At 34.9% G+C, this 70,408-nt stretch overlaps 10 protein-coding genes and 2 pseudogenes across 10 annotated transcripts in view; 6 read left to right on the top strand and 6 right to left on the bottom strand.

The window, feature by feature from the left end:
- The window catches only part of LOC116137000 (eukaryotic translation initiation factor 3 subunit E-like), a 14,014-nt gene extending 4,963 nt beyond the window's left edge, over nt 1–9,051 (top strand). Inside the window, exons 3-8 of the mRNA XM_031422682.1 lie at nt 6,218–6,499; nt 6,608–6,729; nt 7,440–7,659; nt 7,909–8,051; nt 8,550–8,687; nt 8,810–9,051. Of these exons, the coding sequence (XP_031278542.1) occupies nt 6,218–6,499; nt 6,608–6,729; nt 7,440–7,659; nt 7,909–8,051; nt 8,550–8,687; nt 8,810–8,909 (1,005 nt within the window). The 3' untranslated portion in view covers nt 8,910–9,051. The remainder of the gene's footprint in view (nt 1–6,217; nt 6,500–6,607; nt 6,730–7,439; nt 7,660–7,908; nt 8,052–8,549; nt 8,688–8,809) is intronic.
- Nucleotides 9,052–11,769: 2,718 nt separating this feature from the next.
- LOC116136999 lies at nt 11,770–13,304 on the bottom strand. The gene is made up of 4 exons (XM_031422681.1): nt 13,070–13,304; nt 12,289–12,824; nt 11,908–12,196; nt 11,770–11,810 (listed from the first exon to the last, which is right to left on the bottom strand). Exons 1-4 carry the CDS (start codon nt 13,302–13,304, stop codon nt 11,770–11,772), a joined length of 1,101 nt encoding a protein of 366 aa, XP_031278541.1.
- Nucleotides 13,305–23,180: 9,876 nt separating this feature from the next.
- LOC116137173 (ethylene-responsive transcription factor CRF6) lies at nt 23,181–24,508 on the bottom strand. The gene has a single exon (XM_031422860.1). The coding sequence runs from the start codon at nt 24,357–24,359 to the stop codon at nt 23,487–23,489; it is 873 nt and encodes a 290-aa protein (XP_031278720.1). The 5' UTR covers nt 24,360–24,508; the 3' UTR covers nt 23,181–23,486.
- Nucleotides 24,509–26,629: 2,121 nt separating this feature from the next.
- On the bottom strand, nt 26,630–30,279 carry LOC116136953 (ubiquitin-conjugating enzyme E2-17 kDa-like). Its single transcript, XM_031422640.1, has 4 exons — nt 30,118–30,279; nt 28,370–28,497; nt 27,790–27,894; nt 26,630–27,019 (listed from the first exon to the last, which is right to left on the bottom strand). Exons 1-4 carry the CDS (start codon nt 30,185–30,187, stop codon nt 26,876–26,878), a joined length of 447 nt encoding a protein of 148 aa, XP_031278500.1. The 5' UTR covers nt 30,188–30,279; the 3' UTR covers nt 26,630–26,875.
- A 1,008-nt stretch (nt 30,280–31,287) lies between these two features.
- LOC116137020 (NDR1/HIN1-like protein 13) lies at nt 31,288–32,870 on the bottom strand. Its single transcript, XM_031422703.1, has 2 exons — nt 31,777–32,870; nt 31,288–31,630 (listed from the first exon to the last, which is right to left on the bottom strand). Exons 1-2 carry the CDS (start codon nt 32,496–32,498, stop codon nt 31,615–31,617), a joined length of 738 nt encoding a protein of 245 aa, XP_031278563.1. The 5' UTR covers nt 32,499–32,870; the 3' UTR covers nt 31,288–31,614.
- A 659-nt stretch (nt 32,871–33,529) lies between these two features.
- LOC116137017 (putative glucose-6-phosphate 1-epimerase) lies at nt 33,530–37,088 on the bottom strand. Its single transcript, XM_031422699.1, has 8 exons — nt 36,330–37,088; nt 36,117–36,182; nt 35,443–35,499; nt 35,193–35,356; nt 34,853–34,987; nt 34,672–34,774; nt 34,152–34,251; nt 33,530–33,867 (listed from the first exon to the last, which is right to left on the bottom strand). The coding sequence occupies exons 1-8, from the start codon at nt 36,438–36,440 to the stop codon at nt 33,674–33,676; spliced, it is 930 nt and encodes a 309-aa protein (XP_031278559.1). The 5' UTR covers nt 36,441–37,088; the 3' UTR covers nt 33,530–33,673.
- A 1,606-nt stretch (nt 37,089–38,694) lies between these two features.
- On the bottom strand, nt 38,695–43,682 carry LOC116136976 (common plant regulatory factor 1). The gene is given in 15 exon segments (XM_031422663.1): nt 38,695–39,239; nt 39,376–39,501; nt 39,619–39,696; nt 39,870–40,114; nt 40,344–40,392; nt 40,517–40,562; nt 40,657–40,817; nt 41,329–41,409; nt 41,544–41,575; nt 41,578–41,609; nt 41,611–41,637; nt 41,739–41,754; nt 41,757–41,781; nt 41,961–42,082; nt 43,380–43,682. Coding segments are annotated over 14 exon segments (1,212 nt in total). The 5' UTR covers nt 42,024–42,082; nt 43,380–43,682; the 3' UTR covers nt 38,695–39,008.
- Nucleotides 43,683–51,037: 7,355 nt separating this feature from the next.
- On the top strand, nt 51,038–53,677 carry LOC116136931 (GDSL esterase/lipase At4g01130). The gene is made up of 5 exons (XM_031422609.1): nt 51,038–51,607; nt 52,423–52,641; nt 52,731–52,888; nt 52,976–53,246; nt 53,337–53,677. Exons 1-5 carry the CDS (start codon nt 51,352–51,354, stop codon nt 53,603–53,605), a joined length of 1,173 nt encoding a protein of 390 aa, XP_031278469.1. The 5' UTR covers nt 51,038–51,351; the 3' UTR covers nt 53,606–53,677.
- A 65-nt stretch (nt 53,678–53,742) lies between these two features.
- LOC116136998 lies at nt 53,743–56,167 on the top strand (annotated as a pseudogene).
- A 140-nt stretch (nt 56,168–56,307) lies between these two features.
- On the top strand, nt 56,308–61,675 carry LOC116136997 (BAG family molecular chaperone regulator 6). Its single transcript, XM_031422680.1, is given in 5 exon segments — nt 56,308–56,496; nt 57,324–59,316; nt 59,319–59,515; nt 59,834–60,905; nt 61,093–61,675. Coding segments are annotated over 4 exon segments (3,441 nt in total). The 5' UTR covers nt 56,308–56,496; nt 57,324–57,428; the 3' UTR covers nt 61,377–61,675.
- An 879-nt stretch (nt 61,676–62,554) lies between these two features.
- LOC116136996 lies at nt 62,555–63,323 on the top strand (annotated as a pseudogene).
- Nucleotides 63,324–66,849: 3,526 nt separating this feature from the next.
- LOC116136995 (protein CURVATURE THYLAKOID 1A, chloroplastic-like) lies at nt 66,850–68,668 on the top strand. Its single transcript, XM_031422679.1, has 5 exons — nt 66,850–66,993; nt 67,392–67,499; nt 67,644–67,751; nt 67,943–68,014; nt 68,432–68,668. Exons 1-5 carry the CDS (start codon nt 66,850–66,852, stop codon nt 68,495–68,497), a joined length of 498 nt encoding a protein of 165 aa, XP_031278539.1. The 3' UTR covers nt 68,498–68,668.
- Nucleotides 68,669–70,408: the final 1,740 nt, after the last annotated feature.

Raw genomic sequence — 70,408 nt, 5'->3', positions numbered from 1 at the left:
TCCCCGTGAGTAACTAAACCAAATCACTACCAAGCGATTAATAATCAAAAGCATAAGAGGGTTTGTTCAGATCTCAATCAATCAATATAAAGTCAAATTACAAACCAACTAATGATTGATTGATTCACTGCACATGAAAGAAATAGCATCAGTAAGTTCAATAAGGATCAGCAAACACAATAAACAACCTACATCAGTAACCACAGTTAATAAAAAAAAAATCAGCATCAAATCGACTTACATAAAAACATCATCAAAATCATAATCTTCTTTTAGGAAAAGGATTCTTGAAATCATAATTAAATAAAATCTTTTCTAGCTCACATAATAGATAATGTCCACAAATTTTTTTTCCACAATTGGAAATATAATCACATTTAATTAAGGCAAGTGCAATATGCGTGAATATTGAAATAAAATCTGCCAAATGTGTTGTGATCACTGCGATTTAGTTGTGAACACCTTTAAAGTGAAACTGAATAGATTGTGCACCAATCCGAATGAATAAGTTGACAAAACCAAAATACTTACAATCTCCCCCTTTGTCAAACTTATGAACAAAGCACCACAATACTTACAGATATCCATTTGAATTCTCAATGATTCTTTGCATCATTATTGAACCAGGATGGCCTAACCGATCATGCCAATTAATAAAAGTATTAGGATTAGTAAACTTCTAGTTTACTATAACATGTGTTTCAAATACACTGCTATTTGTGTAATACAATTCGGAATAAAAAACAGGTCATTTTTCCAACACACATTTCTTGCTTGCAATTATTCTTGTAATATAAAGGTATTCAATATTTCCTTCATTGGTTGTCTCAATATGATATCCATTATACCGAATATCTTTACAACTTAATAAGTTTCTTTTAGACTTGGAAGAAAATAATTTATCTTTTATAATAAATTGTGTTCCTCCGGTCAATAATATATTAGCTATTCCAAAGCCTTCAATTAATCTTGTACTACCAAATATCATATTTATGTTAGCTTCACACATTATCAAAGAAGAAAAATGTATTCTTTCTTTAAGTATAGTGTGCGTTGTAACACTGTCTGTGAGACAAAAATCTTCATCATCAATCTTGGATCCAATCATAGACTTGGGAATGTCCATTTTTCTTTATTCAAAAACAAAATACATAGTAAGGCATATTACAAAGCCAAAAAAACAAAGTAATTTATCTAAAATTGAAAAACACATAAAAATATTAAAAGTAAAACACTTAACTTAAACATATTAAAAGTAAAACACTCAACGTAAATATATTAAAAGTAAAACACTCACAAAAACATAACTTTAATAATATTTGACATTTCTATCCCCAATTAAATGATCACTTCTACCTTTAGGATTTTCAAATTTTTATGTTGTCCACTTTTGTCATTTTCCTTTTTCTCTTCATCATTATTGCACTTTTGGTGGCTTTTATAATTAGAAGAGTTATAGTTATAACCACCACGATTGTGATTATTGCGACTTTGACCAAGTCCATAGCCACGGCCATGACCTCACCCACGCCCATGATTATCAAATATTGTCACATTCACTTAGGGAAATGGAGTAAAACCTGTTGGGCAAGCTTCATAATTTTTCATTAATAGCTTGCTATTTTGTTTAGCCACAAGAGGGCATGAAATTAGTTATGAATATTTTGAAAACCCTTTTCTCTATATTGCTACTACAAGAGCACATTTGATGCATGAAAAGTAGAGAATGTTTTCTCTAACATATCTTCATTAGTAATATTTTGTTTTCATACAATTTTAGTTGAGAACTAATTATGAATACTGTGTAGTTATATTCACTTACTGATTTGAAATCTTGAAAGCGTAAATGCATGTAATCATAATGAGCTTTAGGAAGAATCACAATTTTCTAGTGGTCATATCTTTCCTTTAAATTTTTCCAAATAATAAGTGGATCTTTTACCATAAGGTATTTAGTTTTCAATCCTTCATGGAGATGATGTCAAAGAAAATCATGGCTTTAGCCTTATCTTGATTGGATGATTCATTTCCTTCTTTGATGGTGTCAACAAGACCCATAGCATCTAAGTGAATCAAGAATCCATGACAAATAATTCTTGCCCATAATATCAAGAGCCACAAATTCAAGTTTCTTAAGATTTGTCATGACGAAAACTATAAAAGAAATATTTAATAAATTAGACAATCTCTGATAAAATGAATATATTATCACAAATAAGAATTTAGAATAACAATAATGAACATACAATTTATTACAGTTATAGAATTTAATCATTTAAAAACATAAATCATAAAAGCAAATATTTACAGATATATGTGTCTTTCTTTATTAATCAAATTATAAATCTATCACTATATAATGTTTTGTTTATAATGAAACCAAAACTTTCCAAATTAAAACACTTTCATATATTTTATACTATAAAAATGACTAAACATTCCAACATATTTATAAAACATATTGAGGTACAAGCAAAATTGAATTTACTTACTTGGTAAATGGAACTCCAACTCCAAATTTGATTAGGGACAACAGCTTGAAACTTGATAAGAATCTTTTTCCCTTGACAAGTTGATATGGTTAGAGACTCGTGCTGGTAACATATTATAAGATATACTAAAAAAAGAGAGAAGATAATTGAGAGGAAATAGAACCAATACTTTTCTATTCCAAAGTGGAGTGTACATCATCTTTCACAATACATACGTTTATAGTCTCAAGATTATGAAATATTATAAATGAAATTAAAAGCTAATAAAATGCTTTAAGTTGTAGAACTTGAAAGGTTCAAGAGTTAGAGAAGATGAAAGATTAGGAAGTTATAGAACTGCAAGGGACATCCACATTTATTCGTAACAATTTGAAATTATAAAATATAGTGGTTGTTTTATTGATAAACTCTATATTCAATTGTGAGAGAAAATTGAATCGTTTTTTTATTGTATTATTGTTATTATTTTGTATTCTTTTCCTGCTTTTCTTTTAAAAAGGAGAATGAATGATACTACCATGAAGGCATGGAAATTGCTGATAAACTTTTTGAATGAAGACAAAAAATACAAAACATATACATTGACATACATGTGCTTTATAGTAGAAGAGTTAAAAGAAAATCAAAGGTTAATAATATTTTATATAATCCAATCTTATAATTGTGCGAGGTACTAGAGAACTAGAAAATGTTTATTAAAACATTGAATCTTAAAATCTGTAAGCAGTTGAAGGCGACGAGGGCAAAAGTTAAGTCCAATGAAATACATTGTTTTTTTTTTTTTTTTCATGCCTATACTGAAATTTAAGGGTGGGTGGGTTTAGGAACCTAGCCAAAACCCTTGGAACCGGAACCAGAGTATTCCGGGTACCCAACCATGTTCCATCAAAATACAAATACACCCTTACTATTCACAAAAATAACAAATATACCCTATCCTATTCACATAAAATTATAGATATACCCCTAACTATTTGCAAAAAATACAAATGCACAATACCACAGATCCCTAAATTCAAAACTTGTAGCTTGTTACTACTTTGTAAATCCACTCTCATTCTCTGCCATTTCAAGTCATTACCCAAAAGCAACTCTATATACTCCACACTTTTCTTATTCGGCCACGAATCAACAACCAGCGCGTTACCACCTTTCGAAATCCATCTCACTTTTGCTTCGTCAGAACATATGTATTGTAAGGTTTAATTTGATTGAAATGCATTGCATAATAGTCTTTTAATGATTTTATTAAACCTTAGTCCCACGATCTGGGAATTGATATAATTATTTTTGCATGTTAATTCACATACAAAGTAGTGAATTACTTACTTTCATTTGGAGGCTCTTTCTTTTTGATACTTCGCAACTCGATTCAAGGGCAGAATCGCATTTTAGCATCCACACAGAGAATCTTGCAAATTAATCAAAGGAAATCCCACTTGATAGAGAGGAAGTGGGCGGCGGCTAGGGTTTTTCTCTCTAAAAAATTCTCTCAATTTTTGATTGAATGAATTCTCTTATTAAACCTAATTTTAAGTTGTCTTATATAGGCAAATTAAAACCCTATTCCAATTTGGAAGATGATCTATTTTTTTCCTTGTTTGGTTTTAATTATAAACCAAATAAGAACAGTATTAATTAGGATTCCTAATAGCATTAATATATATTAATCAATTGATTAGGAATTTTATTTTTCAATTACTATTAAATATAAACATTTAATACTATTTAGGGTAATTTAATTAATACTAATATATTTAATAAATATATTAAATATTAATTTGCTAATTTATTTATTACACAATAAATACACATAGGCGCCAACCCATGTAGAATTACCAAATGGCCCTTGTCTTTGTGTAAAGACCAAAATACCTTTTAACCCTTCTTTGATTAAATACACATTCCACAATCAAACTCTCCTTATGTATGTGACCCGTAGGCTCCCTATCATGTTCGCAATGAGTACTATTGCGATTAACCACCAATTAATCATCTTATTATTCACAGACCAAGATTGGCCTCTAGCAAGGCGTCATGCCCACCCAACAAGTAGAGATCAATGAAGAGCTGATACCTATCAATGGTATGGTTACCATTCAATCCAATCCTTTCATCATATATTATCTCATCAAGGCTGAGGTAAAAAATAATGTCATCCTCATATCATACCCTTGATGTATTTGGTGGTTGGTTATCGAACTAATGATCAAAATTAAATCGGATTTGAGTGACAACTCAATTCCATTGTGGCCACAGATTTATGGTTGTTGCCATATAACCAAACAACGCAATGAGATAACTTCTCTCGTAACCAGGAGTGATGAATCTTTTGTTGATCCACCATATCCATGATATATTTCATGATATAGTTAAGGATTATGTTAGGTTAGTGTCAAACCACAACACTATGTACACATGACACTCTGATGATCTCAAGTCTTAAGATCACATGCACCACCATCCATAAAAGGATTTGTTCCATAGACATTGGGTTTAACATCTACATGGAATCCTCCAGTGGGTCAGTCCAATGAGCTTGCATCCAACAAGCACCCACGCGTTGCACCAAGTTATCATTTAACAACTTTGACATGTGAGACATGTCACTACCTTTCCGTAGGGTCATTCAACATTGTGATAGTGTTACCATATTATTTGTGCCCTAGGTTAGAATAATACTAGGGCTATGGATGTTTCTAGAATGGCCACCATATGTGTTCATAGGGATCGCACAATCAAGACTTAAAACGCTTGATTCCCTCATCATAGTTCTACCATCCTAATGACATCTATTATAACATACATGAGATGCAAATTACATAATATAAATATTGGCTTTATTGATATATAAACATGATACATTGGAGGCAAGTACAATAAATGATTGGCTCTAGGGCACCTACTCTAATAGGTGATGCGTTGTTACTACAACATGCAATATAGCAAGTGCACTAGTCGTACAAAGTAATAAAGTGATGAGTGAGTATCGTTCCCACGAGGATAGTGTTACTAAGTACCGATTTCCCTAATTTAAGTCCTAATTAAAGCAGCAATAAATTGGATTGATGGAAAATTAACAACTNATTTAGCTAAATATTAGGGAAGGTCAATGTGATTTTTATCGAGTTTACTTTCTGCTGCTGTAAATAAGGCTTAAACAGAGGGGAAAGAAAGAAAGAAAGAACAAATTATTGTTTGCAAGGTGGGTATGCTTTCGGGGCTTATGGATCTAATCTTTTTTTTTTTTGGGTCAGTTTCATTAGGTCAAAGCGGTGGGTAAAGCATTGATTATTCAATGTACTATTGAGTTATTGTTGTTGGATTCGGAGGCTGGGCTATACAATGATAAAGGGTTTTGGGAATATGTTTGGTTTAAATCTTTTTGTGGTTGTTCTCATTAATTAGTTTGATACGCTTGTAGATGGTTTTATGTACTTAATTTTGGATGTCTCTAAGATTGGAAAAGAAAATGTTGTCTTGATTGGGTAAGGAACAATTTTTGTAATCTGGAATGGCTATCTAAAGGATTATCCCAAGTTAGCTGAAAATTTTAATTTTCTTGTGTTGGTACTGTGAATGTTTTGGAGAAGTTTAATATCTTAGGTTTTAAAACTAGGGGAAAGAAGTTCTTGGATTAACTGTGTTTCTGTTGATTATTTTATCATTTTGATTCTTGAACTTTTTGTTTTTATTCTGGCAAGAAATATGCTTTCCTCTTTTAGGTAGATTTAACTTGTGAAATTTATTTATCTTCTTTGGTTCCCTTTGATCAGATTGGTCCAGACCAGATAGAGGCATTATATCAATATGCCAAATTTCAGTTTGAATGTGGGAACTACTCTGGTGCTGCTGACTATCTTTATCAGTACAGGGCCTTGTGCACAAACAGTGAAAGGAGGTTGAGTGCACTATGGGGAAAGTTGGCAGCAGAGATATTGATGCAGAACTGGGATATTGCTCTTGAAGAACTTAATCAGTTGAAAGAAAAAGTTGATGATTCAAAGGTGTTTTTGCTTTTGGAAAATTTTTTTCATACATATTTTTGTGTTTTTACTTGCATCCTAGTATTGTTTCAGTGTAATGTCTGTACCAACTCATTACTTTTGTTGCAGAGTTTTACTTCTCCTTTGAGTCAGATGCAAAGTAGAATATGGTTGATGCATTGGAGTCTGTTCATCTTTTTCAATCATGATAATGGAAGAACACAGATCATTGACTTGTTCAATCAGGATAAGTATGCCGCTTCCAATTTTTGTCTGGTTCTGTTTACACTTTTATTATTTTGTCAAATTTATCATGCTTCACTTAGTGTCAAGTACATCTCTTATGTGTTTCTTCCTTACCTTTTGTTTCCTTTTTTGTTTGGGCTTCTAACAGCTTCTAGGATGATGATGGTACTGAATTAAATTGATGAACTTCTCATCTGTTACTGCCAATGCAGCTTTTAAATTTAATTTTCACTATGAAAACCGCTTGCAAGAAATCATTGTACTATGAATTGTTTTATATTGTCTTTTGTTGTTATGGAAATTGCTGTATGATGATCAGGGTGCCGAATATTTTCTAGTGCATAGATTTGTCATAACATGATGGCTCATTGATGCTTCTTTTTTTTTGAAGTCTTGTTTTCACATCCTTCTTTTGTTATATTGGAAGTCATTTTTCATGTAACCAGAATCGTAACTTTTTATGTCACACTCTTGTCTCAAGTATAGAAGTAGTGATTTGAAGCAAAAGTAATATCTGTTTCTGTAGTGCTTCAATTTCTTGTTTCATAGCAGAAAGAAAAATTATCCTTAATCATAATAATTGTGTTTGCCCTTTAATTATTAGTTTTTTTCTTTTTGAACTTTCTACTGCAAGCTATAACGATGTTGTACCTACTATCAGTTTATTATTTTTTTTTTTCTTGTAATCTGAGAAGATGGGAATATCAATTGTCAGGTATCTCAATGCCATTCAAACAAATGCTCCCCATCTCCTACGCTACTTAGCCACTGCATTCATTGTCAATAAAAGGAGGAGACCTCAATTCAAAGATTTTATTAAGGTTATACAGCAAGAGCAGTACTCTTACAAAGATCCCATTACAGAGTTTTTGGCATGTGTGTATGTCAATTATGATTTTGATGGTGCACAAAAGAAGATGAGAGAATGTGAAGAAGTAAGCTTTCTTTACCTGAATGTGACTTTCACTAGTATCTTTGTGAAAGTACCGAGTCATATATATATATCATATCATTTTTGTTGAGATGTTAGAATCTGACTTGGGATTTGGGGGGTTTGGGATAGATTCTGTTTTTCACTCTTCCCTTTTAGTCTTTGTATCTATTATTTTGTCAGAAACTCTGTTGTCTGCGCCTAAATTTTGAAGCTGTGACCCGGATTGTCCTAACCTTGTATGCAAATATAGGTTATATTGAATGATCCCTTCCTGGGAAAACGATTGGAAGAAGGCAACTTTTCCACTGTGCCACTGAGAGATGAGTTCCTTGAAAATGCTCGGCTGTTCATCTTTGAGACCTATTGCCGAATTCATCAGCGTATTGATATGGGGTAAGTGTTTGTTTTCTAAAACTGTTTACTCTAGTTACATGCTTGGGAATATCTGTATCTCAGCAAAACAAAATATTACTAATTCTTCTCTGTGCAAGTGGTGTCTGCTGCATAACATGCCTCTTTGCTCCAGAACCTTGGCTCTTTTACACTATTCTGTTTAATGAAAAAAACTAAGGAAAAGTATTTGAAATATAGGTAAATATTGTTAGATAAGTCCGCAGAGTTTGGTTTATTCTGTACAACATTGGCATCATGAACAAATTTTAAGTTCTCATGATATTTTCCGTATGGTACACTTGTAAATAAAATGTAAGAACCAATGAAACATGTGTAACCATATCTAGGGGAAACTAAACCATACAACTACTTTTTAAAGACCTTGTCTTTCCCTCTTTATATAAAAACTTGTTTGTGCAGTAATTCCTGTTTCTTTCATCAACTCTCAAAGTTTTACTAGAGCAATTCACATTTATTTGCACTCTTTATATGTGGCAGAGTGCTTGCTGAGAAGTTGAATCTGAATTATGAGGAGGCTGAAAGATGGATTGTGAATCTTATTCGGAACTCAAAACTTGATGCCAAGATTGATACAAAGACAGGAACTGTTATAATGGAGCCTAGCCATCCCAATGTGTAAGATTATATATACACATTATTGTATCTTTGCATAATGATGCATGCTCTTTCCCATGTTTCATTATTTTCTTCTTCCACACGATTTCTCTGTTAACTTTTTGCTTTACTCTTTATTTCAGGTATGAGCAATTGATAGACCACACCAAGGCACTATCAGGACGTACCTACAAGCTAGTCAGTCAGCTTATGGAACATGCACAAACACAAGCTGCTCGATAAGTCAGTGCTGACATTTCTTAGATTTACTTGTTGCAAGTTTTGATATATCTAGGTTAAAATTAAAGCTTCCTGGTAATCAATCATTTGCTGTTTTTTCCGGAGTTGGAATGAAGAAAAAGAATCCAGTATTTTTGTAAGATAATTTATAATTATGTTCTCAATATTTGCTGTAAACTTTTTTAATTTTTAAAAGATTAACATGTTCTTTCTTGATGAGGTTATTTCCTTCCAAATTGTTTGGCAAATTTTTGCTATTGCATTCCTACTTGGAGCCTTGTAGCAAATCTTTGATGGTTGTAGTTGAAGACAGCTTGAGTTGGTTGGGATCATAATCATAAATCATTTATAGAAAACTAGATGTGTTCCAAAGAGCAGCTTCTCATTCCTCGAGAAATTCTATTTATAAGGATTTGTAACCAAAACACTCTACTTCATAAGCAAAAGCTTTCATCTTTTTCTAAGTAAGATTGATTTGTTTTCAGGTTTTCCTAGGGCTGTTAGATGAGCTCAGCAGCTCGGCTCGTCTGAAGCTCGTTTATGACTCGACTCGTGGTTAGTCGAGTCAACTCGATTTGAGCTCGCTATATAAAAACGAGTGGAGTTCGAACATGGGGAGGCTCGGCTCATAGGCTTGCGAGCCTGATGTGGCTTGGCTTGGCTAAGTAGGGTTCTATTTGTTATATTTTATAAACTATGGGAACTAAAGTATTATCTATATTCTTTAGTTTTAAAATTTTGTAAAAATGACATTTAACCCCCTAATATAATTTGTTCTAAAACACAAAATTAAACCTCCAAATCAGATATCCAAAATCTACAAACCTTAACCCCTAAATTTGTTCTTGCAAATATTCATAATCAAAAATCAAAATCAAAATCGACATAATGATTGTGTTGAGGAAGAAGACAAAGATGAAGACGTAGAAGATGGAGATGGAAGCAGTATAAGTCTACATAACTCGTGATGCAATGCAAGATGAAGATGAGATGGAGACGAAGATGAAGATGAAGATGAGACGATATGAAGATGAAGATGAAGATGAAGATAAAGATAAAGATGATGGAGATAAAGATATGTAGATGATAGAGATAAAGATGCAAATGATGAAGATGAAGTCAAGTAGACTCGAACTCGATCGAGCTTGAGTTCGAGTCCCTTTTCTCTGACTTGATAGGCTTGAGCTCGAGCTCGATCTGGTAGCAAACAAGCCAAGCTCGATAAGACAAAAACTCGACTCGACTCGACTCGGCTCGTTTATAGCCCTAGGTTTTCCATCTTCTCGAACCTTTTTTAATCTTCCCCTCTCAACCATTTTCGAATTGTTGGATTTGAAGCATTGTTTTAAAACTTGGACCGGAGGGCAACCCGCTCAGCTGTCTGGGTCATGGGTCAACCGGTCCGGCCGATTGGACTAGTGATGTCATCATGATGACGTCAGCACTGCAAAAAAATAAAAAATAAAACCTGTTTTTTTTTTTTTTTTTTTTGAGATTTTAAGATTTCCATTTTTTAGTAAAACAATAACAACTTAATTACTGTCCACATTATTTTAAAAACTGGACCGGAGGTAACCCGCTTTGATGATCGGGTCACGGTTCAACCGATCCAATCGGTTGGACCGGTGACATCATCACACATCATGATGACGTTAGCACATTTTTTTTTTTTTTAGATTTCTATTTTTCAATAAGACAATAACAACTTAATTACTGTCCAACATGATTCAAAGTTCAAATTCAACAACAATCCTAACATAATTTAAGTATTTATCAACAATTCAAAGTCCAAATCCAAACATGATGTTGTATTTACATATCAAATGACAAAATACATAATAATTAATAACAAAACATTTGATGCAAATGTTTTTTCTTTGATCCGTCTCCATATTGATTGAGCTTCACACACTAGCATCAAAATTCATCACCATCATCACCATCATCATCATCATAACCATCACCACCATCTACGCAAATTTCAGTAAAAAATAGAAATCAGAAGTTAAAACTTATAATTTAATTTAAATAGATACAGAGTTGCTTAAATAATTGAAACCAACCTTCTGAACCATCAGTTGAATCATAAAAAGAAGGGTGATCAGCAACTCCAGTAGGAATAGATCCTTCTCCATATAACATTTGTTCCAACTCCTCATAATTAAGTTCACTGACCTCCTCCTCCTCTTCATCGTCAACTATCCAACCTTCAGTTTTGTCGATACTTTCATAATCAATAGGATCCAAACTTATTCTCTATAACACTTCCTAAAATACCATAAAGAAATATTAAAAGCATGACAACTAAAATATCAAGGAAAATAATAGATAATAACAATAAGAGTGATGCATAATTGAGTAATTGACAATGTTTTATACCTGTTTTGCAAACGCAAGTTATAGTGAACGAAAACAAGATTATTCAACCTTTGATGCTCCAATCTATTCCTCTTTTTAGTATGTATGCGCTCAAAAACACTCAAATTTCGTTCACATCCCGAAGAGCTTGAAGTTTGACTAAGAATTTTTATTGCAAACTTTTGCAAATTTGGAGTACTATACCCAAATGATCTCCACCATTCATCTAATTGAAAATTAAATATAATAAATAAATTAGACTTAAAAAACAAAAGAACTTATAAATTTTATAACTATTACGTACCAGGACGTGTGGTTTTGGCGGTTTCAAGAGTAAGCCCGCGAGAAAAGCTTTCCTCCCAATTTGAATATAATTTACTCTCTTCCATTAACTTTGTCTTGTTCAGATTGAAAGCACTTGCTTTACTTTCAATAGTTTCAAGGAAACCACTCATGACTTTTGGCTTGAGGCAAAAAGATTCTTTGTCATATTTAAAGGTAGGATTCAAATAATAAGCCGCAGTATGGATATCACGACGCAATGTCCTATCCCAACATGGCTTAATGATTCGTGTATAAGGCTTGTACAATCTTTTTTTATTCTTAAACAACTTCTTAATTGCATTTTTCGCTCTGTACATGCCATCATACACATATCCTATTGTTGGCTTCTCATCCGAGTCAACAATCCTCAACAAGCGCATCAATAGACTCACAACTTTGGATATCTTACCCATATCATCCCAAAAATCGTTATCCAAAATTATGTCAATAACATGTTTGCCTTTATTACTTTTTGCATATCGAGAATCGACAAATGACCTATCTGTAACCATGGCTTGCAAGTCATGTTTGTGCTCATGAATGCTTCTCATTGCAATGAAAGTTGTAACAAAACGGGTTGCACCCGGACGAACAATTTCTTTCCAACCCTGTTCAATTGATAAATAATAGATGTTAGTCAATAATAAAAAATGCATATTATGTTATGACTTGACAAGAACATGAGCTAAACGTATATTACCTGTCTTTTTCTCAACCAAGCTATCAAAATTGTATGATTATATATAAACTTCGTCACCTCAGAAGCACGTCTCGCAAGATAAACTATGTGATCCATCTCAGCTATGTCTTTTAACACCAAATTTATGCTATGTGCTGCACAGGGTGACCAAGTAATACTCGGATATTTCTCAGATAACATTCTTCCAACAGCTTTATAATTGGATCCATTGTCTGAGACAAAATGGACAATACTATTTGGTCCAATCCATAAAGCTACCTCCTCAAACATCTTCAACAATGTCCCAGCATCCTTCACAACATCTGAAGCATCAACTGATTTCACAAAACAAACTCCCTTAGGACAATACATCATAAAATTGATCAATGATCTATGTGAATTATCAGTCCAACCATCAGCCATTAAGGTACATCCAACATTTTTCCAAATCTTTCTGTAACTATCAATAAGAAGTTGCACTTCCTTCTTAGCATCTCTTAACAAATTGACACGCAAAGCATGATAATTTGGGTGTTTATACCGAGGCCCAATTGCAGCTATAGCATCCACCAAAGGTTGAAGATAAATTGAATTCACAGCATTAATTGGGATACAAGCATCATAAAAGAATCTTCCAAAAGCCATGTCTGCTCTCCACGTCGCATCTTTTCCAGCTAACAACTCCTAATTGATGGTTGAGATCCACCAATTGTCCTTGGAGCAAAATAGTCACCAACCCTAATAGATTTGTTTCTCTTTGATTTGTCTAGCATTGTACTTTGTTTTTTATTGCCAAACCTACCTTCATTTATGTGAATTCCTGATGGACGAAACTCTTCACTATCTTCATTTAACATATCTCCCTCAAATCCATGTACGGAAGCACCATAAGGAGTATTATACTTACTAGAATCAGTCTTCTCTTTATTCTTTATCCCTATGTCTTTTAGTGATTCTCTCATGGAGTATTGAACATCAAAAGGAACTTTTTTACAAGCACCAACATCCCCTTTTGTTCCAGCTAGATGTTGTTTCATTCTAAAAATTCCTCATCCTCTAGTTACTTTCCCACAGTGAAGACATCTTAATGTCTTCCGTCCATTTGGATCTACACCCTCAATAACATGTGCCCATGTTATATCAGTCCTACCTCTACTAGATTGTGAAGAAGACCCAGAGCCAGATGTTGCCATTGTTTATTTTTAATCTTTATCTACCTATCACACAATAAAATTGCAAACCAAAGAATCACATATTTGTGTTTGCATTTGAATTTTGTAAAACAGTAAAAACAAATTACAACAAGATAACATTTGTGTTATGTGTATGTATGGCTTGGTAGAATGAATGTTAATCCAAATGAAAACGGAAAATTAGTCAAAAACTGATTGGTTCATTCATTTGAATGGATGTCATTGATTCACATAAATGCATTTGGATGGTGCATTAAATTCAAATGAGCTGGGCCTAAAATTATCTCAGGCCGCTTGGTGAAAGTTTGGTTGATCTTGGGCTTGTTTAAAGATTCCAGAGTTGAAACTATACAAGATTATACCCAATTCATATTTTTATATAAATTTCTCCTCTGGCCCTTTCATTTCCTATATTCATTCACCTTATATCTTTGGGAAGCAATGGAGTGATCAATCAATTGTTCATGCAAATGAATCTTGACATTTGGGTTAAAGCAAACATAGAAGGGGATCATGAATGGAGATCGAGTGAGCATAAAAAGTGGCCAAATATTGTTGTTTTCTGACCAATGAAATACCACAAAATTAAACATCCAATCACATGATCGAGTAGGGTTTAAAGTGTGGCTCAAATCATTTAGAGAAGAAAATAAGTGTAGAAAAAAAAAAATGAATGATTGTTGTGACCCAAATATTCATTGGAACATTCATTATTATTTGAAGAACTGTATCATGGTCAAAAGAGACAAGGCAACATCAAAAATATTCCTTAAAAGGATTAAACATATATCTGGGGTCTAAGATTTTAATAATTTTGACTGAAGATTGAGGTTTAGATGTTTAGTAGAACCAGTATGGGTTAGAGATGTTAATGTAGGGTGATTAAGGGAAATGAAAGGCTCCATTCATGATGTGAAGTCAAAAACCAAACTATTTACTCCTTAGAATGAATGCTAATCGCAAACACCCACCAAACTATGCCCACTTCTACTTCTAGCTATGGTTTGCCTTTAGGTTCCATTTGGGGCCAACCCAATACACAGTGACCCTATTTCCTTTCATCAACAACCAAAAATCACTTTGAAATGACAACTGACTTTCACAAATTGAACCTAGCATTACAATATGAGTTGTGAACCTGGTGAGACTCAACTCAACTCATTTTAACTTCCATGACTCAACAAATTTGGATAGTGCAACAGATTGAAAAATGTAAAGGGTGTTAACTTAAATGTAAAGGGAGCGAGGAATGGTGTTGCCTGGATCGAGGAATGGAGCTATCATCAACGAATGGAGCTGTCGTCGTCGATTTCCTGCGAGGAACGGAGCTGTCGCCGTCAATTTCCGGCGAGGGAGGAAGATGTCATCGATTTCAGAGAGTTCAGATGCGATTTGGGTGAGATTTCAGAGAGAACAAAAGACAGAGCCGAAACCGTGAGAATTTTCACAAAGAACAGAGTGTTTGCTGAGAGATTTTCATGAGAAAAACTGAGAAAGATTGAAAGAGAAGAACTGAAGATTGAAGAAGACGAGAAAGGGGGTGACTGCGTCGCGTTTAGGATTTAGAGATTGTTAATATGTGAACCGATTTTTCTGCCTGTCCGGTTGGACCGGCGGTTTACTGATATTATCCGGTTTTTAACCGGTTTAAAACGGCTCAATGCATAGTAATGGTTTTGAGATTGACCCGAACCGGACACATGATCGGTTCACGGTCCAACCGGTTGGAACGGTATGTCTGATCCGACTTTTAAAACAGTGACTGTCCAACATGATTCAAAGTTCAAATTCAATAACAATCCCAACATAATTTAAGTATTTAACAACAATCCAAAGTCCAAATCCAAACATGCACTACAAGAAAACTGACTTTCTGCGTCTGGCAAAATTAGACGCAGAAAGTCACATTTAGACGCTAAACATTTTTAGCGTCTAAATTCGGTAGTCGCCCCCTTAGTTACAGTAGGCTGGTCGCAGATTCATAGCGCGTCTATATTGTGGTTTAGACGCAAAAAGTTTTTTTTTTTNCAAGAAAGACCCCAGCAAAAAGCCCCAAATCAATTGCTCATTCAACACAAAAGAACCCTAACAATTTCAGACTAAAAATGTAAGGGAGCGAGGAATGGCGTACCTGGATCGAGGAATGGAGCTATCGTCAACAAATGAAGCTATCGCCGTCGATTTCCAGCGAGGAACGGAGCTGCCGTCGTCGATTTCCGGCGAAGGAGGAAGACGTCGTCGATTTCATAGAGTTCAAACGCGATTTGGGTGGGATTTCAGAGAGAACAGAAGACAGAGCTGAAACCGTTACAATCTTCGCAAAGAACTGAGAGTTTGTTTAGAAATTTTCGTGAGGAAAATGGAGAAAGAGAAGAACTGAAGATTGAAGAAGACGAGAGAGGGGCGTGAGAAGACTGAATCGCGTTAAGGATTTAGGTTTTTAATATGGACCGGTTTTTCTGCCGGTCCGGTTGGACCGAAGGTTTAGTGATAATATCTGGTTTTTAACCGGTTTAAAGCGGTTTAATGTTTATAATGGTTTTGAGAGTGAACAGAACCGGACAGGTGACCGGTTCACTGTGCAACCGGTTGGACCGGCCGGTCCGGTCCGGTTTTTAAAACAGTGGTCACAAGCCAGCTCGTTTATAAACGAGTCGAGTCACGAGCCAGCTCGTTTATAAACGAGTCGAGTCACGAGCCAGGCTCGTGTAGGGTGATACTCGGCTCGACTCGGCTCGTTTACACCCCTACCCCATCCCCATTATGAGAAGGACAAGAATTCCCCTTACCCACCCCATGAGGAATGTTGGAGGCCATCCCTTTCCCGTAAATTTTACATAAACATAAATTTGAGCATTTCTCTGGATTCTCCTTATGAAAACATAATATGGGTTTATATAGGTAGGATAATTATATAATTAAGTGAAATATATATTAGTAAAAAGTAAATATATATATAACTTTGTATATTACATACTGGGCGGGATGGGGGAAAGACATCACCCACCCCCCGGGGATAGGGATTAAAATGCCCCCCACCTCGCCCCTATCCAAGAAAAAACCGGGTTTCCCCAGCTCATATGGGGCAGGACGGGTTCCCCAGAATTCCAAGGAACAATGTCATGCCTAATATCAAATCCACGTATTTCCATAATATTTCTTGTATTTATACTCAATGTTGGTATATAATTGGCTAGCTTAATAATTATCAATGATAAAATTAAAGGTTGGATCCAATTTGCAGGTGACTATTAATATCGGGAGTATCCTCTTAGTTGATTCTAATTTTATTTTCGTTTCACAATTGGAAATTCATAATTTTAATTTATGAGGTCTCAGCCTCAGAAGTCGAAATGAGAGCTTGAGCAAATAATTTGATCGTCAGGTTAGAAGATAAGCACACGTCTTATCGGGCCTAACAATTAAAATGTCAACAACCCAAGTGGTTTTCTACAACACTTTGATGAACTCTTTTAACATAATTTATAACAAAGTACAAGGAAAAGTAAAAGAAGAAACATTTCCGAACATTAATTGATGAAAAAAAAAAAAAAAAAAATTATCCCCTGCCATAGAAAACATCTAATGGGCTCTTGGAGATGGTGATTAGTGGAGTATTTATTTCTCTTGCATTTGTTGAATCAACTGATGAGAGAATTTTTCTCTGTGACCACTTTTGCCTAGAATGATAAAATTGAATTGTAGATGAAACTGTTAAGAATTTGACTGCAATTCCAACAGGTTTTTGCCACCTCCATGGATTGAAATATAGTCTAATGAAACTCATGAGAAAACTTGAAATCCTTCTCTTCCCATTATGAACACTGAGGTTAACTTGGAATTACAACTGAAAGCAGTTGTTTTGTTGCCAAAACACACATTAAGCTCTTTCACCACATCTATTTTTCCATGATATCCTTTTACTTGTTCCATGAGATACAATCTGCTGTTTTCCAAACGTGTGAGAGCCGCATTCCTATCCATTTACTGCCAAGACTGCACACTCTGGAAAATAAATAACTAGCATTGTGAATATTACCTAGATTGCTATTTTACAGGATTCAAATCCATCAAAATTCTGAATGCCTCATGCAAGCTACTGTTCTTTAACTTGTTCTTAATGTTAGTTCAAATCATGTCATTAACAAGTAACCCCAACATTATTTCAATTTGCCGAAAGTCGGTAGATGACTTATTGTTATAAATTTTCCCTATGAAAGTTCAAATCATGTTGTGGCTTCCAAAGTTTTGATTAAAGGAATGGATAATTGTTCATAAGACAGAAAATGTTACCTGTAAAAACATAAGTATGTTTTCAACTTCCTTCAATGAATCTGTTAGAGCAGTCAATCTCTCCCGCTCCTCTAATGGGGTCTCTGCAACATCACAGTAGCGACCATGTTCTGAACAAACCCTGCAGAAACTGATACTGCTTTTGATTTCATCACAGAGCTTATCATGTAAAGTTTGTGCTCTCTCAATGAGAATCTTAATGCCCTTCTTATCTACCTCTGTCATTGAAAACACAGTCCATCAATCAAAACCCACTTGTATTATTGATTTTAGTTTATATTCTAATTTTTCTCTTTAGTCTTTACAATTACTGTACTTTCCAGATCTCTCCAGCTTTTCTTTTTCGTGATGGAGGAAAGATTAAGACAATGTGGAATGAAGGTAGGCCTCTTATTCCTTTATGGTCTGCATTCGGGGTGTATAGAAATCATTTTTCCATCTTTTTCTTTCTCTTTTTATCTTTTTTATGTGGATTTGCTTTAAAGAGAAGTTCTGTTTGGAACTAAAACTTAGCTGTTGATACCCCACAGTCTCACTGTCATCACATTAATTTATTCATGAATGTCATGATAACAAGTTTATGCCCCCATGGTCCAGACCATCAGGCTTCCAAATGCTATGTCTATGTCATGATCTCCATGTGTATCATGTATGTGCAAGTGTGACTGTTGTAATTATAGCTATAGCATACTTACAATTTAGACGAAATAAAATAATTTTTTGGTATGGCAGAATGCCACCATGGCTCATTATGTAATATGAATGGGCCAAATCTAGAAGCTCCATTTCAGATCATAAACACTATAAGCTGGGCCAGCTGATTACTGTGCATGGTTTATTTTTTTTATTTTTTTTTTGGGTCCATAAGTTCTGTGCCTCTGCTCTCTAATCGCTAATCTAATCAATCGCATTACTCGTTAGTCGTTTCTCAATGATTGCATGCACAGTGATTTGGCTCTTTGATCGCCCAAAGACACAAAAACAGTCATGATAAGTGGAGAATTACACACGCTCAATAGGGTCATATTGTATAATGACCGAATCAGATAAGCTTAAAGAGTAAAAGAACATATTCCCACCCAAGGTCTCAAGAAATCCGAAGTTGATATCTCTAGTTATATTTATTCCAGATTTTCATTTTTAAAATAATATTGTTAGCAATTTTGAGGGTTTAGAGGGTGCAATTATCATAATGCCCTTAACCCTAAGTTAATAAATTATGTTTTAACCCCTAAATTAGTAGAATTATAAAGCGTAATTTAGGGGCTGTTTTCAATGGCATTGAACCCTCTGGTCACTTCCATCACCTTCCCGTAGTTTTTCGTCTAAAACCCCTCTAGTTCCCGACTCATTGGCCCCTCCAATCGCCGACGTCATTAGGCTTAGGGTTTCGCTATTCTTCGCCAAATTTCGGTCGATTCTGGTAGCGAAAATCCAATTGGATACCACTACTACAACCAACATCTCCAACTCTATAAAACCCTTATGTCCTCACCAACCGTTTAGTTGGTGAAGTGGTGTACGAAAAATGGTGAGCTGTCGTGGCTGGGAAAGTTAGGGGTTTTATAGGGAAGAATGCGAAGAGTCAAATGGTGGTGGTGGTGGTGGTTAGGGTTGTCACTGTTCAACGTGGTTGAAAACCGGCAAAAACCAGTTGTATTTCGTGGCTGCCGTGGCCGACAATCGGTGAGTGATGAAGGGTTGTGAAGGGTAATGTTTTGTAGCGGGAAGGATGAGGGTTCAAATGGTGATGACAACGGTGATTTTGGATGGAAGAATCACCAAAAAAAGGGCAAAAAACTTCAGGGACACCACCTCTGCTAACATGTGCCGGAGGACTAATAGAGATGACAATCTGCTAACATGCGCTGTTCATGCAAAATGACTAATTTAACCCTTTACCGTTACATCAAACACTTTTCTGTCACTTTAAGAATATAAATTTGAAATAAATGTAACTAGGGGTACTAACATGAGATTTCGTCAAACCTTGGGTGGGAATAGTCGTTTACTCAAACTTAAATTGCTGCTTAGATGCCTTTTTGCTTCATGCCGACTTCTCAATGGGGTCTTGCTAGAGTATTAACAAACAATTTGACAAACGACCCAATTAAGTACCTCAATTGATGGGCATTAATGTCCATAAGGGACCCAAAAGCAGAGATAACTTATACGCGAAATAAATTAAAAGATTAAAGAAAACATTGTGGCAGACTGCAGTGGAATAGTTTTTTGCCCATAACGTATTTACAGACAAAGCAGGAGTAGAATATTGGTCCTTTAGGCCACAGAGGGGGGATGCCTGAGGACCCAATGGTTCAGATTTGACAAACACACTTCATTCATTTCCCTCACCTCATCATCAAACTTTATATTTAAAAAAATTAAGTAAAGAATGGCATGAGTCATATACCCCACTAGAGATTGCTCAAGGTCTCATGAGATTTATAATCAGTAAGTGAAATGGACCTTACAGGCCCCTATCTTTTTGGATTTATTAAATTTAAAGTTCAATCAATATGCTGAATTGATTAGATTTGTTGTTGACATTACCCTTAACCGTAGCTCACTTTTTCATGATTGCCATTCCGATTTGAGGCCATCTACTGGCTAAAAACTTGAGAGTTCCAGGCCAATTAAGATTCAGACTGAAGATATATACCTTAATAGTATTTGTAAATTTTATGTGTAAATTTTTTTTATTGCATAAAAGGTGTTATCATTCATGATTAGAAGGGTCAAAAATATGATGTTTTGCATCTTTATTTTTGCACTTTGTATTATCTTTTCTTTTCTTCTTTTTCTTTTTTCGTTTATGTCTAAATCTGAACATTTGAATTCACTGTTATTGTTAGGTATATTATATAAACAGTGTTGGTACATCGTGTTCAACGTCGAAATAAAAGATCAACTTGATTGTATTTAACACGTGGATTAAGAAAGAGAGGTGGGGGAGGCAATATCAGCATGCCATGCATAGGTGCAGTGCAGCAGCAGAACGAAGGCGTGAGAAACGTCCCATATCAGACAAACATGTACGGCATTAATTAGCTGTAGTGTGTACCAAATCATAAACGAAGATCTGATTTTGTTTTTTTGTCTCTTTGATGTGACTATTTCTGAGTTTTTTGACTTTAACCATTCTTTGATTCTTTCGGCTTCAGCTTGACTAGTGTGTAAATTCTAATTAATATAGGCCATGACAGAGTCGCAGAGACGTTGCAGCTCAAAGTGACACAGTGTAGGCGAAGGCTAGTAGGCTCCTACAAATTACCGGAACATGGTAGTTTGTTTTCATTTGACTGATGGTTTATGTGTAATTTACCTTTTCTTTATATACCTGGAGGACAAGACCAAAGATCCAAAATGTGTGTTGACGAATGGCCTTGAAAGAAGTTAGCATGGGGCCATACAATACATAGCCAAAAGAGATGAGCCTCAGTCTGAGTCTCTGGCTTTGTCATTGTTTTATATATTTATATATATACACGCATTAAATTGTTATAAACAGTGTACAGAAGAACTGTTTCAAAAGGCCTGCAAGTGGGTCTGATTCCAACATCTTGAAGAGAGCTACAGGACGGGGCACTTGTATTGCAAGTGGGTACGATATGAAAATCTTTGTTTCAAATTAAAACATTTTATATTTAAATATAATTGAAAAAGCCTGCATGCAATGGTAATCAAAATAAAACTTTTTGTTAAATTTTGACCATGTGTTCAGAAAAAGAAACCTGTCGTGACCGGAGATTCAAGCACGCCGGGATTTCACCTGAAAAGCAGCATGCCGGCATGTCTTGGATTCTAGAAAAGCCGATGGATGTCATGTCCTAGGCCTAGCTAAAGCTTATTCATCTCATATTACCAAGATATGTTTTATTTGTTCAAGACTTGAACAAAGTTCCGCTACAAGTGGAGGACATTTTACTTGCTCTATCTCCGTGGGACCAACGTTTCATTTTAAGGATTCAAAATCCTGTGGGTGTGGACTACAGATCAGCATTGTCCTTGTGGTTTCGTCAAATGACATCATATATATCAAGACGTCTCCATTGTATACAGTGAGAGAAAGTGGATAAAAATGACAATGAAGCATGAGATTCATTCTTTCTTGTATGTTGGATAGATATAACATGGATTTGCACCCGGCCTGCCTTACAAAAAATACAGAAAGAAAATAGTGTATGGCCAACCATTTAACATGGGAACAAACAACAATTAGGTGCCTTTGTTTTAGTATTTGAGACAGTATTTTTGATGCTTTTAGAGTTGGTAGGAAATAACGAAGTAAGATTTAAAAATTAACAAAAACATCCTCATAGGTTTGGTAATTTACTAAACACTCCTGTAATAAAAATATTAAAAATTATAAAAATACCTTCACCCACCCATTAAATACTGATAGCCGACCACCACTGTCGGAGGATAGCCGACCACCACTGTATCGATGCACGATCGATTAGATGTGGCCGGTCGTGTATCAAAATAACCTTTTTTAGTCAGATCCACCATGGATCTGATCGTGTTTGGTCGTCAACGACGGCCATATCTTGCCCGTCGTTGAAGACCAGCTACGACCAAAGATCTGGCCGTAGATCTGATCAAAAAATGATAGATCGACGCACTATCGGCTAGATCCAGTCGGTAATGTGTCATTATACCAAATTCTGGCCACCTGACGGTGGTGGTGGTCAAAATCTGGAAATTTGTGGGTGGGTGGGAGTGTTTTTGTCAATTTTTAAATTTTTTTTAAAGGGTGTTTTGTTAAATTAATAAACTTAGGAGGTTTAAAAATAGTTGAATAAAATATAATAGTATTTTTAAAATAGGAAAACAAATGTGTATTCTAGAATTAGTATTAATAGGATAGGGAAAAATATTAAACCAAACACTTTTGAGACTACTCTCCCTCTCCCGCGCCAATTTCCCCAACATCCCATAACCATTAACTGTTATGCCCTCCTATTCACTTTCTCCACTAAACCATTATTTCTAGTTTATTCTAAATTCGGGTTTTTTACAAGTTAAATTTAAGTGTGATTATTATATAGTTGAAGATCTGAGTGTTAGGTCATATTGATTGGTAGTTATCATGCAGAATCATCAAATTCACTTCACATGAATTCTTCTACTTTTGAAAGTCAAAAGTTTCAGCTCTACCTAAATAGAGTACTACTTTCCAGAGTACTACTTTCCAGTTTCACTTAAATTTCTTCCCAATAAAATTTACAAATGATTTACCTTCAATTCTACAAATCTTTAAAAAATATCACAGTTTATGTATGATCATAATCGTTATGTTTAAAATTTTATATTTTACACTTAAACAAACATATTATTGGTAATTATTATCGAGGACCACACATGGAAAACGCATCATTTGATGTATTTAGCAAATAATAATAATAACTAGTAAAACAACCAACATCAAAACGGCCATAAAATAATCTCAAAAATGACTACAAGCACACCATTCCATCCTCATAGTTTCACACTGAACCAATTTTTTTTTCATAAAAAAAAAAACACAAAAAAAAAAAAAAAAAAATTTAAACCTAAGAATTTACACATGCTTGGTGAAATGCATGCACCTTTACACACTCATGTCCTGGAGGAGAGAAGAAACAGATGAAAGAAATTGGTGGTTTATGTACCCAAAATTCGACTCGGAATTTACCAAAACATGAAGATAAACACCAACTAATTGAAACAAAATATCTCCATTACTGATTGTCAATGCAATGGCAAACTATGTTCCTGAAAGTAGTTATCAACGTCCCATATGCATGACCCAAAATCACCATCTAAACTAACAGAGATGTCATCCAAATTTTCTGCCAAAATTGGCACACTCATCTCATCGAAAAATATCCGAGGAGGTGTTTCAGAATCCAAGAACCCCTCATCTAAGAACAAACAATCTTGAACTTTTCTCCATTCACTATCAGTCTCGGTCTCAGGTTGATACTCTGTTCTTTGTTCAGCTTCTTCATTTTCATTTGACTGGAATCTCAAAACAGACGTTGGTGAATATATTGTCTGAGATTCTTTACCTGAATCATACCCAGAAACCGTTACAACATCAATTTCCAACGGTGTCGTATTATCATTTCTCTCAGGAGGTTTCATGAAATTTGTTTGAGCATCAGGCCCTTTAATACGAATAGCAGCTTTGTCATAAACAAGGGCAGCCTCTTCTGCGGTGTCAAAAGTCCCTAACCAGACTCTTGTTCTCCGAGAAGGGTCTCTGATCTCAGCCGCCCATCTCCCCCAAGGCCTTTGTCTCACACCTCTGTATTTGTTGCCATTAGATCTGCCACTTGCTTTTTGTTGGATAGGCTTTGTGATTCTGTCTCTGTTGTTGTTGTTGACTACATTCTCACTCGTGAATATTGAACAATCTTCAATTTTGATCTCGTTAATGTGCTTCTTCACTCGAGCAGGCGAGGAGTAATCCTCATCCTCGTCGCTTGATGAGTCAGTGGCATCAACATCAGTCACCAAAATGCGAACAACTTTTGTTTGAAACCTAGATGGCTTCACAAGCTTAGTGGTTATGGTGCGGTGTTCTGAGTATTTGGTACGAGATGAAATAGCTTGATTCATTTTAGAATGAGTAATAGATATTAAACAAAATCAAAAGCACCAGAAATGGTGTAGAGAAGAGAGTGTGGAGAGAGAAAGTGAAGGAGATAAGTTAAATAGAAGAGCTTCAGTTGCAGGGAAGAGTCAAAAGGCCAAGAATCGCAGTTTTAAAGGAGAATCCTGAAAGCTGAAACCTGAATGGCCTGACTTCTTTTTAATATTTAACTTGTTTTTTTTTCTCCTTTATTTTTGTCTGGGAAGTTACGATTTTGAATTTTTAATTAGTGATTGATTATTTTTAAATTGGAGAATTAAGATAATAATAATAAAGAATAAATCCATAGAAAAAGAGTGATTGTTACAACCGGTATCTCCGGTGACCACCAGAGATCCCCAACGACCCGCCGCATCTTATATTAGGACCGTTGATTCTTAACACGTGGTAATTTATTTCCGTAAACGAGATTGGGGCCCAGTAATAGATATTTACTTCAACAGGCCAACACGAAAAATGTATCACAGCTGTAACTTCATTGGATACCTTATTATGGGTCCCAGTTTAAACTTGTTGCCTGTTTGTCTGTGATGAGAAATAAGTGACAGCCTGAATATGTGAGTCACGTGAGGAAGAGACCGATTCTGTTACAAATATCGGGTGAAAATAATTGGGCCACCAACATGTCAGTGAGGTGTTTGACTGTCAGAAGATCAACCTCTCAAGTATTTAAAGAGATTTTAAATTACGGAATACCTCACAATTATATGATATTAATCTGTTAATTGTTTTTGCTTGTCCATCAAGCATGAAGCATTTATCTCTTCTATTTTTCTTATTAAGTCAGAACGACTTAACTACTTATAATTTGTTCATGCATTAAATAATTTAAATGAACCAAAAAACAAATTAATTTAATTCCGTAATTTTTTAATACAGAAGATTGACCGTTGACCGACACAAGTCTTGGGGCACAAGCACTTCATTGATTCTTGCACGCAACAGAACAACAAACATTAAATTTTAGTACAAATTCGAGAGTAGTATTAAAAAATAATAATAATCTTCTTTGTTAATTAATGAGATTATATGTTACAATTTAGTGCTAAAAAAAACATTATAATTTAATAACCGTGTTGAAAGTTATAATGTTATAATCACATAAAAGAGTTATGATTGCATGTAAGACAAATTAGAAGAGAAGGTAATCAGTGATTAAGGAATAAGGGTATAAGAGGGAAAAGTGAATGAAATTGTGGGGGTAAATTTTGTACACAATCTTGGAGAGAAAGGAAGAGGCAGAGATTGGTTGAAGTCAAGGATCAAGTATGTGTACCAGTGTATGGTTAGGTAGGCAACTGAAAAGACCTTCTCATTAATTCGTGTCATCTCTGCTTCATTTATTTCACGTGACCTATACTTATTGGTGTTTTTTTTTTTTTAATCACACTTTGTACTTTCATTTATATGAATTCATACACATTCAACCTACCAGTAAAAGAAACAATACGTACGACTGTTTTACTCTTTTTTTTTTAACTTTCTTGAGCAATTAAATAAATTAAAATAATCTGACTGTTTTACTCTTCACCATTTCACATCAGCTGAACTGTGGTCCCTGATGAAAAACATGCCAAACAAGCAAAAAAAAAAAAAAAAGAACAGGTAAGTTGATAATTCGTTTCATTGGGAAAGTAATTTAGATCAGTAAACGCTTTAAACGGATTATTAGCAAATATTATTGCTAAATTTCAAATCAGAAATACTCGCACCAAATTTTGTATTCTTACCAATATCAACAATTTCTTTATTAACAAAAAAAAAAAAAAATAATAAAAAATGTAAACATGGTAACGATAATTAATAAACGACATCAATACACAACGTTCTAAATAACATAATTATAATTATACGGCTTAACAAAGTTCTAGTACCCAACCCAAATTATTCTTACCTGCTTAAGCATGCGTGAGGTTCCAATGCTTAGGCTTATAGCACTAGGCACAACGGCTTCATAACTGATGAGTATATTTGGCCAGTAAAAAGGTTAAAACAGAGCAGCAAGTACAAATGTCGGCATAGCATAATATTCCATTTAAGTGCTTAAAAGAAAGTAATTTCGTATGATAAAGCAAACTACTTATTCCTTCTTTACATCTTACCAGAATTGTAAGAACCCAAAATGGAGAAGGGTTTATTTCTGAATTGTGTATTCATGACCATATCATATTAGCACCACCTATTTTTGCGGATTTAGTTGCCTACCACAAAATAACGGTGTCCATATGCACTGATTTCAAAACTTCACAGAACTTTAAAATTATAAGGATTAACAAACAGTTGCATATTTAACAAACATTAGCTACCCATCTTACAATTACATGGTTCTAAACATCAATTTTAATACAAACAAGCTAAAACGCCATTTTGTTTGGTGTGTGATAATGTATAAATCCAATCTTCACTTGTCCATTAACAGAGTTAAGAAAACAGATCATACTTCATTTTTCATTTATACATAAATAGGATATGACAGACTGTCCTAGCCCATGCCATATTTTTGGGTCCAGCTCCTAGCAGTTGATTCGTACTTGGCCCGGTCTGTCTTATACATATGAGCAATTTCTGGCACCAGTGGATCATCCGGGTTTGGGTCCGTCAAGAGGGAACAAATTGAGAGCAATACCTGAAAAAGTCAAAAAAAAAAACCCTTTCCCACATGCTCAAAAAACAGTAATCATGAAAGAGTGAATAACGGCCCAAAATAAAAAAAAAATGAAAAGTAAAACGTAATGTCTAAGAAAGATAATTTTGTGATTCCTTGCTAATATTTATAGGTTAATTTAGCTTGCCAGTGACTACCGTAAACTAAATTGAGATGTACTTGGAACCGCCCTTCACACCCTAACAGGAAGAGAGAAGCCATTAGACCTATTGGCAGAAACAACGGCGGACTTTACTGAAGCAAACATTTCTCTTGCATCAGCTCTTAATACTTTGGTTCATGACAGGACATTAGTAAAAGGAAAAAAAAAAACCAACCCATGTACATCACTACTTACAGATTGGCCCAAACTTTGCCCCAGTATGGTCAGTGGTATGCGTTTTTAAAATACGTATCTCATTGATTTCAAAAACAAAAATGGGCTGAATAGCCCACTTGAAACTAATCCTGCATTGGGCTATGCTGGCAGAAGATGTAAGAAGATTCTACACCACACAAGGAGTTCAGCCCATGACAGAATCTCCAAATTCAGCGGAACCTGCTAATACAATTCTACCAATACTACTGCATCCAGTGACAATTTTAAGTATCACAGGACTAAAACAATAATTTAAAAACTTCCTGATGGTGATTAATGTATCATACCAATCCTTATATTAGAGTAGGCAAGTTAGCATCTATTGGTCTTTTTATTTATTTTTATAATTCAGTAGTTGTCAAGAGAACAGAACCTTGGATATTGTCAAGGCTGGGCTCCACTGTTCTTTTAATATATCAAGACATATACTGCCATTGCTGTTAATATTTGGATGAAAAACCTTAGTCCTAAATGCAACCTGCAAAAACAGAGAGATATAGAAATAATTTAGATAAGATCAAAGAATTGCAGTGAACTACATTTATCTACCACGACTCCACAAGCCCCTGTAAAGCATTAGCCCCCAAGAATATTTACAACTCAAAATATCGCATGAAAAGGGTTTATCAGACACAACATGATATGTTCTGTATGTTCCCACCAAAGGAATTCACTAGTCAACTCCCATATTTCACACAAAAATGACTCATCCCATAATGCTTCAAATGTATACATAGCCTCTCACCAAAAGGGTATTATATGTTTTAACTATTCTAGGCATTTATGACATATTAAATCAATCCTTCATACACAATTCATCCTTCTTAAGTTCATTCCATTAATTCAATGAAAATCCTTGAAATTTTTCCCAACAATCACAGACCTTTATGTAAAAGAAAGATAATATTTGCCGCAGCAGCATTGATAACTAAATATTAGAGATAGCGCTTCACCTTTGGTGGTTTAAATGGATAATCCGGAGGGAAGTGAATTGTAACTAGAAATACTCCCCCTGCATAAGGACTATCTGTTGGACCCATTATGGTGGCTTGCCAGTGAAACATGTCTTCGTCCACAGGACCTACCAGCATAAGTATACAAAGCATCATATGTCATAATCACATGATATTTGGCAATAAGTGCAAAAAAATCATTGGAATGAAAAATAAAAATAAATTATTTTTCCACCAAAAATACCTTCATTTTCAACAGCAAAGATTTTCTTTAGGCAAAAAACTTAACACAAAACATAACACCTTGAGAATTTCCAAACCACCAGTTAATTGAAATCATATTATGTCTCAATATCAAGCCTATCACACTACAACTACAAACCAGATTCCCTGAAAGATATACTATTCTATTACTTTTAACATAACTGTGATAACTGTTACTAATATAGAAAAAAGGGCCTATAATGTAGGAAAGTGGACCTAGAAACTAATTATAATGCTGGAGAAAATATTGGGACATGCAAATTCCTGTAATACAAGATATACTCAAAACAGTTTCATTAAGTGCATTACCTTTCAGACAGTTAATACTCACCAGTACAAAATAAAGTATAAGCACAAATGCATGATTAGTAAGAGGCATGAGAGAATCAATACATAAGGTGACGACAGACAAGGGTAAGAAGCAATCATACTCATCAAGAAAAAAGAAAAGTTACAGACAGCAATTATGAATAAAGAAAACAATATAAATCCTGGATCTGCTTCCAACAATTTGCAAATTGCATTAAAATCATCCAAAACAACCCAATCACACTAATTTCAGTTCTGATCTCATCTTTCTTCAAATGCTACAGACAAAGACAAATATGAAAAAAGTACAACAAATTTGAGTCCCGTTGAGTACAGCCGTGAACGATGACATGGCACACAGTAAACTACTATATGAGCATGACTAAGCTTTAAGACATAAGTAGTCATAACTTTCATCAAACCATACTAGCCGAAGAATCAAATCTTTGAAGGCCTGAACTGATGAAGACCATAAACCTGTGAGAGGGATTGTGGCACATTTCACTAAAACGTTTTGATGAACATCAGTTTGACATTTAGAAAAATATAATACCACAACCAAAATCAAACACCCTTAATTATTCTAGGAAATCAATGTGTCAAATCCATTTCAAAAAGAGAGACACAATATGAAAAGCATACTCGTTTATTGATAAAGGAGAAAGACAAACAAAACATATATCCAAAGGCATGATGAAGTTAAGACATGCTCGAATATCAACACAGAGATAGAAAACAAAATCTACAGCCCTCCATAACGAAACTGAGCTTCTGAAATTAATTACAGAATTGTTTAACAAAGTCAATATTTAACGCAGAAATAAGCCTACACAAGCCATAATTCATTAGTAGAGAAAAATTACCCAAAATACGCAATCAACAGAATAACTACCAGAATTGAATTATCTAAGAAGCTAAATACACATCCTATTCGAATAATAGAACACACAATTAAGAAAGTGCCTAAAATTTGCACAAGAAACTTTGATTTAACAATCAAACACCATCCAATACAGAAACGGTTAAGTTTTACAAATTAATACATGAATAAGGTGAAACATTTAAAGTCATATATATGTAAAGCAATACATGAAAATTAGAGATTGAATTCCTAAAGCAACCAGAGACCGTGAAAGCTAATAAAAACACAATATAATTAAATAAAAAAAAAATACCAGCACTGCAAGAGGTAGGAGGATCTTTCTGGAGATCCTTGAGCTCCTTCAAGATCCGCTTGGAAGCCATGAGTAAAACTCGAAGATCTTCTCTGATGTACGAGACAGAGTTGTTTAGAGAGAAGGAGCGAACAAACTTGAGGAAATGTACCAAAGTATAGATAAAGATACGGTATAGCTGATTGCAACTTGTAAGTTTCTTTTTATTATTACGAGTCTGGTTTTGACACGTAGATTGATTTGGGTCCCATCGAATATTATTGTTATTGTAAATGAACGATTATGGTTGGACAGGAGATGATCGAAATTATTTTGGTTTGTGATTGGAGATTTTACCACATCTTGACTTGACTCTCACTTTCTTTCTCCAGTGCCTAAATCAATTTCGACTTTGAAGATTTTCTCGATACGAATTTTTCATAATTTTTATAAATATTAACATAATCTATTTAATAGAAACTCTTATTATATAAAATATATACATCCATAATGTAAACATAAAATTTTTATTTTATATACCATACTATCTTTGTCTTAGCTGAATTATCTTTTATTCAATAGTAATCACAATTTTTATGTATAAGTTTGGAACATTATAAATGAAATTATCAATTTTATAATGAAAAATAACTAATAGTCTGGTTGTACATAAGACATGATCATAAATCTAGAACTATTCAAATGTGTCAATGGTCATATTTATTTGCTTTTTTCCTAGCATTATTGAACATGCACATTATTCTGCAAAATTAATAAATAAAACGAAGATATATATATTTATGTATATAGAGGTGAAGGTGATTGTCTTATGGCATGGAAATTAAAATTGGTCGGTGCTAGTTATATTAAGAAAGAGACAATCTACAGAAGGTTCGTGAATATAATTTAAAAGAAGACAGGAAGAAGAAGAAGAAGATGCATGCGGGCATGCTTTAATTAGCAGGTAATAGTAGAAAGAAATATTAATAAAGTATCAAAACCAAAGTTAGGTGATGAGTCAGTTACAGAAAAAACCATAAAGTTTGAAAACTTCAAAAAAGTTGACAGCTATAGCCTATATGTATTTCTTCTATAGTAACTTAAAATATACCAATCCTATCCTTACTTGACGAGGCAGGCACTCATGCAGTAGCAGTGTTTTAACTTTAACTCAAATGTGACACCTTGGCATACAAAAATGGATGTTACACCATATTTATTTTGTTTCTTATTGAAAGAAAATGGCAGCCTGTCCTATCTATCTCCAACCCCAAAAAATTAAAGAAAAGATTCTTCAACTATTAAGAAAACCAATCAACCACCAGAAAATTAAATAATAATTTATAAACAAAAATAAATTAATTTATACAAACCCCATTTCTACATGTATCCAACCCATTACATCAAAAAGAATCCAAAGCTTAGACACAGACACATATCCTTCAATTTGCTAAATAATAGTCTCAAGAATTGTATATATCATATCATCATGTTGAAAACATCGGTCTTCTTCTATCATCAATGGATGTTGATCCTGCGCTCAAAATTAATTTACAACAATCTACGTTAGACTTGTCAACTTTCAGAAATCTCCATGTGAATATCATTTAAAATACATATAACTTCTCTAATACAAACAAAATTCCTGTATGTAGAGATTAAAAAAAAAAAAAGACTTACCATTTGAGTAAATTAATGGTGCATCTGGGCATTTCTCGATTAAGAGTCTTCAAAGTTACACCACCACAAAAGACATTAACACCCAAAGGTCTTATCTTCCAGCCATTCCACTCAACACCAGCGGTCGTCCGAACCTCAACATTCACCACCATATCCTTGTTTTTGTAACGACTCATCAGCCTTGGCCCCACCCCATCTTCAACCAGCTGGTTATTCTTCGTCTCAATCTTTAAACTCGTCATGTTGTTTTTGGCTTGAGTGAATCCTGCCAAATTTGTTGATCCAAAGTCTATATCCTTATCCTTCCCTGCACTCATCTCCACTTCGGACCCACCATAATAATACGTTAACTTCTCGTTAGGGTTCCGTACTTCTACTCTTGTTAACGTTGCAACGTTCAGGTAGGTGCCGTCGGTTTTTACACTGACGTTGAAGTGTCGAAACGAAAGTGACTGCAGGTGAAAAACTGGGGCTTTTGGATCAAACCAGAGGTAGAAAACTGCAAAAGATATCAAAAATATGATGGTAAGGATTAACATTAGGATGCAAAAGGAGCAACAGCAAATACGACGAAAGCTCCTGCGTTTCTTCTTTTGGTGGAAGGATGGTGGGAGGACTAGTTTTCGTGGTGGTGCTCTCGGGTACCGCTGGACCGGAACGGTTGGGTCTTTGTAACCCGGTGGCTTTTGGAGTGTAGGTTTCCCTTTCTGCACGTCAGCCATTGTTGATCTTCGAAAAATTAAGACGCCGGAATGAAAAAGTTCATAGCAATTGGAGGGCAATTGATCAGCTTGGATGATGATCAAATTAGTTTCTGTTGTGTATAAAATTCGATGAAATGTTTTCTAGGTAATACAAGATTTGGAATGAAGAAATTAAATAGAGTGATGAGAGTAATGAAAAGCACAAAGAGACATGAACATGCAAAGAACTTAGTTTGGAAATGGAACTGAATTCAGAAAACATAGATCTGAAGAGATGATAATTATGAAGATTAAAGGGATCTCAAATTCATCAAATCGGATCGCGATGACAAAGTCATTAAAAACATGGGAGAGAAGGACAGAGAAAGAGGTAAAATTTAAGACTTAAAAAAAAAAAAAAAAAAGAGAAAAAAAAGAGTTAGAAGGCTATAGAAACAAAGGAGTGAAGGAAGGACTTGTCTCTTTACTCTTATGGAAAGCTAAAAGGTACGAGTGGCAACAATCCATTCAGCAAGATTCACGCGCCGCGCTTACAAATGCTGAGATGGCACTAAGGTTTTCACACTTTTCTTCATACCATACTCTCCACATGGATATATAAGGACACGTGGAATGTATCATGTGAAGGACACGTTGCACTCAAAAGAAACTGACTTAAATAAAGTCCTTGGACTTGGATTATTAAGTGCGAAAGCCAAATCCCAACAGTGTTGATGAGAATAGCAGTCTACGGTAAATAGATAATGGAATATCAGTAAGCAACTTAAAATTTGATGTAACAATTGGACCTAACTAACATTTTATGGTGAAATGTCTATTATTATTAATAATTTCACCGACAAATTAAACTTGGGAATAATTGCAACCAAACCAACTATTCTTGTTGCATCCAACCTGTTACCATAATACATTAAAAACGTGTTTGAATTGCCGGCTTCTTCCAAAACCAAAAGGGTCCATATATTTCATCTTCTATTCTACAATTATGGGTTTGAGAGTATAAAACGGAGAGTTTTTTCGCGTAAATACTGATGGTTTACAAAGAAAGGTAGAAAGAAAAATGGAGAGTTAGAAATAAGAGTGATCAATCTTATGTCTCAATGCAAAATTGAACTATTTCTGCAACTACCAACTATGAAACCACAACATTTACAATTGAAAACTTTGTACCATATTTCAAAAAGTCCTTCATACTAAAGATTAAATTGTTCACTACAGAAAGTTGAAGGCACTACCAAAAGTTGCAATCGCCCTGTCCACTCTTCACCTGGTTTCAGTGTAATCGGTTTCTCAATTGCTGCTCCATCAACACATAGCATCTGCTTATATTCCTCATCGGCAAAATCTACCATTGACTTTGATTTCTTCTCCCATGGATTCCACACCACTGTTAAACGAAAAGGAATTATTATTTTTTTAGAAAAAGGCCAGAAAATTCCATCAAATATCACACACAAGAAAAACACTAGATAAAATCATCTGGAACGTAAATTCATCAATACGAATCACACTTTAACTTTTAGTTAAGCCTCTTGTGTAATTGGGTAACTGGATGTCTCTCTATTAAAAAGAAAAAAATCACTGAAATTATCACAATGTATGACATGTCTTGATACAATTTTTTTCCTCCCGAATTAGCAAAATAAAAATGTTTGGCAGGTGCCAGCTTACCAACATCAGGCAGGCCTTCCTTTCTTATAACATATGTTCGTTTCTTTTCATGATCAAGCACTGCAATTACATTAGGGCAACGAAGATAAACTCTGTCCACCTAGCAGAAAAAATAATAGATAAAAAGTAAGCCTCAGAAATCGGATTGCGCCAAGAATTTAACTGGGAGAGAGTTCATTCAATTTTGGAAGCAAATGTATGAGATACCAATCTGCATTTTCTCAAAATCAACAGTTCCATTGTACCAAAAATTCAGTAGTGCATATTCCCTAACAAGCAGTGAAAGTAGTTTCAAAATCATTAAATTCCATGAAGAATTAGAAAAGAAACTCTGGGCTAGAAAAAGAGTTAGCACTTTCCAAAAGAAATTTAAGAGGAGAAGAATAAGAGACACATCAACTGTAAAACCTAGAAATAGTCGAAATTAGAAAATTTCATAAATCCATCAGAGAATTAGTCCCCAATTATTAGATTTCTAAATGCTTTTAACAGGTCACACTGAGAAAACTCAATACTTTACCTCAGATTCAAAAGTTACAGCATCTCCTTGTTCTGTAAAACGTTCTCTTTGGCGAAGATTATCAAGGTAGTCAACCGTCTCCAAGCCTTCTATCCTCACTTCACTGCAAACACATTCACAAACATTCATAATCAAATGTGAAAATTTTCTACTTTTAAGTTAAAGTAAATAAAATTCTTACCTTATATCAGAAACCAACAAATATGTGTGATATGCAAAAGAGAAAGTAAATGGCTTGCCATTGACATTCCTCACTCGTGATATTAATGTCAGATCTCCATCTACTCCGAGCAAGACCCTAAGACGAAACTCGAAACTGAGAAGAAAAATCGCTCATTAGCTACACAACCACCAATTAAAATTCACTGCAAGCACACATAAAAATGTCTATCTACAACATAAAGACACTTCAATATCTAAATGTGCTAATACTACACAACTTCAACCATGGAAAACTAAAAAATTCCTGTGAATGTATGTAAAAGTGTCATAAGAAAATCTACAGCACCCCAAATACATACCTATAGGGCCAGCACTTCAAGTCTTCTTCCGATGGTTTAAGCAGTAGGTCAACACAGCCTTTTGCATTGAAATCATTTGGCTGCAGATCTGGAGTATTTTCCTCAATTGTCCAGAATTTGTTCCTTGCAAATCCATGCTGCTCTAGTGATCCACAGTTTCCAAACTTCAAAAGCATTAAAAATAGTATACATCAGTACACGTTCAGCAATTTATATACAAGCTTGTACAGAACAAAACGATAATAAATACCTGTGGGAAATAAATAGGGATTCCGCCGTGTATTGCTTTTGAGGGCTTAAAAATCGCCTGTTATAAATTGGGGAAAGAAACTGTTAATCTAGCAAGTTTTAAAGTTCATTACTTATATATAACAATATTTATAACACTCTTTATATAATCTAAATTCTTTATTATAAAATATTTCATAAAAATAAGTATTTAATAAATTTTTTATTTTTTAAATATAAATTAAAGAATAAATTTAATTTTTTATATCTAGAAAATCAAATTTTACTTTTTATCTTAATTTTAATTAATAAACTATAAATTTTTATGTATTTTATTTATTAAGTTTTTTTCTTGAAAATAAAAAATATCTTTATTCAATTTAAAGAATCTATTATATTTAAATAAAATTTTTAATTTTTATATTTAAAAATTAACAAAAATGTTCTTGGAAATGCTCGAAAAAAAATCATACGATTTTCTAACTAATACACAACCGCCAATGATTTTTAAGTAAATTGGATAATGTGCCAAAATCGTTAACCAGAGTGAAGCCGAGTAATACCAACTTCACGTTACCATAAAATGAGTACAAACATGACTATGCAAATATAAAATAAAAATCATATGACACAAAAAGAAGAAGAAACCCACAAAAAAAAAAACAAAAAAAAGCAGCAGAAACCAAACCTTGCTACTGTGAACAGAAGTTCTTCCCCTTTCTCATTTCTCCATGAAGTAACTTGTCCTCCTTGCAAGCTGACCTATACCATAGAGAATTAAATTCACTTTAAAACAACAGAATATTAAATTCATCCATCATCAGCTACCCAATATAACTCTTCCTGTTAGAGTAAAAGAAAATTAAATTTATAGCTTCAATTGGAGCAATTCATGTTTAAAAATCTGACCTTAGCAGAGGCCCCTTGTGGGTTTCGAAGCACCACCTGATCAATCCCATTCCAGTCCTTTGTCATCTCAGATGTTGATTTAACATCGCAAATTGCTGCAGAATGCCCCATATTGCAAAAAAAATAAACAAAAAAAATATTCTATTCCTCTTTTAACTACTCAAGAGGACTCTAAAGACTGCCACCGACAAGGTAATGAATAAAAAGAAACACAAACAGTCACAATTCGGAACGGCGCCTACTTGTGAACTCAGAACTATAATCAACAGCCAACACCGATTCTTTTAAATTGCTCAATTTCTATTTAATTATAATACATCAGATCTAGAGAACCCCGAAAAGATAAGTAATATCAAACCCATTGAAACTCTAACTCTAAAACCCACACTTATAAATGATAAAACAACCAATGCAAAACGGCGAAACATCTGGCAACTGCGTACATAAACACCTATCCTCTAATCAAAAGGAAATCCCCAGAAACTTGTCTTATTTACACTATAATAAGACAACTTAATCTAACTTTAAAAATACATATAAAAATAAAACCCATCAAAACCGGAATTAGCTTATTTCGAAATTCGAAAATTAATTTCTGATACAACTGAATCCCAACCTATACGTTCATATTTCAGAAACAAAAAATGAAGAAACCCAAAAGCAAACCCTAAAAATGAAAAAAGTAAATCATAATGAAGAGGCAATGCGAAGCCTACAACGGTAAGTAATATCGGATAATAACACATGCACGGCTACTCACTGCGAGTCTGCCGAATGAAAGTGTTAAAGCAATCCTTTAAACAGAAGACAAATAAGTTACATTTAAAAATTAGTAACTAAAAATTGAAGCAAAACATTGGATTGAAAATAAGATTATGAAAGTGATAGCATGTGAAGAAGTGAGCTTAAAAAGAGGAACCGAACTGGTATTATAATTCTGTTGCAGAGATCTAGGACGTGGAAATGCGAGAAGTCTGTACAAAACGGTCAACAATTTAAACAAGAATTCTACTATTCATTATCTTTTTTAAATTGTAAATTGTACATCAGAGCCCTCCATTTGACACCTTCGCTGGACCTCCAATTTTTTATTATTTATTTTCTGTTTTCTTTTGTCAAACCTCTAATGCAAGAAGACTACGGCGAGGTCTCATAAATGTAGTTCTTGGATGTGATACATAAATTCTATGGCTTTTGATTCGTTTGAAGTTAGAACCTTTGCATCTTAAAATTCGAAAATAATCTTAAAATACCGGAAAATGTTATCGCAGTTTCTTTTGATTGAAGTTATCTACTGAAGACAAAAATAGGTAATCTTTTTGCAATACTATTACCTGCATTAATCAATTTGTATTAATCTAAATACTAACATTAAAAATTCACTTAGATTAATACAAATGGTTAGTACACCTAATATTATTCATGTTCTTGGATTTGTGTGGTCTTGGGTTAGGGTTTTGAAATCTTTTGGGCAGCCTTGGACTCCGTGGGCCATAAGTTAACTTTCATGTTTGCTAATCACGATAAGCTTTCCACGACAATGCTAAAGACTTTAATATATACTGTGGGCTTTGTTGCATTTTGATTTTATAAACAGCTGAAGATTTAATATCTAAATTTTAATTTCATATATTAATGATTAAAATAATAGAAACTAAAAGCATATAACAATATTAAATATAATAAAAAAATTCATAATAAGAACAAATATATTATCATAAATCAAAGTAGTATAAAGTATGCACAGATATAATATTAAAGATTAACGTTAGGTATTTGGACTCAGACATGGACTTTAGAATTCCGACTTTGGGCCAACCCAGGAATGGATAACAAAAAGTCACATTCAAACATTCAAATGTGGCGCTTTTAGAAGGTCAATGAGCTAACGTGTAGGTCGGCCATAGACAATACCAGAAGACATTCTAATTTATGTAGCTTTAGAATTTTTTTCTTTTGCTTCAACTTCGTATTATTTGAGGTAAACAATTTTTTTTTTTTTTTTTTTTTATTTATAGAATAAAAGTGTCTAAATGACACCTTAGAATTGACATGTCAGCAAAATTATAAATTGATGTCACAAATTTAAATTGAAATATAGACCAATGCAAAAATCTTTTGTTATATGTTTTAATTTCTAGAGTCATTTATTACTATTATTATATTCCTAGGAGCAATATATTATTAAACAAGAGAATTTGACATAAAACAGAGAAAAGGCTCTATGTAAGCACACCAAGATTCATGTAACCATAGGTTTTAGGTTAAAAAATTCAGATAGCTTTCTTCCCTGGTCTAAAAAAATGTCTTAAGTCCCTATAGTTTAAATAAGGTGGAACCATCAATACCAGATTGAAACGGGAGATACATAAAAACATCTTTATAAATCACGTAATTGCCATTGATATCAGTAGTTTGTTAATAGCTTCACATCAAACCAAAATACAGCTTATAAGTTCCAACACCTTTCCTAAACTCATCAATTTCTATTTTCTCTTGAATGTACACTAACTTAACCTTGGGCCCATTAGCACTAGCACTCTGATTTTACTAAAACACATCAGGTTTGCCATGAGATAAACTAACTTAATATGTAAAAACTCCAGGACCCATACCAATCCTATTCAGCTATTTAATCTCTGCATCTGCCCACTGTTAGCAAATAAGCTGATTCCTTAATCAGCCAGCAGCCACAGCATCAGCCCTCGGACTTTTATCCAGGAGTTGATGTAGCTTTGCCCCAGAGTTTGAGTTTTTCTCAAACAGGTGACCTTCTTCCCCAACGTTTCTATCCACAGAACCTGAATTGTTAACTCTAGACAGCAGGTTCTCAGTACTAATAGGTGTGACCCTCTTCTCGTCAATGTTGTTCAAAATAATCTCTTGAGCATGCGCATTCTTCAGTTTCTCCTGTATAATAAACCACTTTATAAGTTAGCACAAAACTTTTCAACTTGGAAACACACAACTTCCGGGCAAACCAAAAAATATTAAACAGTCTCAAATCAAGAAAGAAGAGTAATTGCAGAAAGGTAACAGCACTTACCATTAATTTTGCATTTTCTAGCCTTAGTTTCTCTGACTTCTCAGTTAATTGATTCATTTCAGATTTGAGTGTCATATTCTCAACATTCAATGAATCAACTTTACGTGCCAGTTCTTCAGCCTCAGCCTATATGGGGGATAAAACATTAGCTGTGGACTAAATTTTCAGTAAGATACATGAAATTCAGCCAACAGAACGTTTTGAGTAAAAATCTATGAGCACTCTCATGTCCCTTAGTCTTACCTGCTTCCTCAACCTAGACCTTCTAGCAGATTCTCGATTAGACTGTTTTCTCCTCTCCCGTTTGAGCTCCCGTTCATTCTAGCAAGATGCCAAAAAGAGTATAAAAAATATATATATTAATTAGAAACTGCTTCATATGCTGCATTTACGACTGAAATTCATTAGTTTTTGGAACAGCTTTAAAATATTAAAGTTTAGAAACAAGATGAAGCACCGAAGCAAACAGGGGAAGAAACATTCACAAACAATACCTGCAACCAGCCTTCAGTAGGCAAAACTGCACATTGTTGTGGAACACTAGTTGGACTCGTCTTAGCATTCATGCTAGTAGGGTTTTTAAGCTCCAATGTTGTCATGCCAGGAGAAAGTACAGGGCCACCAGGTTTTCCTGGAACACCATCAGCAGCAACAGTTGTGCCCAACACCACATTAGGAGCTGCATTCACATCCCCACCAGGAACAGGATTTGGCCGGGTCTCAGTTTTCCCATCTCCACCTTTTGGCATAAATATTAAACAAATATAAACATAAACGCATAAAAACTTCAACCCAATAGGATTCTAAGGACCAATTCTTTTCTCCTTTTCTTCCTTTGTTTTCTTATTTTCCGAGTTGGGTGTCATTTTCACACTTCAAAAATCTTCATAGGGGCCACCAAAATTATCAATTGCAGGTAAAATTTTAGATCATCAATTTCTAATGCTTCATTAAGAATGGAGACATACCAATGATAGGCATCCCGTCTCGGCTTCTTTTCCTCCTACATTGATCTTCCTGATATAAGATAGTAAGGGGTTGACAAATTTATTTACAGTGACTATATTATATATAACTTTCAAATAAGTTAGTGTATCACATAAAGATGTAACAAATTTTCAAGAGAAAAAGAAGTACTCACCTTAGAAGTATTCCCATAACTCCCGTCAGTTGAACCTTCAGCCTCACTGTCCAAATAGGAATAAAATTAGTCTATCCCAAATGGAGAAAATAGGAAAACCACTAAACCTGTCAACAGAGTTATGTGCTTGTTCAACGCACCTCTGAGAGAGCCTATGTTCAGCCCCATCATCAGCACTCTCAGCATTACCATTACCTATAGACATTGCAAGACCATCAAATCCTTTCAGTTTCTTCATTAAACCTCGCTCTGAGTTTCCTGATGATTTTGTTGGTGCTTCTGTGCTCAAAGGGAGTACAGCCTGCATTATTACATCCAACATCAACTTATGATACTTACAAACCAGAGACAGACCAAAAAGATAGACTTGCAAGAGTTGAAAGAGATAAGAAGCAACACTCCACTTACAGCAGGTGATGGTGGAACCCCCTGACCATGTGGATGTGACGTCTATAATATGGGAAAAATAGAAACATCAGACGATTTCGGTAAACAAAGGGCAATCACCACATTCTAGCTATCCACCGAGTGCAATGAAGGAATAATTATCATTTAACACAATTAAGCTGCAAGAAAAATGGGATCTGGCCAATTCTACAAACCAATGAATTTTACCAAACCAGGAGGAATTTACAAACATCCCATGAACACAAATCTAATACCTCCTTCACATAACATCTGCCCTCTGATACTTCAGGGGAAAGTCCCATGAACTCAAATTTAATAGCTCTCTCAGATAACAACTTTGCTCTAATACTTCAAGGGAAAGTTCATAACCATTTCTAAAAAGTGTAGAGAAAACTACAACTTACCAGAGGAACTGCAGGATGTGCATAAACTCCTCCCGGAGAGTAAATTGCAGCATAAGGTGCTCCATAAGGTGGCATCATAGGCTGGAAGGATCAATGATATCAAATTAACCCCATCCCAGTATACCAAATTCATTCCTAAATATGAAAAAAAAAAAAAAAAAAAAAAAAAAAAAAAAAGGGCTGCTTTCAGACTTCCTCAAAGCTCTGAAGAATACCTGTGGTGGACCCCACATATAGGGGTGAGAGGATGTCCAGATGCCACAGTAGAGTTGTAATATGGTGAATCCAACTCTGGGGCCATAATACGCCAAGATGCAACAAAATAACATAATTCCCATTTAGCAGTTTTATACTGTACGCTGGACAATCGTAAGCGAAAACGATAACTAATTGCAAGTCAAGTGCTAACCTGCATAGCTGCCCAATCGGATACACACGAATATTGCCCTGATCCTGTTAATAATCAATTTGACCATTGTCAGACAAAAACTTCATAAGCAAACACCGAGAAATGAAATTGGTTTTTTTTTTTTTTTTTTTTTTTTTTTTTTTTTTTTCCTCCAGAGCAATAAAATCAGGTTTCTCTTATTCTAGTTTTTTACAAAAGAATCCTGCATAAGTTCTCAGCTCACCGGTGGTGCAGGTGAAGATGATTTATCAGACTTCGAAGACTTCACATCTTCATTGTTTCCCATGGTCAAGCACCAAACTGGAAACCCCCAGGTAATTCAGAGAAGATGAAAGAATTTCCCGTCTTTAATCAATAGTCAGTTGCATCAAGGTAAAACAAGTCAGGTCATGGTTGGCAAGAAAAGAAGAGCATAGAAGGCAAAGTACAGTAACAATACAATTAAACATATCAACCATTTGGGGCATTCGTAAACATATCAATTCCCACAAATCCCCATCAGATACAACAGACTCAGATGAATTTTCCCTTTACAAATTCGGAAAACAACTGATAGAAGTATTCAAAATTCTTGAGTTAAAAATTCCTTAGATTTAGAATTCTTTAGTTTGATTTGGAATGCGTCCAGGTTAACCATAAATGTATGATTTAATTGCTAAATAAAATTTACGCTCCCTTTTTTCTTAATCAAGTTAATTGATAGTTTAACACTGACAATTGTAACTCAACGTGCAACAAACACAAGCTTTTATCGATATAAGCACCTTCAAACGAAGAAATTTATTTACTGCTTCACTGAAATCTACAATCAAAATGAATCGATCATTCATGTCCTTCAACAATTCGAAAAAGTAACAAAACGTTGAAGGCCTGAGAAAAGTCTGAAATTTGGGGGTATAAAAGTCTTTTCACGCCCCCACCGATCATAAGAAAGTGATCTGTATAGCCAAAGGACTCAACAAATCTATCTCAAAGGGAGACAATCCGATAATAAAGGACAAAAATACCCTCGTAACAGCAGTCGAAGACTCCTGCAGTTTTTTTCTGCATGATAACTCATGATGGTTTAGATGAGTCTCCTAGTCCGGAAAATCATATTTGCTTTAGATAGCACAGTTACATATTGCAAATTTTCCTAATTTTTTTTTTTTTTTTTTTTTTTATAAATCTGACTCGCTGTCAAGCTTGATAAGAGTTGTAGATTTGAAGAAAGCCTACAACTCGTAAATTGGAGAGAACTAAATAACTTTGAGCTCTGATACCCTATTTGGTTACCGAGAAAATCAAAGACATTCCTTTGCAACAAGGAAAATTCTAATCGTTCTTTTAGTCGTGCAGTTCTGTTACATCAGTTTATAAAAACCGAGAAAGCTCATACTCAAAGGTTTGATAAGGGATAGTTTGGCGTTGAGGCCCAAATCGAATATTCAAATTACAGTTTCCTTTTAACTTTCCTACATTTTGTAGCCAATCAAACATCACCTAATCGACATAATTTGACGACTTCAACACTTGCCTATCCCTTCCACCATTTTCTTACCAACCAAACAAGAGGTTAGAGTTTATATAACAGAAACTTGACAAACGAATCCTCTCAAGTAACTGAAATTTTTTCAAACAAAAAACTTGAAACTTTTCATACCTTATATTTCCTGACACCAAATCTCCTCTTCGCACTTCCGAAATCCAGAAACTTCAATGCTTAAGCCTTGGATTTTCTCCAATACGAAAACAAAAATAAAATATAAGCAAAAATAGAAAATACAGTTTTGAAGAAAGACTCCAAACTAACTTGTCAGCCTCAGCATTTTCTCTCTCTAACTTTCCCTCTCAAAGAACAAACGAAAAAACTGAAAAGTTCGGTTTCTAGTCTACAGAAAGAGAGAAGAGGGAGAGAGAGAGGAGAGGTGGTGAAGAAGAAGGAGAGGGAGCAGCGCCAAGGCAACATCCACGTCATCATACGCGTGTCGTATACAAATACATCGTATATACGTGGGCAAAGTTGGTTGTTGAGTTGGCCCATCCATAATCGCGCTGGCCATTTTTATTTATTCCAACGTCACCTCTACCATACACGTGTTCGTTAATAACTCGATCTACGCGTCCCCGATTAGGGTCCAACGTATTCCACCCGTCATGTGGCTTACGTGGTGCGTTTCATTAAATTAATTTTTTTCAATTTTTTTATTGTTATAAAAACTTAACTATAATGAATAGGTCCTTTGGAATCCACCACTGTGGACTAGCCAGCCATTGACTGCCAATATGGGGTCCCAACCCCAAGCCATGCTTAACAGTTAACTCCACGGATTGAGATTTGTTCGTTTGATTTTTGCCATCTGTTCTTTTCCATTTTGTATTTGATTAATTTTTAAAAAAAAATTAATTAATTTTTTTTTTTTCTACTCTTAATCTTTAGCTTTTGCCAATGATTTGGCAAACCACTTTTATCTCTATAGAATTTCTTCTTACTTTTTGTAAACGATTTGTGTATTGTTAAATAAATAACAGAACCTGAGCATTTGTTTGGTTTGTGTACTGACACATGAAATTTTAAAGAGTAAACGGTATATTCCCACCCAAGGTTTGACAAAATCCTAAGTTGGTACCCTAAATTATATTTATTCCAGATTCTCACCCTTAAAGTGATAGAAAAATATTTGATGTAACGATAAATGGGTAAATTGGCCATTTTACATGGACGGTGCACATTAGCAGATTGTCGTCTCTAACAGTCATTTGACGCACGTTAACAGACGGCATCCCCGACGTTTTTTGCCCTTTTTTCGGCGATTCTTCCACCCAAAATCACCTTTGTCACCACCGTTTAAACCCCCCATCATCCCCTCAACAAAACCATACCCTTCACAACCTCTCATCACTCGCCGATCGTCGGCCACAGTAGCCGCGACATGCGACTGGTTTTTAGTGGTTTCCCACAGTTTTGAACAGCAAAAACCCCAACCACCACCACCATTTGACTCCTTGCATCCTCCCCTACAAAACCCTTAACCTTCCCAGTCACGACAGCTCACTGTTTACCGTCCACCACTTCACCAAAAAAGGCCGATGAACACGAACTCTCGACCAGTGAACGATGACAAAACGGTTGTTGAGGACATAAGGGTTTTATAGATTTGGAAACGATGGTTGCAGTGGTGGTGTCCAATTGGATTTTCAACGCTGGAATCAACCCGAATCTAGCGAAGGACACCAAAAACCTAAGTCTAACGGTGCCGGCAATTGGAGGGGCCAATGAATCGGGAACCAGAGGGGTTTTGGAAAGCGGACTACAGGGAAGGTGATGGAGGTGACCACAGGGTTCGACACCATTAGAAACAGCCCAGATCGGGCTGTTTCTGAGGAGGGTGTGTAGTGACCGAGTGTGTTTTTGACATAATTTGAAAATAAAATGGTAAGTTTTATAATTCTACTAACTTAGGGGTTAAAACATAATTTATTGATTTAGGGTTAAGGGCATTATGGTAATTGCACCCTTTAAACTCTAAAAATTACTAACACTGTTATTTTAAGGGTGGGAATTTAGGATAAATGTAACATGGGATACCAACTTGGGATTTCGTCAAACTTTTGGTGAGAATTTGCCGTTTACTCAATTTTAAATCATATCTTAACATTAAAAATAAATCTTAGCGTGTAGTAATTTAAACATAGTAAAATTGACTACTTACATCATTTGTAACTTACAATTGCTAATTCTGAATGTTGATCATAAAATGATATGTATTTATCCACCCAAAAACTTTTTTATGATACAAATCCAAAGCATGATCTGCTTATCTTTTTGTTAGCAACATGGTGCTCTGTTTAACCACAATTGGATGACTTAACAGTCAACTAAAACTTTTGAGTATATTATTCAAAATGTCTTAAATTCGATCTATCTGAATTACTAATAGGGTGATCACTTCAAGAATTTAGTTGAATATCATGTCAACTTCAAGATCTTAATAGATTAAGTAAGATTTGCTTAAACCGACTTGAATACTCTAATTACCAAAAAAACAAAAAATACCATGGTGCTGTGCAGTTTGCCCGCAACTTTGAAGATGTTGATGTGTAAACTGTAAACCTGATGAAATTAATTTGCAGTTTTTTTTTTTTTTCTTAATTTAAGAAAAGTAATTAGACACTGCGCCAGCATGCCGTAATCATGTTCCTAATAACTGCAAGTCTTGAATGGTTAATTGTCAACGTGTCTAATTTTAGTACAATAATAATGTACGTTAACAACTCGACTTGCTTACCTACATTTATGAAAATTATTGATGTGTTTCTTAATCGTGCATTATGATTGTAATGTGCTTGTATTTTTTAAAATATATACATATTACGTAGGTAGCAAATATTTATATCAAAAACACCAAATAAAAGTAAAATGTTTTATATGTTAGCTTTAAATGGCATAACCTTTTCAGTGAGATATCGTAAAAACAAAACGATTGCAAGAAAAGAGTAATTGATTTACATTTTTGTCAATAAATAAATAAATGAACATGTATAATATTAGTTAGTGAACTCAATGCTATTTCTATCATGTCTTAGTCCTCGCAGATAAATTTTCATTACGTGAATAATTAATACCCTTTTTAAACATTATTTATTTGAATTTGTTTTAAACTTGAGCGAAATATAAAAGTATTGATTTATTATGAAATAAAAAGTGATTATTTAAAATAAAATCTCAAGATATTTAAGAAAGATTAATTTATTAATTAAAAATGTAAAAAAATTGAATAATTAAATTTATTTAATAAAAAGTTTCTCTATTTTTATATATTATTTTTTTCTAAAATTTTATATTATTAGGAATATGTATGCTAATTAAAAAAAAAAAACTAGAAAAGACAGATTCATTCTTTGTAGATCAATTCTCATTATCCTTCTACACTGCCATAACGCAAAAAATATTAAAGTGCAGGGTATTTTAAGTCATTTCACTTACTAGCGTCCTTTTTTCCCACGCGGATAGCACTCCATGTCTGACGCATTTTGTTTTGACTCGGGCGCCACGCAGTTTCTAATCCCAGCCCTCCATTCATATTGACTATTCAAAATCACTTTCCCAAATCATTTCGCTAGCGACCCACGTGTACGCGCAGAGTTCACCAGCCTTGCCATTAATAAATCCATAACAGAAAATAAATAAGATAAATTCGTTACCGGGACCCACTACTGACGTTAACATAATCCACGGCTATAAATGATAAAATCCGACGGTAAAAACTGAGCCACGGCACCAAGAAATCAGAGAGTATCTTTGCCAACGAGGACTGGTTAGTCTGGCTTGGCTTAAAAAAGAATCAAAACACGAACTTGATGTGGTCCCCACTCATGTCGGTCGCGTGTGTGGTCCGGACACTGACGTGTCCCACGCAGGTGGACTCAGAACCAAGATGGTCCCACAGGCAAGAGAGGTTGCGTAGCCAGCTCATTTTTCACATCTCCTAAGACTTTCTAGAGATTTACATGATCCACTTGTCACTGTGATCTCCACGTGGGAGGATTACACGTGCCTCGTAATTAATGGATGTACCTCACACCATTCATCTTTTAAGTTACAAAAATTTTAGAAAGTTAATATTAAAGCAAAAAAAATTAATTAATTCGTGTTAGATTTAATATTCTGTAATAGTAAAAACAATTTAAGATTATATTAGTATTTTTAAAAGATATGCTGAAACAGTATTAAAAACATAAGAAACCCAATTAAAAAAATACTAAAATTATAGACAACACAAAATAAAAAAAGATAAAAATAAATAAAAGAACAAAATAAGTAAAATAATAAAGCCAAATAGCCAATGTCAAGATTAAGACCAATCCCCCGAAGTGGCCAGCTCAAAGCCATGCCCAGCGCAACGGGCTATCGCCTTGGTGTCTAGCCGTGGTCTACTAGATCTAGCATACCGATTCGGCCTTGCGGGCTTAATTATTGTTCTTTCGTCACATCACACCTCTTTTATTCTACCTTTTTTTTTTTTTTTGGGTTTTTCCTTTTTTTTCCCTAAAGATTCATAATTTATAATCGAAAAACTAAAATACAGTAGCATTAAAAAGAGATAAATAAATAATAAAGGTATATGATTCTTTTTTAATGTCAGCATTAATCACGGTTATTGTATGTGTGTGTGTGTGTTTTTTTTTTAAAGAATTTGAAAACTTCTATCTTTATTATTAAATTTCTGAAATACCTTAATTGATAATCTTTATAATAACTTTATTGTGGCAGTTCTACCTTATCAACTAGGCTACGGGATTACATGGATTTAACTCGATTATTTAGATAAGAATATTATAAACATTTTCGATATAGGTAAAATAATTTAGCTTTTTTTTTTGTTTTAGTTCAGATTGATGTGATATTATTTTATTTTTTGGTTAAGTTGTTGCGCATTTTATTTGTCAAATATATTTTTAAGTAATCTAATTGAGTCATTTGTCAAATATACTATTTAAGTACACGAATCAGGATTGAAATGGTTATCTTTATGATTTAGTATAACTGTAGGTATAATTTAATTATATAACATGAATTAAAACGAAGGAAATCAATTCTTTTAAGTTAACACACCTCCTTATAAGCACAATTAAATTCATAAGTTACAAATGGATTTACTAAGGCCTCATAATAACTGTGTGGTTGTTGTCTCATCAATCACGTAAAAAAAATCCTAGAGTTCCAATTTATTTAAAAATCAAACCTTAATTATCAATATTATTGTCATTGTTATTTTATATATATATATATATATATATCCAATTCTGAATATCAAATTTAATCAATACTACTATTTAATTCCGTTTTGAAGTGATTAAGGTGTGAAAAGACACTTAACCCATATTCGAAAATTTACAATAAGAAATCATTCTCTTAACACTATTAAGTGGATAATTAATCAATACTGTGGAACTGATGAGGTTAGCAATTTTTTTCTCCCCTGAATGAGAGGGATAGGGAAGTAACAAAAGTCACGTGCGTATACATGATTAAAACATGTATGTATTTTAATGTCTAAATCAAACTCCCGTATACATATCAATTATCACATCAAATTAAAAGTTGAAATTGCTATCATGAATAGGTATAAATTGAATTATGATTATAATTCTAGAGTGTCTATAGTATAATTTAGCTTAATTTATTTGATGAAAAACGATTATGTATAAGTTTGAATATTCAAACTAAAAGTCCGTACATATTTGTAAGAAAGATTCCACAATTTTTTGTCATTTAATTCACGAAAATTCTGCTTATCCAGTTTATCTACTTTATTTGGTATTAATCAACTCATGAGTTCTGACAAAAATTAGGGAATCAACTATGCATCCTTCAATGATCATGTTTTATTGTTAGCCTAATGTTAACGCATATATTGAGTTTCAAATTTATAATAGTTACATTTTATTGTATTATTCTTTGATTTGTTATGTCTAATAAGTCTTCTTCTTATAAACATTTATGTAATGCAATAAAAGATGGAACCAGAAGATGGGCTGGCAAAAACAAAATACAAGGAGTGAGTGATATGTTCAATAGAAATCCATACACGTAGGATCACAACATTAATTTGGATAAATTAATTATACAATTAGCTTAGTAAATAAGGAATTAAAAATAATAGTAAATGGTAACGTCAGCTTTAGCGGGTTTTTTAATGGGAATCAAAACAACTTTAGAAATAAAAGGGTACATATGCATGCAAGTCCAATTGGATTGATATTTGATAAAAAAAGCGCGCATGTGACTGGCTGTAGTGGAGTGTGACGTAATCGTCAGAAAGCCACGTCAGAATGAAACTTCAGCCGTTGATTAGTTGGCTATATCAACGGTGATGCGGGTTTATCGGTGGGATGAGAAAGAGACATGTGATTGGAGGGATCTGACGTGGTGGCCTCTTCTTTTTTTTTTTTCTAATTTTTTAATCTAGGTTAATCAGACTAAGCATCGTTCCCGACAAGGTGACGTGTCTTGCAGGCACATGGTTTACTACGCAACTTACAGTGGGTCCCAATTGACGTGGACGTGCAGAAAATGTTCAGATCNGTTGTCGAGCAGGACAAATACAATAAAGAAAACAAGTATGCCTACAAAAGAGATGGTTATCAGTAAACAAATTGACAAAGCTTTTACCAGAGAAAACAGAGGTGCTTTACTTATCAAATGTAACTTAAGAGTTTATATTTATTTCAGAGAAAACAAATTGGTTCTCCCTTATTCTGTATCCCGGCACCGCAACAAACAGCTATGTCAGAAATCAATTGTGCTTGTTAAATCATAAGGATGAGATTTATCTATAATATACTTCAACCAGATACTCAGAAACAGTTGATTAATTATTATGTGAATTATGGTAGGTGTCAACTATTTAATTTTAATTTAATCAGAAGTAAACATCAAAGAAAAGAGTTAAAAATATATACTGTATATATATATACCCAAGAAATCAACAATATTCCTCCCATCTGAAGCGCGGCCAGCGGGTCTCTTGAAGTAGGTCATGCCAAAAGGAAGACGCTGAGGAGGGAATGCTGCCCAAAACCCACCGGTGTCGGTATTTGAGTCTCCAAAGTTGAAGATTGCCTCATATTCACATTTTGAGTCACTCAAACAACCGCACATCGCCATCATCACCATCCAAATGACGAAGACCTTTCTCAGCATAACTAAGATTTTGGGTAATTGGAGAGCCATTTTTTTTCCCTTTAAACTAGATACATGGACAACGCAGAGACAAGTTTAGTGTTTCTGTGAAAGTATCCTAGACTGAACGGGACTTCTCTTATATAGAAGATTAAAACGAATGGTTCCAAATAGTGATCAAATCATATGGCAAACGAGTCCAGTTAACTAACACGTGGGTAGTGACAGTAGAAGGAGAATGGATAGAAAGTGAAGCAAATTTTAGGAAAGATTACGCAGAAACTTCAAAAGAATGACCAATGACGAAACGTTATATGGGGACGAATTGGCGATGAAGTGATGGACTTGTTGATATGCACTATTCTCAATTCAATCTGAATTTATATTTTAGTGGAGCAGGGAAGGGAACAGAAGCAGTATCTGATTATGAATAATACTTTGGGTACTAATGGATGGGTACTAATCTGTGTACTAACTAAAGCATAGTACCCGTACTATGCGCATAGTACGGGTACTATGCTTTAGTTAGTACACAGATTAGTACCCATCCATTAGTACCCAAAGTATTATTCATAATCAGATACTGCTTCTGTTCCCTTCCCTGCTCCACTAAAATATAAATTCAGATTGAATTGAGAAAAGTGCATATCAGCAAGTCCATCACTTCATCACCAATTCGTCCCCATATAACGTATCGTCATTGGTCATTCTTTTGAAGTTTCTGCATAATCTTTCCTAAAATTTGCTACACTTTCTATCCATTCTCCTTCTACTGTCACTACCCACGTGTTAGTTAACTGGACTCGTTTGCCATATGATTTGATCACCATCTGGAACCATTCGTTTTAATCTTCTATATAAGAGAAGTCCCGGTCAGTCTAGGATACTTTCACAGAAACACTAAACTTGTCTCTGCGTTGTCCATATATCTAGTTTAAAGGGAAAAAAAATGGCTCTCCAATTACCCAAAATCATAGTTATGCTGAGAAAGGTCTTCGTCATTTGGATGGTGATGATGGCGATGTGCGGTTGTTTGAGTGACTCAAAATGTGAATATGAGGCAATCTTCAACTTTGGAGACTCAAATACCGACACTGGTGGGTTTTGGGCAGCATTCCCTCCTCAGCGTCTTCCTTTTGGCATGACCTACTTCAAGAGACCCGCTGGTCGCGCTTCAGATGGGAGGAATATTGTTGATTTCTTGGGTAATATATATATATATATATTTTTTAACTCTCTCTAGTCTCTTTGATTTGTACTTCTGATTAAATTAAAATTAAATAGTTGACACCTGCCATAATTCACATAATAATTAATCAACTGTTTCTGAGTATCTGGTTGAAGTATATTATAGATAAATCTCATTCTTATGATTTAACAAGCACAATTGATTTCTGACATAGCTGTTTGTTGCGGTGCCGGGATACAGAATAAGGGAGAACCAATTTGTTTTCTCTGAAATAAATATAAACTCTTAAGTTACATTTGATAAGTAACGAACCTCTGTTTTCTCTGGTAAAAGCTTTGTCAATTTGTTTACTGATAACCGTCTCTTTTGTAGGCATACTTGTTTTCTTTATTGTATTTGTCCTGCTCGACAACTGTAGATTTCTTCCATGTCTTTTGCTCTAAACACGATCAGAATTTAAGCGTCTTATACTGAACAGACAACAGTAGTGTTTTTTTTATTGATATATTGGAGATTAGATTGTATATAGCTTGATTCCCCCATTAATTTTCCATGATATGGCGAGTTCTGCAAATGAAGGATGATTGATGAAGGCCAAAGTTGAAAAAGTTGGATTAGAGTAATGGTGTACAGTTCAAAAGGAGAGGTCCATGAGAGTTTTGGCACTATATTGAGCATTTAGCCCTCCAGGCTGGAGTTTTACTTGATGACAAATACTACCTCCACGATGATCTCTTTCGCCTTTTCTTTCTGAAACTTTTTTTGTTAATATTTTAAAATTGATCTAAATTTGATTACAACAAATTATTGTTTTTTTTGGTCATTTGACAGCTAAAGCTCTTGGATTTCCATACATAGACCCATATTTACAATCAATGGGATCAGATTTCAGACATGGTGCCAATTATGCTACGGCGGCCTCAACAGTTCTATTGCCTAACACTTCCTTGTTTGTTAGTGGGCTCAGCCCATTTTCTCTGGCTATCCAACTCAACCAAATGAAAAATTTCAAGACTAGAGTGGAGGAATTTCACGCCTCTGGTAAAACAGGTATATATATTAAAACCATTCTAGTTTCGAATTACTAATATAATCTTTCTAAGTAAATTACTTAAAATAAAAAAATGTTTGTTTCTTAGGCTCAACGAGGCTGCCTTCACCGGATGTCTTTGGAAAATCTATATATAATTTCTTCATCGGTCAAAATGATTTTACATCCCAATTAGCAGCTATTGGTGTAAGTGGTGTGAAGAAGTTTCTTCCTGATGTGATTAACACAATTGCTTGGACAATCAAGGTGTGATAATAATGGCTGAACCCTCTAAATTATTTTTCAATATTGTTAATACATATTAATTCTCTTTTGTCAAATTTTCATTTCCAGGAGATATATGCATTTGGTGGACGCACATTTTTTGTATTGAATCTTGCACCAATTGGTTGTTATCCTGCATTTTTGGTGGAGCTTCCACACAACAGTACAGATATCGACGTGTATGGTTGCTTGGTTTCTTACAACAGAGCTGTGGTGGATTATAATAACATGTTGAAGGAGACGCTAGACCAAATGAGGAAAGATCTACCAAAAGCCAACCTCATTTATGTTGACCTCCATTCCATATTCCTAGACCTCTTTCGACACCCAACAGCTCATGGTAAAACTTTTTTTTTATTCACCCACTACTAAAAAATATATTATCATATGTATATACGTAGTTACAAATTAATATGAATTATTTTGGCAGGACTTACTTATGGTCCCAAGGCTTGTTGTGGGCTTGGAGGCGGTGCCTATAATTTTGATGCTGGTGTTTTTTGTGGAAATAGCAAGGTGATTAATGGAAAGAATGTAACAGCCACAGCCTGTACTGACCCATTCAATTATGTAAGCTGGGATGGAATACACGCCACTGAAGCTGCAAACTTAATTATGACAAAGGCCATTCTCAATGGCTCGCTCTTTGATCCTCCTTTTCCCCTTAACAAGCTCTGTGATCTACGTCCTATAGCTTGATCCCCTGTATTTTTAAGGATGTAATTACCTAGCAATAATCAATAATAAAATGTTTCTTATTTTTTAGCATTATCATTAATGTTGGTTTTAACCACAATAATAATTCTATCTACTCCATCAAGTTAAACTAATTAGAAATGTCTCACCTTGATCTGATACGCTACATAGAGGAGATTATGTCTGGTAAATCCTCTTTTACGTTTATGTTGGATGAATGATACAGGCACAAAAACCAAGCTGCCGTCTTCATGAAGACCAGCCCATGCTTTTGCTGTTGTAGTTACTCCTACCCATATATGCAAATCCTCTTTTGCTGTTCTGACCATTGATGCTGAAGGCATTTTACTTCTTCCAATCCATGTTGTATCTAAAGCAACTCCTTTGTCTGCTTCACCCTCCATTTTTTTCATCTTCCTCTTTTTAACTACCTTATATATAACCACTTCAACCAAAATCAACACAGCCATCCCACCAAATACACTCACAAAAATTATCACCCACCGTTTCTCAGCGTCGGTTTCTTTCACTTCATCATCTGGACGGAGATGGAATTATAATCGCAAAGCGCCCTGACACCTTACTAGCGCATACATTTGGCTCACTCATGTCGGTAATTTAAGTTGTTTTACGAAAACCAAATCTCACACATTGTGGTGTTACATTTTTATCTCCGACAACAAAGTCAGGAAAAGTAACATTGATAAGATCATCTCCCTTTAAGCTGAAAGCTAGTTCCTCATTGCCTAAATTTTTTGAATTTGAAGCATCATAAACAGTGAAGCCAACCATTGGAGTAATTACGCACTTCAAAGTAAGAAGACGACCAATTTCCTAAATTTTCATAGACTATAGCTATAAAAGATAACATCCGACGGTAAAAGCTGAGCCACGACACCTAGAAATAAGAGAGTATCTTTGCCAACGAGGACTGGCTTGGCTCTGCCATTTGCGTGTGCTTGGTCTATCCTTCAACAAGATTAGCGGTGAGATGACAGAATTCACTGATGGCTTGTCTAATTGCACCAACTGCAGGTTAGAGTACTTACATTTGGGGTACAATATACTGGGTGGGAATATTCCTAATTCCTTGGAGCACTTGAGGAATATGAAATCTTCTACTTCATAAAAACCCTTTCTCAGGTTAGATCACCAACTCCATTGGAAATTTGTCATCCTTAGAAGAATTCTATCTTTCTGAAAATGGAATGAAAGGAACAATTCTGGCTAGTCTAGGACAACTCTCATCCTTAGTTGCGTTGGATATAAATTATAATCAGTGGGAGGGTGTCATGACAGAAGCTCATTTTTCTAGTCTCACAAGCTTAAAAGACTTATCGATTGTCCAGAGTTATTCTAACATCACCTTGGTTTTTAATGTGAGTTCTGAGTGGATTCCTACTTCAAACTTAAGTACCTCAACCTCAAATCCTGTCTAGTGGGTCCAAAATTTCCTATGTGGCTAAGAAATCAAAACGAACTAAACTCTGTGGCTATTTGGCATGATAATATTTCAGACACCAAACCAGATTGGTTTTGGAAGTTAGATTTGTTTCTGGATGTTTTGGACTTCAGTTATAATCAGTTAAACGGTAAAATACCGAACACAATCAAGTTCGGTCCTAATGCTGTAGTGTTCTTGAACTACAACCAGTTTACTGGCCCTTTGCCAGTATTTTCATCAAATATCACTTCTTTCCATTTGGATAACTTTTTTTCTGGACCCATTCCTGAAGACTTCGGTGAACGAATGCCCATGTTGTCAGATGTTGACATCTCTTTTTAACTTCCTATGGTTCCATTCCCTTGTCAATTGGGAATTTAAGTCATTTGTTCACTCTTGTTCTCACCAATAACCAGTTGACGGGAAAAATCTCAGATTTCTGGTCTAGTTTAACAGCTGTCTATGTCATAAACGTAGCAAACAACTATTTAACTGGTGAGATACCAAGTTCGTTGGGTAATTTGGGTTTTGTTTCACCTATATTCCTGACGCTGAGCAACAACCAGCTATCAGGGGAAATTACTTCAGCCTTGAAGAACTGCACAGAAATTACAACTCCTGATCTTGGAGATAATAAACTTTCGGGTAGCATTCCGGCGTGGATAAGAGAAAGGTTCCCATCTCTGCTGATTTTACGTCTAAGGTCAAACTTGTTCCATGGGAGCATTCCCTCATAATTATGCAATCTCTCCTCTCTTCATATATTGGACCTTGCTCATAATAATCTTTCAGGATCAATTCCCCCATGTCTAGGGAATTTGAGTGGTATTTCTGTTGATGCTGAAAATGTGAGATATGAAGGGCAGTTGTTGGTGGCAACAAAGGGAAGAGAATACCTGTATGATACGGGGAATCTCTATCTTGTGAACAGCATTGATCTTTCTAGCAGCAGCCTGCGGCGAGAGTTGCCTGATCTTACAAATTTTTCAAGGCTGGGGATCTTAAACTTATCTATGAATCATTTGACTGGGAAAGTACCTGAGAGTATTGGAAGCTTAAAACAATCGGAAAGAGAGATTCACATGAACCAAGAGGTCCCACAGGCAAGAGAGACTTTCTAGAGATTTCGTGTGTGGACACGAAGCACAATTCACACGTGGCAAGACAAATCCAGACATTTCATGTCTAAGAAAGCCGCGAAAGATCTCGAAAACTGAAGAAGGTTTTTTTTTCACTTAAAATCTAGTAAGAACCTTTCCATATATATAAAAGGCTTAATATCGCTCATATTTCAATCTCATCCAGAAAAGAAAACACAACTGATCGCATAAGAGAGGTCACAACAAGAATTTGAATCGTTATTTTGGGTTTGTGGATTGAATTCGTGCTGATAACTCACTCATCAGGATTGCGGAACCGTTTTGGTGGAGCTTTCATTTTTGAATAAATTGTAAGTTCTTTCTCCTCCCGCCTAATAGTGTAACATTGTTTTTCCTTTGCTTTAGAAGCTAAAAGTTCAATTATATCTTTTTTGGATTATATATGGCGGTCATTGGAATTTAGTGGTTTTTGGTTTCACCAAATGAAGTACATTCGCGCGCAATTCTTTATACGTTAGAAATTTTTTATTAGTAATGCTTTTACATTCTGAGTAGGTTTAGTTGAAATTTGTGCTCACCTGTTTTACTTGTCCATCACCTCTTGAGGTTTATAGTGCTTCAACTTTCTTTGTGAGTTTCATTGTCATCATTTTGATTAATCGTTTACTCTGCTTAGCGCTAAAAATTGTCATGGATGTTTCATTTGAGGCAAAAATAGTAACGATTGAAATGAGTGTGATAGGTAGATGAATATTAACTACCAATGTCTACTTTATACAATCGAATTTCTGTTACTTTGAATCGCCCAGAGCTTATCTTTATTTTTTGATCTCAGATTTTAGTGTTGAAAGTTTTATAAAATACAGTCACTATCTATGTCTATTGATCTGAATAGCAGTTGTTTTTTATTTGTATTAGGGTAACAGTTTGGGAATTTAGAGGCTTAATTATGTATATATTATAGTATTTTTTTTTTTTAATTATGAGAAGGTTTAATTTAATTATACAGCTTTCATTTTCTCTTTTAACGTAAGCTAAAAGTATCTCGAATGATTATGATTTAGAAAGGGTTAGGTTAAGTTACGTAATTTTTGCACGAATCTATTTGTCTCCTCGTAATACTATTTATTTTTCCTTTGTTTTCACTATGCTTATAGCCCTTTGTCTCTTTCATCAGAGACGCCTTCAGATATTGCCGGTAATTCTACCAACACTTCGGGTGGTTCACAGAGCAACGTTTACAACTTTTTCGAGAACTGTCTGGTGTGTTGCTTAAATTAAAATGATGCCCATCTACATGGACTCATATCCTCACCAAAGAAGCCAGGTGCCATCTGGTCAGGTTTATTATCCTAGCTATGATGGCATCCCGCCTCAGATGACGGTGGATCAAGCTATATATCCTATGATGTGTGGACCTTGGAGTAATGGCAGCAACTGTGGCCACATGAACCCGTGTTATGCATGCTCCAACCATGGCAACTTCCCAGTTTATTACAGTTTTAATCCTCCTACCTCTCATTTCACATCGTCACCATGCCATCATAGCTGTGGACATCATCCTGTATTCAATGCACCATACCATGTGCAATACCCATTTTCTCCACATCATTCAATGGTGCAGCCTAGGCATGAATATGATAAGGAGGCACAAAGAGACTATCACTGCTGTGGCTGTCCTAATCACATATGCAATCAGAGAAGTGAAAGAGGTGTAAAGATTGAAGAGCAGGAGCCTGACATTGCGAAGAAAAATGATTCATTGGTTCCAATCAACTCAAAAAATAACCCATATCCAGTTATGTGGATCCCACCTGAGTAAATGATGAAAAATTATGAGTATGGAAGGCCTCTTGAATCGGAGGTAGCAGACCAGAAGAATGCTTCATGCAACACAAAATCCCATGAGGATATAAAGTCCTCTGAAAAAGGGCCAACAGTTTGGAATGGCTGGTTTCCACTAGACTTGAACAGCCTTAAACCTTTGATGCATGATGAGGATAAAGAGAGAACAGACAACCAACTGAATGAGGATAAAATGAGGCAATTCCCATATCCCATTATCTGGATGCCCTCTAATGATGGGAAAGAGGAGGCTCAAAAGGACCAAAGGAAGATGAATGGCTGGTTTCCAATTGACACAAGTGGCCTCAAACCCTTGATGAAAGGTGAAGATGAGAAGGGAAGACAGAATCAACAAGTTGAGGATAAAAGGAGGCAATTCCCTTATCCTATAATCTGGGTGCCTTCTCATAGTGAGCAAGAGCAGGCTGAAAAGAAAGACAAAAGGGATCCAAATGCTGATTCAATTGCTGAGGAGGAACCACTATCCAGCTTCAAGTTCATTCCCGTGAAGCCTTCAGAGATCGATGATAGCATGAACAAATCTGAAAACAAGAAAAATTCTGGTGGTCAGGCTAAAAGCTCACAGACAATGGAGAACATTCCCAATCAGAAACTCAATTCGACAAAGAAAGTGGAAGTGCAGAGAAAGGAAGACAACTCTGATGAAACTAAGAAAGTATGTGATGCTCCATCAAAGTATGCCGAAAGTGTTGTTACAGACAATCCTACAGGAAACAGTGTTAGAAGACAGTTATCCCCTCAAAAGACATCTAAGTTACCTCCCGTTTCTCTGAGAGTTGAACCTTTATCAAGAAAGAAAAATGGTGATGGCAGTTCAAGGTCTCTTAGTCCCCCTGGCTCCAACAAACAATCGCAGGAGAAAGCAAAAGACTCTCACAGGCCTTCTGCTTCATTGTGTTTGAAAGAGAACACGCTACAGGATACACAAGCACGAGATGGTTTCATGAACAAGAGCAAGGAGGTGGAGCTAGCAGAAGCAGAGAGGAAGGTTGTTGACATGGCAGATGATAAAAACTGTGAAAAGAAGAATGAAGACTGGAGGAGTGGATCTCAGAGGGAAAATTCTGTGAGGTTGCCCGTTGATTCTGAAAAAGACATATCCAGGAAATCATCTACAAAGGAAACTGAAAAGGATGGTTACAAGTTCAAAGAGGACAAGAGGGTAAGAGAGGGGGGAGATATTGTGAGTGAGATGGCAACCGAAGTAACTAAAGCATCTCATTCAGCTGAAGCACCTGATGGTGAAGGACTAAAAAAGATAAAGAATTTGTCCGATGTGGAAGCTGCCATGCGTATTCAGTCTGCTACCGCGGGTTTGAGGTGAGGAGAATGGAACCACTGAAGAAATTGAAGCAAATGGCTACTGTCTGTGAACAGGTGGCAGAGGTTAGAAACCGTATACAAGCTCTTGAATCTTCTTCTAATTTACAGAAAAATGATAGGGAAAGAGATGTAATTGGGGAAATGATAATGCGGCTTCTTCTGAAATTAGACACCATTCAGGTATGTGCCCACATTTTTTAAGTGATGTCAAAATTATATTTCATATATCTTGTTTTTTTTTTTTTTTTTCTACCTCTATCCGAGAGGTGTAAGGGATATCTCTCAATTACATTGTTATGCATCTTTTGATTGTTGATGACTAAATTATATAATCTGTCAGCTCAGTCATTGGTATTTGGATAGTGTAAATAGATGATCCAAACCCTTGCGTACACGCACAAAAATAATCTGAGCAAGTGATTGAAGGTTTTCTGTAGTTTGCAAGTATCCAATCTGATGTCACTCTTATTGATAATATTGTTAATGATTGTGTGTTAGGGCTTGCATCCAAGTCTTAGGGACATCAGAAAAGCTTTGGCGAAAGAGCTCATAACCCTGCAGGAAACACTTGATCTGCTGGTTACCAAGAAGTCTAAAGAAGTTACTAAAGTTTCTACTGATCCCAAGATTGACGCCCACACTGATGTAAGCATGCATGAAATGCAAAACAAGGAGGCAGGAATTGTTGAAAACTCTGTTGAGACCAGTGGTGATAATAGCATTAACATGAAAGAGAAAGATCATAGTCAGCTTTCCCAGAATGCACCAAGAGAAGAGAATGCTGCCAATGGAGTGCATGATCCTATTAAAACTTTCAAGACAGAGATAGAAGAGAAAAATGGAGTCAAGCCCAGCTCTGAGGAAATAGTGGGGGCACTGGCTGCAGGTGATGCACTACATGTGGATGATAATCTGCGGGTGAACGAGTTGAGGGAATTGCCTATTGAATTGATTGAAGAGCATCCTGCGGTTTCCAAGTTGGAGGAAGTCAAACTAACTGGGAAAGGGGAGAACGAGATTGAAGATGGTGAAATGGAATCCAACATGTTATCAGGTCCTAATTTATCGACTGATGTTGATAACATGATGGCCTGTGAAGTTGAAGTTGACAACAAGACAGCAGCCACCAAAGAGCCAGAAACAAATCTGTTGGCTGAACTTCCTCTGGGTGTAATTGAAGATGAGCCAGCTGTTTCTGCATTTGAAGAGCCAGAAACAAATTTGTTGGCTGAACTTCCTCTGGGTGGAATTGAAGATGAGCCAGCTGTTTCTGCATTTGAAGAGCCAGAAACAAATCTGTTGGCTGAACATCCTCTGGGCGTTATTGAAGATGACCAGTTGTTTCTGCATTTGCGGAGCACGAACAGACTGAGGCAGGAAGGAGAGACCTTATGCCATGGTGAAGCGATAGATAATGTGGCAACCAATACAACTGCTCTAATGGAAGAAGAAGATTTGGTGAAGGTGATGGAGGTGCCTGTGAATGCAGTACCCGAAGTAGGAAATTCAACCTTGTCTTCAATAGCAGAGGGAGTAAAAAGTGATGAAGTGGCTATAGTTGGAGAGAGAGGTCAAGAATGATAGATGTTGATCATGTGCGCTCTCTTTTATCAGCAGTTAAAAAGTTTCACTGAGGAGTCCGAGGAAAGAGAGAAGAAATCTGGGAGCCGGAAGTAAATGGAAAGAAAGAAGACGATGTGCTGCTTGACTCACAAAGCGAGGAAGCAAAGTGTTTAATTGACGAAGACAAATGGAAGATGAGCTGCGTTGTGAGTTTGAAAGCACCAAGAAGATGCTGTTGTTGCTACACCAACATCCCAGAAATCTCTTGATGAAAGACATTGTAATGGAAAGAGATAAGAAGTTGATAGAAGAGAATGCAAAATTAAGAGAGATGATGGAGAAGCTGATGGAAGCAGGAAAAGAGCAGTTAACTGTGATATCCAACTTAACTGGAAAAGTGAAAGATTTGGAGAAAGCTGTCGAAGAACAAAAAACATGGAACAAGACGCTACAGAAAAACTGGTACCAAATTGTTTAATAATTCCACAAAGGACAGGGCTGCTAGTGTGTGCTATGTAAGCAAGCGAGATCTTTCTCAAAATCAAAAACAGTTGGTGATATATATGTAATATGGAACATGTAATGGTCGTGGCTGAGTGACAGTATGGTTGATGCGTCTAATGTGTTTGGTATGTATGAAATAAAATTTATGTTTCTTTTAATAGTTTGGTATTTGCTGCTTGTCCAAGGTATGTTATTATAATACTGGATACATCTAGAACTTCTGTAGCGCATTTTGAGCAGCGACGTGAAAGCATTCACATTTCACCCTTGTTATTATTTGGATCATGCCATCTTTGACAGCCGGAAAATATTATTGGGAACTAATCTAAAGGGAAAATCCCTACAAGAATGCATCATGTTTGTTTGTACTTTTTATATAAATACACTTAACGTGAACTGACATTTCAAAACATATTTTTAATAACCAAAGGTCATTCCCATCATTTTATAGAAAAATCACAGACAACTTTCTTCTCGATCCATTCCCTTAACAGAATACCAAACAAGATTTTAATCATTAGAAATCTCCACCGGTGCAATGAAGGATATTGATGAAAAAGTTGAAAAGTTGGATTAGGTAATGGGGTACAGTTCAAAGGAGAGTCCATAGAGTTTTGGCATATATTGAGCATTTAGTCCTCCAGGCTGGAGTTTTTCTTGATGACAAATACTACTTCCACGACGATCTCTTTCGCCTTCTCTTTCTGAAACTTTTTTTTTTTTTTTTTTAACATTTTAAATTGATCTAATTTGATTACCACAATTTTTTGTTTTTTTTTTTGTCATTTGACAGCTAAGCTCTTGGATTTCCATACATAGACCCATATTACAATCAATGGGATCAATTCAGACATGGAGCCAATTATGCTACGGCGGCTTCAACAGTTCTATTGCCTAACTTCCTTTTTTTGTGGGCTCAGCCATTTTCCTTGGCTTCCAACTCAACCAATGAAAAATTTCAAGACTAGAGTGGAGGAATTCACTCCTCTGGTAAAACAGGGATTATATTAAAACCATTCTAGTTTCAATTACTATAATTTTCTACGTAAATTACTTAAAAAAAAAAATGTTTGTTTCTTAGGCTCAACGAAGCTGCCTTCACCATGTCTTTGGAAAATCTATATATAATTCTTATCGGCAAAATGATTTACATCCCAATTAGCAGCTATTGGTGTAAGTGGTGTGAAGAAGTTTCTTCCTGATGTGATTAACACAATTGCTTGGACAATCAAGGTGTGATAATAATGGCTGAACCCTCTAAATTATTTTTCAATACTGTTAATACTATTAATTTTCTTCTATCAAATTTCCATTTCCAGGAGATATATGCATTTGGTGGACGCCATTTTTTGTATTGAATCTTGCACCAATTGGTTGTTATCCTCATTTTAGTGGAGCTTCACAACAACAGTACGATATCGACGATGGTTGCTTGCTTTCTTACAACAAGGCTGTGGTGGATTATAATAACATGTTGAAGCGACACTAGACCAAATGAGAAAAGATCTTCCAAAAGCTAACCTCATTTATGTTGACCTCCATTCCATATTCCTAGACCTCTTTCGACACCCAACAGCTTATGGTAAAACTTTTATTTTATTCACCCACTACTAAAAAATATATTATCATATGTATATATGTGTTACAAATTAATATGAATTGTTTTGGCAGGACTTACTTATGGTCCCGAGGCTTGTTGTGCCTATAATTTTGATGTGGTGTTTTTTTGTGGAAATAGCAAGGTGATTAATGGAAAGAGTGTAACAGCCACAGCCTGTATGACCCATTCAATTATGTAAGCTGGGATGGAATACACGCCACTGAAGCTGCAAACTTAATTATGACAAAGGCCATTCTCATGGCTCGCTTTTGATCCTCCTTTTCCATTAACAAGCTCTGTGATCTACATCCTATAGCTTGATCCTATTTTTAAGGATGTATTATCTAACAATAATCAATAATAAAATGTTTCTTATCATCAATAGTGTTGGTTTAAACCACAATAATAATTCTATCTACACCATCAAATAAACTAATTAAAAGTGTCTCACCTTGATCTGATACGCTACATAGAGGAGATATATCTGGTAAATCCTCTTTTACGTTTATGTTGATGAATGATACAGGCACAAAAGCCAAGCGCCGTCTTCTGAAAGACCAGCCCATGCTTTTGCTTTTCTAGTTACTCCTACCCATATAGCAAATTTATCTGAACTATAATTAAAAAACGTACAATATGCTCTGAACAATAGTTCTACCACAGATGCCAATGAAACTGTGTACCCCTTTTTTTCTTTTTTAATCGAGATTAATTAATTTCTATCGATTCTCGCAATCAAAGTGTAAGCACAAATGAAAATAAAGTACTGCAAATTAGTACTTTAAAAAAAAAAAAAAAAAATCATCAATCTGATCAAAATTAAAAAACAATGTAAAAATGGGGGGAAAAATGTACAAAAGTAATAAGTGGGCATGTGTTAGGAGCATACTCTTGTTCAAGGGCTGGCTGTGTTCTACCATTGATGCTGAAGGCATTTTACTTCTTCCAATCCATGTTATATCTAAGCAACTCCTTTGTCAGCTTCACCCTCCATTTTTTTCATCTTCCTCTTTTAACCCTTATATATAACCACTCCACCAAATTAACACAGCCATCCCACCAAATACACTCACAAATTATCACCCACCGTTTCTCAGCCTCGGTTTCTTCACTTCATCATCTGGAGGAGGTGGCGGAGATGGATTATAATCGCAAAACCGCCCTAACACTTAGTAGCGCACACATTTGGCTCACTCATTTGGTTATTGAATTGTTTTACAAACCAAATCCACACGTGGTGTTACATTTTTATCGCCGACAACAAAGTCGGGAAAAGTAACATTGATAAGATCATCTCCTTTAAGGGAAAACTAGCTCCTCATTGCCTAAATTTTTTGAATTTGAAGCATCATAAACATGAAGCCAACCACTGGAGTCACCATGGAATAATTCCGCACTCCAAAGTAAGAGAAGACCAATTTCCTAAATTTTCATAGACTATAGCTATCCTTTTGGCGTAAGGTGTTGTAACAACCCTTGGTGGATATTAATGGAATTGTAATTTGCTCCACTTGTCCAAAATGTCCAGCTACGTAGTCTAAAAGCCGAAAGGTGCATACCGCTGTAGTTAGAAGGGAGGAAATATTGAACAGACGACCTGTATGATGTTTTGGAAGTGTTTCTTCGCAACTATGAAATAAATCATCTAATAAGTCAACATCACTGTATTAAACCCATACGCCATTGACGATAACAAAAAACAAACAAACACGCAGATGATAAACCCTTTTCTATAAGACTCCATCGAAGCTTACTTGTGATTTTCATGTCGAACGATTTTCAAGAAATACGATCACCAAGATCCATCTTCTTTCAATTTCAGCTAGGCTGGAAAATAATTGATGACCAAAGCTAGCTTTCTTCTTCTCTTCTTATATAAACAAGAAATGGAGACCACACCCACGAAAAAGATCCTTCCTCAATGAAAGTTTTGCACCAAAACAAGTGGAATTTAATATTGCATGCAACGCAAGAATCATCTATAAAAGGCTTTGTTGAAATAGGTAACCAAATCACCTTAGAAAAAGAAGAAGAGTTGATAGAGAATCGGTCTGAATTCTTCAAAAGATAATTGGTTCGTCGTCGTGTTGTTCTTGGCTTTTGTCTAAGAGTAAGTGGGTGAGTTGGAAAACCTAGCATAATTAATGAATGCAAGAATGTTATAGTAACAAGAATATTAACATATTAGACTGGCAGCACCATTAGAAAAAGAAAAGAAAGAATCCTTTTGAGTTGGGTTATGGTGTTTCCATATCTTTAGTTTTGTATTTGTATTGCTTTTGATTCCTCTTCAGTTGGTTGTTGGTTAGTGGAACAACTTGTTGTGACCCGACGGTGCCCGAAGCCTTGGGACGGTATCTCCGCAAGTGAAGACACAAACCTCCATAATTAGATTTCTTAATTTTAGCCATGCTTTTGGTCAAAATCAATCTTCTTTTTATTAATTAAAATCGTTACTCTCCATTCTAACCTATTTATTATTTTTATATTATAAAAACACAACTTACAAATGAAACCATCATTTCTTCTTGTTGGTAAAGGTTATTACGAGGCCGGCCCCTTATGACATTTGGAAAGTTTGCTTACGTAATTTCTGCTATACTCAGTCAACCTAAATGGAGAAAAGTCCGGCCCAATCCCACTCACTTGTTACCAAAAACTGCTCAGTCCTGTTAAGTTCAGTTATACGATTTATGAATTTTTTTTTATATGATCGAAGTGTTTGAGTCATTTTATATGTTTTGACTATTTTTCTGAATTTAAATATCGATCGGATAAGATTTCTAATATTACTTATTAACAACTAGATAAGATTCGAACCAAACTTTTGATAATACACCCAAAGTTTATATTGAACCATTCTACAACAAAAAGTAATTTAAGGTGATTTGGTCTCTTATTAGTCTTCATTACACGTGTTAATTAATTAATTGATTACATTAAAATTTAAAATTAAAAAAAATAAATATTGTACATTTTATGTGACCTTATGTACTGATGAAATGTTAATGACAAATCAGTTGAATAGTAATCAGGGTCGTTTGGAATCTTCAAAACACCGCGTTTAAGAATCGAAGGGAATCATTGATCCGGTTGTGTATTGGGATTGTACAGCAAATAACATACGTTATAAAATTCAAGTGATGCTTACAATACAGATGATGGCAAATATAAACAAAATTAAACGACAAGTCGTTTGCACATGTAATAATACGTAATGAACTACACAAACGAATCTCTACTCGGTACCGCAGGCAATCCGGACTCTCTCTAGTAGCCTAAGCCACCTACTAGGACCCCTCAAACGTGATTACAGATAGAGAAGTAGCCATCAAATGACGAGATGATCCACGTGTCAAACAGAGGAACGGTGTCCGAAATATAACAATAAAATATCCATAATTAAAACAAAATATTATAACCAAACAGAAAATCTAGCGATAAGAGTATCACTCTCCTCAACAAATTATCAATCAAATGGCAGCGACGGCGATGCGGCGGCCACTGCTGTGTTGACTCCACGTTTCTGCACCACCTCCACTGTCAAATCCCCTTGCTGCTCTGCTCTTCCTTATCTTCCTCCTCGTTTGTCTGTCTCATCTTTCTCTTCTTCCATTAAACAAGTTTCAGGACAACACACACTTGTTAATATTGTTGTGTTTACAAGCTTGCATTTTTTGTTGCTTAGTGAAAGTTCAACTATGTATCAATGTTGGGTTACTTGCAGAAACAATACTGAAAAACTTATTAAGGGTGGTTTTTGGTTGGTAATGACAAAAATTTAGTTGGAGAACAATAATTTAGGACTTGGAAGTGGATGTAATGTTGTTTCAATATATAGCTAATAATGAAATGGTGTTTGATTATTGACTCTCCCCTTGATTTCCATGGGGATTGCACTGTAGCGCGCAATTGCGAAGATTCACTCACTCTTATGTCTCCTGCTTTAGAAATCAAATCTTTGCACATAAATTTTAAACAACAACTGAAAGTAAGGGCTCAAGAATTTTATTTTATTTTCCTGAGATATAGTCTACTACCTTAGGAGCAACCCTAGGTGGCCGAGTGGTAATGAGACTCTTATTGTATTACTGAAAGTTTGATCATATTGTTGCTAATAAAGGTGGTCACTAGAGGTTATCTGTATTACTTTAGGGTTCTGAGATTAGTTAGATGTGCATAAGCTGGTCTGGACACCTTTCTACCAAGAAAAAAAAAAAAAAACCTAGTGAACTCAAATGTCTAGATTACACATAGAGGACACTGTTTGAAGTGTTTGAGGAACTTGAATATTGTATAATTCATGATTGCTCTAATTTCCCCATCATTGTTTGGCAAGTTGCTTTAAAATTTAAATCTTTGTGCTGATACTTCTTTGCCTCTAAATAGAGTCCGAAGGTTTTCTTCACTCCAGACCAAAATAAATCTCAAGGGAGTCCCTTTTTTCAAGAGAGTCCTGTTGATGCTAGTGAACTTTTTACAGACTTGAAGGAAAAGGTGAGAATCAAAGCTGACAAGTGGAACTATGGAGGAATGCCTTATCCCTTGTGTACACCTTTTTGGCTTATGTAAATTCAACCTTCTTAATCGAATTGGATTATCCACCGTTAACTTTTTTTTTTCTTTGCTTATGTTTAATAGTGGGATGCAGTTGAAAACAAGTCCACAGTAATTCTTTATGGAGGCGGGGCAATTGTTGCCGTTTGGCTATCCTCAACGATTGTTGGTGCCATCAATTCAATCCCATTGGTATGTGCTTTCTAAAATAAGGCATCCTTTTCTCTCGTTTATTTGGTATTCTTGACGATACTAATGTCCTTAAAAGTTTTCAACTGCTTTGTCATGATTTATTGTTTACATGTAAACCTGTTATCCTTTTTCTTCTCTTTCCCGAATATCAAGGAACCAATCTGAATTTCTTTTTTGGTTAATCTTACCAGCTTCCTAAGATCATGGAGCTAGTTGGGCTTGGTTATACTGGATGGTTTGTATACAGATATCTTCTATTCAAGGTAAGATTAAGAGATGGCCAAAACTCACATGCGTTTAGTTTCATGTTTTCTCGGGTGATTCTTAAAATCGATATCATGCTGATATACTGAATCCGCATTATGGGTTGTAGAAATGGGTTGTTACATTGAATTATACCGAATCCGCATTATGAAAAGGGAACATTTGTCTATTTAGATGTTTAAACCAAATATTTTCAACAGCACTGGAAATTTGTATATATTAGCTCTGAACTTGATGAAACAATACCCATTGCTTGGGAAAAGAGGTATGGCATGTGTTCGAAATCGCGTTTGGCTCAAACTTCACAGTTCTAGATATATTCCTTTCGGCTTGATGTGAATGAAATTAGAAAGATTAGTAATTTGTTTCATGCATTTAAGATTATTGAATTCTAACGACTTGAATTATTTCTTCAGTCTAGCAGAAAAGAACTGGCCACGGATATTGAAGCATTGAAGAAGAAGATTGCTGGAACTGAATAGATATCACATATGATCTGGTAGCAATTTATATTTGTTTCCGATCATAGTTTATTTTGGCCCTGCATAAGAGGCATTTGTATCCTGTAATGTAGAGTAGGCTCTGAATGGATATCTTTCATGGTTGTATGTCTCAATTTGTTCATGGAATAAAATGTGACAATTGGATGTGTATGGTTTCTGTGAATGCTTTTGTGGGTTGGATAGATATCAGGTACCTAAAATTTCAGGAATAACTGGTAATTCATCCAGCTCTGGCTATTCCTCAGTCATCAATCATAATACTAAATTTACCACATAAAAAAACATATTAAGTTATAATTATCTCAACAGTGGCAGTGCCTGACAAAAAATAAATCAAACAAATTCCATTCAGGATGCGTTTAATTAAGGGAATGTTGGATTACTGGGATCTTATATTACCTTTAAGATTACTGGAAATCTTTAGGAAAATGTGTTTGGTTGGTTGGTGGGTATGTTATATTAATATGTTTGGTTAGGGGAATAAATTGGTAGGTATGTTATTTAAATTACTAAATTACCCTCTTTTTAAATATTAATATAATATTATTTTTATTATTAATTTTTAAATAATTTTTTAACTCCCAATATTTCAGATTTAGCTAAAACACCCCACTTATATAAAACTTTAATTTATAACAAAATCACCCCCACCCCTGTCGCCACCTCAAACCTCCGTCGGAAGTCTCCGAAAGTCACCGTGAGTAGCTCACCGTAACCACAAGGCTCTAATATGGGTGTTTCTAGCCATATCAAGCCAGATCCTTGGCCATTATAGGCCAAATCTGGGTGAGATCTTGTTGATAATGGTCGAAGCCTCTCGGAGTCTCCCACGAATCTTGGTCATTTTTAGGGACTCCGATGACTTTCCAGCAGCGGTCCGTGGTGGTGGGTGGGTGACGGTGGTGGTCTGTAATTTGTTTTAAATATAATGGCATTATTGTCTAAAAACTTAATTAAACAAGGGTAAAATTGAAATAGTATATTAATGTAAATTTATTTTAAAACAGGGGCATTATTATCAAAAAAATTTATTAATAAGGGATAGATTTGTGATAAAAATAAAATTATCAAAGTAATCTAACAAGTTACAATACTTAAAAAAATGGAAGTAATCAGATTACCTCCAATATTACCAACAGTAACAATTATTGGTAATGCAAGATTACATATATCTTATATTACTTGACAACCAAACATGGTAATCAAGTAATATAAGATGACATAACCCCAATAATCTTCCATTACCTCCAACCCAAACGCCCCCTCAGTATAATCATATCTCGCAAATAGATATGACGATGAAAAATAAATGAAAATGAACTAAAAAATGAACTAGATAAAGATTCAAATTAAATGTTCATTTTAAATTAAAATTAAAAATAAATACTAATGATTTTCAATGTGCAAAATTACATTTACTTATTATATAATTTATATTGCAAGGTCAAGGTTTTTTTTTTTTAATAATTTGAAAATATACTAAATTTAAATTGTTTATTTAGTTTAATGGAAACAAGTATCTTGGAGAATTATGATCCTTGGAAGATGGATGGAAGGAAAGAACAAACTAATTTATTTAATTACACGCGACACTGGTTCTTGTGTTACTCAGGATGAAAGTAGTGTAAATCAGGATTCTCCTGCCTATCAATTCAAAACCAACACGCTATCAGGAGAGATTTTCACATTAATAACAAACAATCAAACTTCACACGCTTTCTGATAAGAATTTTATTTTATTTTTCCTGAGATGTAGTCTAGCTACCTTATGAGCAACCCTAGGTGGCCGAGTGGTAAATTGAGACTCTTAGTGTATTACTGAAGATTATTGATTTGCTAATAAAGGTATTCATTAGAGGATTATCCGGTAGTTAACTTTAGGGCTTAGGA

Source organism: Pistacia vera, unplaced genomic scaffold (genome assembly GCF_008641045.1).
Source record: "Pistacia vera cultivar Batoury unplaced genomic scaffold, PisVer_v2 Contig320, whole genome shotgun sequence".
NCBI classification, from domain to species: domain Eukaryota; kingdom Viridiplantae; phylum Streptophyta; class Magnoliopsida; order Sapindales; family Anacardiaceae; genus Pistacia; species Pistacia vera.
Note: the sequence above shows the minus strand (reverse complement) of the source record. Positions and strands in the feature narration are given on the sequence as shown.

Coding starts and splice junctions, on each gene's coding strand:
- LOC116136999 (XM_031422681.1), bottom strand. CDS start 13,304: ATGAAACAACATCTAGCTGGAACAAAAGGGGATGTTGGTGCTTGTAAA. Junction 12,825..13,069: donor AGGAATTCACATAAATGAAG/GTAGGTTTGGCA, acceptor TGGATGCTATAG/CTGCAATTGGGCCTCGGTAT. Junction 12,197..12,288: donor CTTGGTTGAGAAAAAGACAG/GTAATATACGTT, acceptor TCAATTGAACAG/GGTTGGAAAGAAATTGTTCG.
- LOC116137173 (XM_031422860.1), bottom strand. CDS start 24,359: ATGAATCAAGCTATTTCATCTCGTACCAAATACTCAGAACACCGCACC.
- LOC116136953 (XM_031422640.1), bottom strand. CDS start 30,187: ATGGCTTCCAAGCGGATCTTGAAGGAGCTCAAGGATCTCCAGAAAGAT. Junction 27,895..28,369: donor ATCCATTTAAACCACCAAAG/GTGAAGCGCTAT, acceptor CTGTTTTTGCAG/GTTGCATTTAGGACTAAGGT. Junction 27,020..27,789: donor CAGCCTTGACAATATCCAAG/GTTCTGTTCTCT, acceptor TGACTTTTTCAG/GTATTGCTCTCAATTTGTTC.
- LOC116137020 (XM_031422703.1), bottom strand. CDS start 32,498: ATGGCTGACGTGCAGAAAGGGAAACCTACACTCCAAAAGCCACCGGGT.
- LOC116137017 (XM_031422699.1), bottom strand. CDS start 36,440: ATGGGGCATTCTGCAGCAATTTGCGATGTTAAATCAACATCTGAGATG. Junction 36,183..36,329: donor CACAAGGGGCCTCTGCTAAG/GTCAGATTTTTA, acceptor TCTATGGTATAG/GTCAGCTTGCAAGGAGGACA. Junction 34,252..34,671: donor CTGTAACTTTTGAATCTGAG/GTAAAGTATTGA, acceptor TTTTTCTGCTAG/GTGGACAGAGTTTATCTTCG.
- LOC116136931 (XM_031422609.1), top strand. CDS start 51,352: ATGGCTCTCCAATTACCCAAAATCATAGTTATGCTGAGAAAGGTCTTC. Junction 52,642..52,730: donor TCACGCCTCTGGTAAAACAG/GTATATATATTA, acceptor TTTGTTTCTTAG/GCTCAACGAGGCTGCCTTCA. Junction 53,247..53,336: donor TCGACACCCAACAGCTCATG/GTAAAACTTTTT, acceptor TTATTTTGGCAG/GACTTACTTATGGTCCCAAG.
- LOC116136995 (XM_031422679.1), top strand. CDS start 66,850: ATGAAATGGTGTTTGATTATTGACTCTCCCCTTGATTTCCATGGGGAT. Junction 67,500..67,643: donor TTACAGACTTGAAGGAAAAG/GTGAGAATCAAA, acceptor TATGTTTAATAG/TGGGATGCAGTTGAAAACAA. Junction 68,015..68,431: donor ACAGATATCTTCTATTCAAG/GTAAGATTAAGA, acceptor TTATTTCTTCAG/TCTAGCAGAAAAGAACTGGC.